The sequence below is a fragment of the Oncorhynchus masou genome, chromosome 27 (assembly GCF_036934945.1).
Source record: "Oncorhynchus masou masou isolate Uvic2021 chromosome 27, UVic_Omas_1.1, whole genome shotgun sequence".
Taxonomy (NCBI): Eukaryota; Metazoa; Chordata; class Actinopteri; order Salmoniformes; family Salmonidae; genus Oncorhynchus; species Oncorhynchus masou.
This window is the reverse complement of record NC_088238.1, coordinates 24,007,028-24,067,975: the sequence shown is the minus strand read 5'-3', so window position 1 is coordinate 24,067,975 and position 60,948 is coordinate 24,007,028. Positions and strand designations below refer to the sequence as shown.

The window sequence follows — 60,948 nt, the reverse complement described above, 5'->3', positions numbered from 1 at the left end:
ACCCTAGAATACCCTAACAGGTGGCTCTCCGACGATATGCGCGTCAGTCTAACAACAGCTTGCACACTCTCCATAATCTTCGGCTGACAAAGCTTTTTTTCTGCATCTACAGTCCGTTCATTACTATTCAGCAGCTCTACTCTGCAGTTACCACCGAGCTCCAACATCGTTTTGATGCGAAGCAGAATATTGGTTTCTGCGTTTACTCGGGAATAACATTTAGCCTGGGAATGTTTTCAAGCTGTGCGCTCACGTGGACCAACTAGGAGTGATTCTCGATGATAATTGGAATTCACCCGGGTTATAACGCAATGTTTCCAGAAATTCATATCAAGGTGATGTATAAAGAATGGTATTGCTTTGTTTTATGTGGCTCATTGGATACAAATTCAACATGGTCTTTTTTTGCATTTTGTTTTAGTTCACAGTATTGTATTTGGAACCTCTGCACTTTCATGCTAACTTTAAGTGTACTGTACAGACTGTACTGGACAGACAGACAGTAATTAGGTCTGAACACTTTCCAACTGTTTTCAGAATCAAATGTCAATGCATTGACACAATTACTCCCATGGTTTCATGGCTCCGCTAACCTTCAGATGGACTAACCCACTTCAATCCCCATGATCTACAGCTCAGTGTGCTCAGGAATGGATCATTGGCTTCCTGGGGTCTACTGGGTTAATATGATCCATTTGTCACGGCTGACAGCACTGGATTCACAATATATTTGGGCCACTGCACATTTTTATATTGCAGTATTCAAAAATGGGCTTACTGTGTCTACTGTAGCCATAGTGGAATACCCCCCCCCCCCCATGCATTTATGCAGTATTGACTACATCTGCATATGAACCACATTTGAGAATCATCGCTAGTTCTAAAAATACATTGCAATTTAATTAGGACGTTGGCCTTCATAGATTTTCTATATGCAGTCGGTGTGTGCGCACGTGTGAGTGCTGGGGCCAAGCAAAATAGTTTGTGCCTATGTGTAGGTGTGTGCACGAGTGTGTTCATCTTCAGCTAGCGCATATTATATGACATCCTTTTCTCATCCAATCCCCACAGACAGAGAAGCCCGATGCCTACTCCCAGCAACACAAACTCCAGCCTGAATGCACACGCCTTGGGTCCAGCCGGGCCTACCAGCAGCAGCAGGTAAACCTACTCCCTGATCCTCCAGTATTCTGCTCTTGTATGCCGGGTGCAGAGGTAACTGTCTTCGGTACCATGTTGCTATATATAGCTCTTTATGAATAATTAATCTTGCAGATACTGCAGTAAAGCCCTGGATATTAAACAGTGCGTTCTATTAATAGAAATTCCCCTCTCGATTTGGCAGCACTGTTTCAGTTCAAATCAATAAGGCCACGAGAGCCATACTACTGTAACTGCAGCACAGCTTTATCCTTCAGTCAGAGGTGGTGCCCTGGTATAACCTAGCCTTTTGGGCAGCTTTTGAGAGGATGTGTTACATACAGTACCGAGAAAGACTAGCAGCCTATAAACAAAGAGAGAGTGAAGGAAAAATAAATGGAGAGAGAGAGAGAGAGAGACTCCGAGTTGGGCTGCAGTGAAAACTTCTGTCGAAAAGCAGACCTCCAAGGCTTTAGACCCTGCTTCACTCTCGCCCTGGCGCGTAACTCTATGCCCTTTCTGGGCACCTCAGGCTACTTGCCTCATTACTGAATCGGCAGGAAAACTAGAAACACCCAGCGTCTCAAACCTCGTTATGTAACAACACCTGTATTATCTCTGTAGATTTAACCTGGATGACCCTCTAAATATGGGTCCTTCTCTCTCTGCCTCCCTCTCTCTCTTGTTCTGGCTGTAGAACTGTGGCTCGGGCAAAGGCACCCTGCCCAAGCTGGATACTAAGCCCTTGGTTGTAAACAATGTCAAGTACCATCACCAGTCTGAAAGCATCCTGCCCCACATCACCAGCAAGGGCCTGCAGAACACCTGTGATGGGCAGCTTTCAGGTACTAGGCACCAGGAAAGCTTCCAGGTGAGTCCTTGTTACTATTAGTCTAATCTCTTGGTATTATGTACTTAGAGCCTAGTATATTGAAGCAATGAAACATTCTCCTGAGCAATTATAAGTGTTAAATTGTTACCATGCAAAACCTCTGCAACTAGTTAATTTCCTGTATGTTTTACAATTGACAGGATGAGAGATCAAAGAGCTCCACAGTGGAGAGTCTGCCAGAGTCCATCAACAGGAAGAACAATCAGGAGCAGGAGAGGAATATTGAGGGACACAATCTGCCCATGTCTCCTGCAGGTGTGTGTGGGCTAAGGGTAGGACTAGGCCTGAGTTGGAGAGTAGGGAAGCGTTGGTGGAAGGTGCTGGTGTTGGCGTTTAGTATTGGCAATTCTAAAGGAGAAAGAGTTTCCTGTCCCTTGATCTTATTTAATCAGGAAGAAACAAATGCAAACTGAGATTTGCTGACAGGAATTTCCTTTCCCTCCTATACAGAGGTCTTGAAGGCGTTCAAAGATCGTCTGACGGAGCATGAGCAGGAGGAGATCATGGACTACTCCGAGGTCTGGTACCTGGGCCTGGATGCCAAGAAGATGGAGGGTTCCCCCAGCCTGCCACACAACTCTGGCTACGACGATGAGAGCGGAGGCTATCTGAAGGTAACTTAAAAATGGGCACAAAGATGGCAGTAAAGAAGCTCTGTGAATTTCAGAACCAGTTTTAGTGCCATATAGAGTAAACTTTTTGCAGTATAGCTTTAAAGTAAATTATGCCCTTTTCTCTGCAGGTCGCGCATGACCACATAGGCTTCCGGTTTGAGGTGCTGGAGGTGATCGGGAAAGGATCCTTCGGACAGGTCCTGAAGTGCCTGGATCACAAGACCAATGAACTTGTCGCCATCAAGGTCATTCGCAACAAGAAAAGGTGACTAACACAACTAGCTAGCTAGCATATCGTAGCACAGCTGGGTTGTCAAATACCAACCTTTCACTGATAACATGTTATGACACGCTATGACACATGTTATAGCACTGCTTCTCTGTTATGATTGGCTGCAGGTTCCACCACCAGGCCATGGTGGAGTTGAAGATCCTGGATGCGTTGAGAAGGAAGGACAGAGACAACAAACACAACGTCATTCACATGAAGGAGCACTTCTACTTCCGGAACCATCTCTGCATCTCCTTCGAGCTCCTGGGGTAGGATTGACGGACACTTACACTGTAGGGCCAAATATAAGATCATATTCAGAAATACAATAATACCTTTTTGTTATTTGTTTATTTAGTTCAGGAGAGAATACGTCTGCTATATTTCATCCACAGGAGGTAAACATGTAGTATGAAGATTATTTGGGCATGTAAATCTAAAGGATGTTTGCTTGTATCTTTGACCGTGCAGAGTGAACCTGTACGAACTCATCAAGAAGAACAACTTCCAGGGCTTCAGCCAGATCCTGGTGCGCCGCTTTGCCTACTCCCTCCTCAAGTGCCTGCAGATGCTGCACAAAGAGAAGATCATCCACTGTGACCTGAAACCGGTATGACCCCTAGCCATAACCTTTAACCCCTAACAACCTTGACACATTACTTAATGAAAATTGAAGCATATTTTCACACATATTCATTGTTGGCTCAGTATAATGGTGCCACAGGAGATGGAGAGGATATGCTCATATTTGGGTATTTATTTTCCAGGAAAACATCCTTCTGTCACACAAAGGCCAAGGCAACATCAAGGTCATTGACTTTGGCTCCAGCTGCTACGAGCAGCAGAGAGGCGAGTGTCTTAGCTTATAGATTTTCCTAATGTAGGGTTAGAGCAAGTAGGCAAACAGGGGGCACAAACTCATTATAGTATCACATTATAGCATACCTAATTCCTGGCTCTCCTTCACAGTTTACACCTACATCCAGAGCCGCTTCTACCGTTCCCCAGAGGTGCTCCTAGGCCATCCCTACAGCATGGCCATCGACATGTGGAGCTTTGGCTGCATCCTGGCTGAGCTCTACACTGGCTTCCCCCTCTTTCCTGGGGAGAGTGAGGTGGAGCAGATTGCCTGCATCATGGAGGTACCTACCTAGTACCTACAATACCATGTTCTCTTTGTTAATGGCTCTTTCAACCTTGTGGTTTTGCTAGCAACGTTGATGTATTACTCTCTGTGTGTGTTCACCTGATTTGTTCTCAGGTGCTGGGAATGCCTCCAAATGATTTCTTGTCGACAGCAACCAGGAAAAGGCATTTTTTTGGTAAGCGTTTTTGATCTAGTATAGTCACATGGTTTTCTCTTTGACTGTTCGATTGAAATTCTGTTTAACTGAGACCTTTCACTTCTACTCATGTACCAATAGGATCACAGTTAAATGTGTATATTTCTGACATAGGGATTTGTATAATTTTAGTGTCAGAGGGTGTTTAAGCAATAAGCCTGAGGGAGTGTGATATATTGGCCATATAACACAGCTGAGGGTTGTTCTTATGCACAGCGTGAAAGGGAGTGCCTGGATACAGCCCTTAGCTGTGGTATATCGACCATATACCACAAACCCCCGACGTGCCTTATTGCAATTATAAACTGGTTACCAACATAAATAGAACAGTAAACAAGTATGTTTACATCACAACCATGGTATATAGTATGATATACACATGGCTGAAATGCTGTTTCAGCCAATCAGCATCCAGGACCCAAACTACCCGGTTTATAATTCTTAGTAAGAGATCTTCTTGTTGATTAATCACTGGTTGTGATTGTGCAGATTCCAAGGGCAACCCCAGGAACATCACCAACAGCAGGGGGAGAAAGAGACGGCCCGACTCCAAGGATCTGGCCAGTGTCCTGAAGACCAACGATCCTGTCTTTCTGGACTTCATCAAACGCTGTCTCACGTATGTACTGTGCACACTGTACACCTGTCAATAACACAGCCATAGAATTACCCAATCTCAAATATTACTAAGGAGTCATGTGAAGCGAGCCCTCTTTCGCATTATTATTGACTTAAGTTTATTTACCGTTTACTCATCCAGGTGAGGCTCATTGAGATTGAAATCTACAAGGAAGCCCAGTGTGGGGTTTTACCTTTGGTTCTCTCTGAGAGAATCTCAATTGAATATTCCTCACTTCCTCTCTTCTCTCTCCTTGCCTCCATCTCAAAACCCAATGGAGGAAGAAGGTCAAAGGGGAGTGACCTCCGAGAGAGCACGCAAGGTGTATTCAATTGAGATTCTCCCTCTGACTGACTCTCTGCTCTCTTCTCTCTGTCAGGTGGGACCCTAAGAAGCGCATGACGCCCGACGAGGCCATGCAACATGAGTGGATCCAGGAGGCCCGCTCCAACAAGTTTCGGCCCAAGACCCGCACCGTGAGAAGGCCCAGCGAGAGCCTGAGCAACGTGGAGAACAACAAGATAGAGCAGCACATTCCCCACAACCCAGCCCTCATCAACAAGATAGGTAAGAGGAGCAGTCATCTACCATACTACTACCATGCCCTCATGTATGTGTTTACATGTAACAAAACAAAAAAACATCTGCACTAGGCATTTTTTAGACTTTGAGAGTGGAAAATTGACACAAAGACTACATTTTCTCCACATCTCTATGATTGACAGGAAGTAACAGGCATCTTACATCCCCCTCTCTGACGCAGTTGACAAGGCATTCTACAGCCCGTTCTCCAACGCCACAGACAAGCCCAAGAGAGAGAACTCTGTGAAGCTGGCGTCCGCCGAGCGCTTGCGTCCGATCGGGGCTTCGGCCGAGGGCCAGATGGGCGAGGGCAAGACCAAGAGCACCAGGGCTGTTAGCAGCAGCAAGCAGGAGGTACCTAGGGAGAGGTCAGTCCACATCGTCATCAGACCCCGGCTGGAGCACACTGTAGACGCAGACTGGGACAGTCTGGAGCCCCAGCAGGGCCTGTCCCCCATCACTTGAAGGCCCCAGGGACAGAGGGCTTGGGGCTGGGAGGGGGTTGAGGGGAGGGGGGATGTATAGGTCACATGCATAGGTCACATCAGGGTTAATATCATCAGAGGTCAAACATAAGACACATATTAATAACATTAAATGGGGGTCATGGTTGGAGTGTATCCTGTTTTGTAGATGTAGTGGGTCATCAATTTGTTATATACAGTGGGGCAAAAAAGTATTTAGTCAGCCACCAATTGTGCATGTTCTCCCACTTAAAAAGATGAGAGAGGCCTGTAATTTTCATCATAGGTACACTTCAACTATGAGAGACAAAATGAGGAAAAAAATCCCGAAAATCACATTGTAGGACTTTTAATGAATTTATTTGCAAATTATGGTGGAAAATAATTATTTGGTCACCTACAAACAAGCAAGATTTCTGGCTCTCACAGACCTGTAACTTCTTCTTTAAGAGGCTCCTCTGTCCTCCACTCGTTGCCTGTATTAATGGCACCTGGTGAACTTGTTTTTAGTATAAAAGACACCTGTCCACAACCTCAAACAGTCACACTCCAAACTCCACTATGGCCAAGACCAAAGAGGTGTCAAAGGACACTAGAAACAAAATTGTAGACCTGCACCAGGCTGGGAAGACTGAATCTGCAATCGGTAAGCAGCTTGGTTTGAAGAAATCAACTGTGGGAGCAATTATTAGGAAATGGAAGACATACAAGACCACTGATAATCTCCCTCGATCTGGGGCTCCACGCAAGATCTCACCCCAGAACCACACGGGGGGACCTAGTGAATGACCTGCAGAGAGCTGGGACCAAAGTAACAAAGCATACCATCAGTAGCACACTACGCCGCCAGAGACTCAAATCTTGCAATGCCAGACGTGTCCCCCTGCTTAAGCCAGTACATGTCCAGGCCCGTCTGAAGTTTGCAAGAGAGCATTTGGATGATCCAGAAGAAGATTGGGAGAATGTCAGATGAAACCAAAATATAACTTTTTGGTATAAACTCAACTCGTCGTGTTTGGAGGACAAAGAATGCTGAGTTGCATCCAAAGAACACCATACATACTGTGAAGCATGGGGGTTGAAACATCATGCTTTGGGGCTGTTTTTCTGCAAAGGGACCAGGACGACTGATCCGTGTAAAGGAAAGAATGAATGGGGCCATGTATCGTGAGATTTTGAGTGAAAACCTTCCATCAGCAAGGGCATTGAAGATGAAACGTGGCTGGGTCTTTCAGCATGACAATGATCCCAAACACACCGCCCTGGGCAACGAAGGAGTGGCTTCGTAAGAAGCATTTCAAGGTCCTGGAGTGGCCTAGCCAGTCTCCAGATATCAACCCCATAGAAAATCTTTGGAGGGAGTTGAAAGTCCGTGTTGCCCAGCAACAGCCCTAAAACATCACTGCTCTAGAGGAGATCTGCATGGAGGAATGGGCCAAAATACCAGCAACAGTGTGTGAAAACCTTGTGAAGACTTACAGAAAACGTTTGACCTCTGTCATTGCCAACAAAGGATATATAACAAAGTATTGAGAAACTTTTGTTATTGACCAAATACTTATTTTCCACCATAATTTGCAAATAAATTCATTAAAAATCCTACAACGTGATTTTCTGGATTTTTTTTCTCATTTTGTCTGTCATAGTTCAAGTGTACCTATGATGAAAATTACAGGCCTCTCTCATATTTTTAAGTAGGAGAACTTGCACAATTGGTAGCTGACTAAATACTTTTTTGCCCCACTGTATGTGCTGACTATAGAATATATTTCCTAGTCCAACGGTATGTTTAGCGCTTGGACTCTGTCTTGCTGCAGAGGTCTTTGGAACACAGAGTCTTCGGTGGGCCTTTGGGTAGAGTTAAATGAGCTGTGTATCAGCAAATGTTGGTCTTCTCTAGTATTGCAGTAGTCACAAATGGGCTTATTGCATCTAGAATGTGGCCACATTCACTTGTCATAAGCTTGTAAAGTAGCACAGGTCACTTGCATTAGTTTAAAATGGCTGAGAGATTCTGTGAGGTGGGATCCCTCGGCTTAGAACCCAGATCAATGGCCAGATTTTCCTGTTTTCCAATCTCGGTATAGCCAGGTTAGGCCGAGCCACATTTACTGTAATTTTGCCAGAGGTTTAATGCCCTTTGAGTAGGCTAATTCCCTGCAGGTTTTCTACTGGAATTGATGTTTTGGCTTTGACAACACGGATGTCTGACCCAAAATATACGTAGGTTAAGCCCCGGCCCACGTGTTTGCATTGAAATACGCATGGCAAGCCTAAGGAGTTGCCCGTGCCATGGATGCGATGTTTAAGGCTCTTAGCAGCACAAAGCATCTCCCATGCACAGAGCTGATGGTGATAGTGGAAAAACGTAAATCACTAGTGTGCACAAACTGATCTTGAGATTACTCAGAGTTTACCATGTTTATGGAGTTTGACTTTGACTCAATCATTTGTGGTTGTTGACCATAGTATTATTGGTATTGTTTCATTACTAGTTTATTATGAAGATTCATAAAACTCTAGGTGTTACTGAATAAAATGACAATCTCTTGTAAGTCAGTGAAAGGGCTGTCGAGCTGACAACTGTTAGCTCAAAAACAGGGCCCTCAAGTGGTCAATGTAAAGGAATGTTATTTTCCTGACCTGAAATGCCAAGCTTGGACTGGGATTGGATGGTTTGATATTCTTCATACACCATTGTCATATACAAAGTTTCCCAGTGTCTACAAAACAGGAGTATTCTGACCAGTGATCCTCACCACTTGTTATTCAAATGTGCCTTTCAGCGTCCAAAGTGACTTCTCTCTGACCCACAATGCATTGACTGTTTTTTTTATTCCTCACACAAATGTCATTTTTAAAAAGCTCTTAATTCCTCAAAAAAGCAGTTCCATCTATTTTGATTAACTTCTCTTACCTTGACAAAAAGATAATTTGCTACAATGTTCAGCTTTCTTCAATAAAACCTGGGCCAAATGAAGGAAGGTAGCTTTTTTTTGTTCTCTGTAAGCTTCTTTTTAAGGAAACTGGTGCTGATGCTTTTCACATGCTCCAGTTAGAGAAAGTCATTTTAAAACTGTTTTTATATTTGTAACATGTTCAGAAATGGAATATATTTAGTTTTGAACAGTACATCATTCAATGTACATTTTACACGTTTGTTATGATTAACTTATTGGTTTAAGGTGTGACCTGTATATGAAATAAACTCAGCAAAAAGGAAATGTCCTCTCACTGTCAACTACGGTTATTTTCAGCAAACTTAACATGTGTGAATATTTGTATGAACATGGTTACACGTGGTCTGCCACTGCAAGGCCGATCAACTGTCCGTCCTGTCTCCCTGTAGCGCTGTCTTAGGCGTCTCACAGTACAGATATTGCAATTTGTTGCCCTGGCCACATCTGCAGTCCTCATGCCTCCTTGCAGCATGCCGAAGGCACATTCACACAGCTGAGGCATGCAGCTGAGGTACAGCTAAGGCATATTCACACAGATGAGCAGGGACCCTGGGCATCTTTTCTTTTGTGTTTTTCAGAGTCAGTAGAAAGGCCTTTTCAGTGTCTCTAAGTTTTCCTTAATTCCGTAACCTTAATTAACCTTAATTGCCTACCGTCAGTAAGCTGTTCGTGTCTTAACGACCGTTCCACAGGTGCATGTTCATTAATTGTTTATTGTTAATTTGACAAGCATGGGAAACTGTGTTTAAACCGTTTACAATGAAAATCTGTGAAGTTATTTGGATTTTTACGAATTATCTTTGAAAGACAGGGTCTTGAAAAAAGGACGTTTCTTTTTGGCCGAGTTTATATCTCAAGCACTGTATGTATACATAACCAGGTCACATTGGCAATGTCTTAAATGAAATATGTATTTTTTTTACCATGTTTCAATTGTAATTTGAATGGTTTTCTTGTTTATTTTTCAGTGCTCGCTGAACATTGTTATTTAAGAGAGCCCCACAGACAATAGCTGGTGCGCTTAATGATGATATTGTGTGATGTACTGAGTAACTGTTTTGCTATCTTTCTATAAGTCAGTATAATAGAATGCCAGGACATTGCTGATTTTTATTGTACTGTACTACAACAAAAAGAAAGTGTGTGCATTAATTTCAACCAAATTATTTCACAATCGGCCATTGTGGTCTATTTGGAAATAATTTGAGGGCATTCCACTTGATTTACTGTATATTGATACGAAAACATTTATGAACATGTAATTGAATAAATTGGTTGCCTCTGCCCATTTGATTGGACCTCAGGTAATTTTGATGCTGTATAACACACACATTCAGCTAGTTAATGAAACAATAGATTATTACCATGCAGGTAGTGAAATAATGGATGATTATCATGCAGGTACCCCAGCCTAGCTAATGTTAGCCACCTCCTAACATTAGCGTTAGCCACCTAGCTAATTGGAATTCGTAACATACAGTATCATACGGACTTGCAAATTCGCAACATATTGAACAAATTACAATTTGGAACATACTTTATCTTACTGAATGGATGATGGACAACCACAAATGAATACATACCATACGAAACGTAACATTTCATAATAAGTGGAGTGTCTCGGATTTAAATACAGAATCATTTGAAATGCTCTGAGACCTGAGACCTTTACCTCTTAAAAGCAGGTGGTCAACCTAGAATGGAGAAGAGCTACAGCTGCTCTTTATTGTGGACTTGTGTTTGAATTACAAGACAAAGTGCTAGTGACAGACAAGACCATCACTTTCAGAGAGCCACACCTTTGCAGCCTGTAGTATTGTAGCTTTTAGCATTTATTTCCTGGCTTCAACAATGACTTGAATGCCAAATGGAAGGTTGGATCCATTAGGTGCAGGTTTTTGACCTGTTCAGTTCTTACATCTTTCAGGATAAAAGGCTTGTACGTTACAAGGTTAAGATTGATGAGCCAAAGACATATTATTGAATGTGTGCTTTTCCTCAGAAACTCATTTGAACATTAGGGTGAGAAACTCACACCCACCGAGTGCCAGCCAGGTATGGTGCACCTCACACTCTCACTTTTCAGACGAGCCTGGATCTTGGGAGAGTGAAAGAGGAAGGCCATCCTGTCTGTATCCCCATGCTGAGTGCTTACGCTCAAAGGGACGATGAGGCTATGCTTGAAAAAGTTGCACTTCTCTTTCTGCGAACATGTAAGCCTTAGTCTTCGAGTAGATTTAGAGTCTTTTACATTTGAGTCATTTAGTAGACGCTCTTATCCAGAGCGACTTACAGGAGCAATTAATGTTAATTGCAATGTTCACTCTAAGCTGCGCACACGAGCATATAACAAGAGACAATTCTTTAAATAGTCAAACACGGGATAGCATGACTAACTATGTAATTTTCTATGATATTTCCTCCATTTTGAGACTAAGTCTCAACCTAATACAAAATTACTTACAAGCATTTTCATTAAACAAGCATTAACATGAGGAAAAATGAAAGACTTTCTTACACTTAGTAAATGACCTCCGAGGTCATTGAGTTTCAACCATTCACATAGTGCAATTCATTCACAGAAGGGCATCTTCTTCGGGGGTCAGTAAATGGCATGTCAAGAATAGTCTCAATGGCTTTTACACAACTTAAAAAATGTAAGCCTATGCTAAATTAACCAATTAAAAACAGTATTACTTTATCACTTTATGTTGGCTTTGCTTGAATTGTTGTTCGGGACATTTTTTTTTATTACAGATACTTTTAGTATACCTGTAGTATTGTGACTTTCGGCATTTATTCCAATCAACAAAGACTTGAATGCCAAATTAATGGTTAAATTGAACCTGTTCAGTTGTGCAAATTCCTTCTAACAGGATACAACATATCCTGAATCCTTTCTCAAGTATTTAAAAAAGGTGTTGCTATTTCATTGTACTTACATCTTTCAAGACAAAAGGCTATCAAGTTACAATGTAAAGATTCATGGCCCAAAGTCAAATAAAAGTAACTGCGTGCTTTTAGTCAGAAATTAATTTGAATATTAGGATAAGAAACTCACATCCTCTGGGTGCCAGCCAGGTATGGTGCACCTCACACTTCCTCTTTTCAGGCGATCCTGGATCTTAGTAAGAGAGTGAGAGAGTGAGAGAGGAAGGCCATTCTGTCTGTATCCCCAGGCTGAGCACTCACACACAGAGGGATGATGAGGCTAGGCTGGGTTCGACAGCTAGCCCCTTTGCTGGCCATGGCTGCTGGAATACTCTACATCACATCCATTAAGCGGGAGGTTCATTCTCATGGGGAGAGACTGCAGGGGGCCCATCAGAATGAATTGGCCAGGGGCCAGGACATTCTCAAGAGGCTGGAGAATATGGAGGCTCACATCGAGAAGCTGGGTGAGTCTCAATCTCCTTCATTTACCTCTGACTTACCTGGAAGAGAAATACCAGTAGCTCTGTCCAAGTACTGTACCTGGACTGCAATCTGCCACTGTTCTAGATAGTAGGGCAGATTTAGAACAGAGTATTTGAGAACACATTAGAATCTAGACCAAACCAACATGTAGAGTTGATCCCAAAAAAAAGTTAATTCACACTTCACAGTGATGATTGTAGAAGGGAATCTGTTCCCAATTAAATAAAGGGTTTAAATAAACTAATAAAGGATTAAATAAAATTACCATTTTAGATTGTTCTTTAATCCTGTATACTGTTGCTTGTTGAACTACATTTATTCAGTTTTGATCTATCAACTTCTATGTGCCAAAGTTTGCCATATTGCTTCATTTTACATTTACAAAAAAAGAAAACACTTTTACAACAGTTACATCAAGGTAATTCTCCAAGGTAATTCTCCAACATAAAAAATTGCAGAACGGCGCAAGGTTCTGTACCCAATCTTCAAGGAGAATAAATTAAAAGGGAAACGTGTAGCTCTTGTAGATGATAAACTGTTTATTGATAACCAAATGTTCCGAGACAGAAAGTGTAATGATGCGGGCTGGGGGTCAGAAAGCAAGTTCAGGGAGTGAATGTTTTAATAAATAAACACAACATAATACAAAGTAAGAGCCACGAACAACGCACAGACATGAAACAGCAACAATGACGCCTGGGGAAGGAAACAAAGGGAGTGACATATACAGGGCAGGTAATCAAGGAGATGATGGAGTCCTGGTGAGTGTCATAATGCACTGATTGTCGGATTCTCCCTAGGAGAGGTGGGTGTGGAGTCAGGCCGGGCCCCTCTCGATGTCCGGGGGGGCGGAGGGACCTCCCAAACCTCAACATCCTGCAGTGGACTAGCTACCACCTGCCTGAGGAGAGACACCTGAAATGAGGGGTTAATACGATAGTAAGGGGGAGCTGTAACCTATAACACAACTCGTTTATTCTCCTCAGGACTTTAAATAGCCCCACAAACTGCGGGCCCAGCTTCCGGTAGGGCAGGCGGAGGGGCAGGTTTCGGGTCGAGAGCTAGACCCAGTCCCCCGATGCGAACACAGGGGCCTCACTGAGGTGGCGGTCAGCGCTCTCCTTCTGCCGCCCACCGGCCCGTTTCAAGGCTTCCTGGACGGCTCTCCAGGCCTCTTTTGAGTGCTGCACCCATTCCTCCACCGCAGGAGCCTCGGTCTGGCTCTGTTGCCACCGTACCAGGACCGGCTGATAGCCCAACACACACTGAAACGGTGACAGGTCCACATCCTGGTTCACTCTCTCCACCTGACAATTTCTCTCGGGGTGAAAACCCGAGGTGAGGCTGACCGAGACCCCCAGACGTTCCATGAACACTTTCCAGACCCTGGACGTGAACTGGGGACCCCGATCAGACACTATGTCCTCAGGCACCCCATAGTGCCGGAGGACGTGTGTAAACAGGGCCTTCAGCGGTCTGTAGGGCCGTAGGGAGACCGGGCAAAGGAGGAGAAGGCAGTACTTAGAAAACCGATCCACAACGACCAGGATCGTGGTGTTCCCCTGTGACAGCCATAATAGGGATTGTAATAAAAAAATGTATAGAAAAGCAATAAAATACAACAATTGTTAAAGAAATAAACTACAACTACACTATACCATTCTAGATGTGTCATGGCTTCCAACCAAGTCGGTTCCTCTCCTTGTTCGGGTGGTGTTCTGTGGTAGGCGTCACCGGTTTTCTAGCCATCATAGATCCATTTTTCATTTTCCATTTTGTTTTGTCTTCTTTTCCTACACACCTGGTTCTCATTTCCCTCATTAAGTGTCTTTGTGTGGAATTGTTTGTTTGTAGTGCTTATGCACATTTGTTACTGGTGCGAGTCGGGTTTTGTACAAATTATGGTTATTTTGATGCTGTTGGTTTTGTATTAAACTGCTCCTGCTATTACCTAGTTCTGCTCTCCTGCGTCTGACTTCACTGTGTCATGACTGTCCTGATCAGGTCAGGTTACAGGAGACCACAACCCTACAGATTATCTCTCAACCCCAACAGAGGAGGAGAGATCTAGTGGTCTGAAGATGTGTTTTTTTTTATGACCCCTCACGCCCCTGGTAAATCTCAGGCCACAGACAAATTCCTTTGACCTGTTACTATGGAGAACCAGCTACCGAAACGAACCGAAAATTCAGTCACCAAAACGTCAAACTTTTTACAAATTAACTCCATAATATCGACCGGAACATGGCAAACGTTGTTTAGAATCAATCCTCAAGGTGTTATTTCACATATCTCTTCATTGATATGCCGTTCGTGGAAGCCTGCTTTCGTCTCAGAATCCCATGGAAAAATACCAGCAGCTGAAAATTACGCACCAATTTCGACGGAGGACACCGGGCGGACACCTGGAAAATGTAGTCTCTTATGGTCAATCTTCCAATGATATGCCTACAAATACGTCACAATGCTGCAGACACCTTGGGGAAACGATAGATAGGGCAGGCTCATTCCTGTCGCATTCACAGCCATATAAGGAGATAATGGAAAACAGAGCCTCAAAAATCCTGCTCATTTCCTGGTTGCCGTTTCATCTTGGTTTTGCCTGTAGCTCCTGTTCTGGGGCACTCACAGACAATATCTTTGCAGTTCTGGAAAATTCAGAGTGATTTCTTTCCAAAGCTATCAATTATATGCATAGTCGAGCATCTTTTTGTGACAAAATATCTTGTTTAAAACGGGAACGTTTTTCATCCAAAAATGAAATAGCGCCCCCAGAGTTTCAAGAGGTTTTAACTTGGTACACCCAGAGAATTGCCCCAAAGGCGGTTACGCCCACTTCTGACCCAAGGGTATAAAACCTGTGAGTATAGAATTTACAGACAGGACTACGTGACCCCAGCTGCAGCAAGGTCTAAAAAGTCAACGAACCCAGAACGCAACGAAAGTTTGATGACAAAGAAATCCTTTTCTACCCAAGCTACGGATGAGTAGCTGTGTCTAAGTGGGTGAATTCAAGTCGAACCACCTCGCCTCCATCTCCCATCGAATCGTGGTATCTAAAGGGTTTCCTTTCTATGCTGTGAGCTCTGAGCTACAGAGCTGTCTGTCCTCAGAAGACCCCTTCCAGAGAAAAGGGTGAGGGAGCAGACTCCTAAGCCAAAAAGGACACTGACATCGGGAGGACTCTCAGAGAGGTGCGCAGGAGTAGCGCGTCATCGAACAGCTGAAGGCCTACGCAGAGAATCATCGGAGATCATCACCACGTAATTACATCATTATATTCTGACCCATAGGAGCGGCAGTTTCGGGCAAGGCTAGGGTTAGAATAGCACAGCTGACAAATTCACCCAAATGTATATTTCTCTTGTGTACTTTCTGTTTTTCTCTCTCTTTTGAAATCCTCATTGTGGGTAACACGTGCCATAGCGTGTTGGCCCGGTATACTAAGTTCTAATCAATAGCCTATAATGTGTCTTGTCTATGTGTATCTTTTAATATCATTTTAACTTTTTAGTAAATAAATATTAAACTAAGATTGGTGTGGTACGAATTCATTGGTGAGACTCGGGTCCGTGCAGATTCACAGGCTATACGACGTTCAGAACGAGATTGGTAGGAGCAACTGGTTAATTAGTGGCTGTTGTAAAATCAATATTCTGATATTCTTTGAGTTAATTTGAGAAATAGGAACTCAATAAAAACTAGTTTTCCCATGGTGCCCCAGGTTAATGAGTTAATAATTGCTTGATTCAGATAATCACATAATTAGAAACTTTTAATCATTTGATGAACAACAGTCGTCACATGAACTAATACAACGTCACGACAACTGCCACCAGTTGGACTCACCAGACCAAACACCGTTGCTCGTGTTTCTTGGCCCAAGCAAGTATCTTCTTCTTTTTGGTGTCCTTTAGTGGTGGTTTCTTTGCAGAAATTCGAACATGAAGGCCTGATTCATGGGGTCTCCTCTGAACAATTGATGTTGTGATGTGTCTATTACTTTAACTCTGTGAAGCATTTATTTGGGTTGCAATTTCTGAGTCTGGTAACTCTAATGAACTTATCCTCTGCAGCAGAGGTAACTCTGAGTCTTCCATTCCTGTGTCGGTCCTCATGAGAGCCAGTTTCATTATAGTGCTTGATGGTTTTTGCGCCTGCACTTGAAGCAACGTTCAAAGTTCTGGAAATGTTCCATATTGACTGACCTTCATGTCTTAAAGTAATGATGGACTGTCTTCGCTTATATGAGCGTTCTTGCCATAATATGAACTTGGTCTTTTACCAAATAGGGCCGTCTTCTGTATACCCCCTACCTTGTCACAACACAACTGATTGGCTCAAACGCTTTAAGAAGGAGAGAAATTCCACAAATCAACTTTTAACAAAGAACACCTGTTAATTGAAATGCATTCCAGGTGACTACCTCATGAAGCTGGTTGACAAAATGCCAGAGTGTGCAAAGCTGTCATCAAGGCAAAGGGTGGCTATTTGAAGAATCTCAAATATAACATTTGTTTAACACTTTTTTGGTTACTACATAATTCCATATGTGCTATTTCATAGTTTTGATGTCTTCATTATTATTCTACAATTTAGAAAATAGTCTAAATAAAGAAAAACCCTTGAATGAGCAGGTGTTCTGAAACTGTTGACCGGTAGTGTATGTACAGTATATCACAGAAGTGAATACACCCCTCACATTTTTGTAATTCTTTTCATGTGACAACACTGAAGAAATTACACTTTGCTACAATGTAAAGTAGTGAGTGTACAGCTTGTATAACAGTGTAAATTTGCTGGCCCCTCAAAATAACTCAACACACAGCCATTAATGTCTAAACCACTGGCAAAAAAAGTGAGTTCACCCCTCAGCGAAAAAGTCCAAATTGGGCCCAATTAGCCATTTTCCCTCCCTGGTGTCATGTGACTCGTTAGTGTTACAAGGTCTCAGGTGTGAATGGGGAGCAGGTGTGTTAAATTTGGTGTCATCACTCTCACATTCCCTCATACTGACGGGTCACTGGAAGTTCAACATGGCACCTCATGGCAAAGAACTCACTGAGGATCTGAAAAAAAAAGAATTGTTGCTCTACATAAAGATGGCCTTGTAAGAAGATTGCCAAGACCCTGAAACTGGGCTGCAGCACAGTGGCCAAGACCATACAGCGGTTTAACTGGACAGGTTCCACTCAGAACAGGCCTCGCCATGGTCGACCAAAGAAGTTGAGTGCACGTGCTCAGCGTCATATCCAGAGGTTGTCTTTGGAAAATAGATATATGAGTGCTGCCAGCATTGCTGCAAAGGTTGAAGGGGTGGGGGGTCAGCCTCAGTGCTCAGACCATACGCCGTACATCAAATTGGTCTGCATGGCTGTCGTCCTAGAAGGAAGCCTCTTCTAAAGATGATGCACAAGAAAGCCCACAAACAGTTTGCTGAAGACAAGCAGACTAAGGACATGGATTACTGGAACCATGTCCTGTGGTCTGATAAGACCAAGATAAACTTATTTGGTTCAGATGGTGTCAAGCGTGTGTGGCGGCAACCAGGTGAGGAGTACAAAGACAAGTGTGTCTTGCCTACAGTCAAGCATGGTGGTGGGAGTGTCATGGTCTGGGGCTGCATGAGTGCTGCCAGCACTGGGGAGCTACAGTTCATTGAGGGAACCATGAATGCCAACATGTACTGTGACATACTGAAGCAGAGCATGATCCCCTCCCTTCGGAGACTGGGCCGCTGGGCAGTATTCCAACATGATAATCCCCCCAAACACACCTCCAAGACGACCACTGCCTTGCTAAAGAAGCTGAGGGTAAAGGTGATGGACTGGCCAAGCATGTCTCCAGACCTAAACCCTATTGAGCATCTGTGGGGCATCCTCAAACGGAAGGTGGAGGAGTGCAAGGTCTCTAACATCCACCAGCTCCGTGATGTCGTCATGGAGGAGTGGAAGAGGACTCCAGTGGCAACCTGTGAAGCTCTAGTGAAATCCATGCACAAGAGGGTTAAGTCAGTGCTGGAAAATGGTGGCACACAAAATACTGACACTTTGAGCCCAATTTGGACATTTTCACTAAGGGGTGTACTCACTTTTGATGCCAGCGGTTTAGACATTAATGGCTGTGTGTTGAGTTATTTTGAAGGGACAGCAAATTTACACTGTTATACAAGCTGTACACTCACTACTTTACATTGTAGCAAAGTGTCATTTCTTCAGTGTTGTCACATGAGAAGGTATACTCAAATATTTACAAAAATGTGAGGGGTGTATTCACTTTTGTGATACACTGTATATTCATATATGTGGGTATGTGTATACACATTTAAATATACTCTATATATTTACAAAAAAATATTTTGACGATTAGAAATGATGCAGACAATTACATTGATGGAAGCTACAATCTATCTGCAATATTAAAGCTGACCGACCCAAAAAATAAAATAAAACAATAATAAACAAAACCCTTATTAATCAACTTTTTAAAAAACACCTAAAAACAGTCACTGAAGCTATGTATATGAGATCATGCTCTGTTTGTATCAAAAGGAGTGAATCATGTTGATTCTGGCAGTCATAACACATTTATTACAGTGTGATGAACAGCTGTCATGTGTGTCCACAGTGAAGACAATCAACGACGGGAGCAGTCTGAAAGAGGGGCAGGCTGTGAAGGCTCCCGAGGTCAAGAAGGAGAGGAAGGTGATGAAGAAGGTGTACCCTAACTCAGCTCTGTTTACACGCTGGGGTGATGAGCTCTCAGAGGAGGAGCAGAAAGAGGCAGAGGGGCTGTTTCAGATGTATGGATACAACGCCTTCCTGAGTGACCGACTACCCCTGAACAGGGAAATCCCTGATACTCGCGATCCTAAGTAAATCATTTTCCTCATCCCTCCAACACCTCTACACAGCAGATTATGTCTAACTCAAGACTTCTGAATTCTAACCACAGTCTGTTGCATCCGAGGTCATCAGAGGTCAATTCCATCTCCAGCACTTTTAATGCAGTTTGACAAATGATATTGAAATTGACTAACTTTAAGAGTGAAGCAGCAGCTTTGGTGAAGTGAATGAATGATATGAGGTGGACCAAATGTGTTTGTTGTGCCTGTTAGGTGTGCTAAGCACCAGTATCCCCATGACCTGCCCACCATCAGCGTGGTGTTGATCTACTTGGACGAGGCCCTGTCAATCATCAAGAGAGCCGTCCGCAGCATCATAGACAAGACCCCCCAGCGCCTGCTCAAAGACATTATACTGGTGGATGACCACAGCTCCAATGGTTCGCATATTTGGTCTCTTCTCTACATATAGAAACATTTGAAATTACAATTGTTAACATTTAGATTGAACTATGATTGAAAGGTGTGGCTTTCAACGTTTGTTGTGCACCACCGATTTGGAAGTGTCTGCTTTCACAGACGATCTAAAGGAGAAGTTGGATGCCTACATCAGCTTCATCCATGAAGAGCGTCCCAGCTTGGTGAAGAGAGTGAGACACTCAGAGCAGCTCGGTCTCACACAGGCCCGCCTCTCAGGGTGGAGGAAAGCTGAAGGAGATGTGGTGGCCATCTTGGATGCCCACATAGAGGTCCATGTGGAATGGTAGTCTAAATGAAATATCTCAGTGAGACTTTCTGAATCCCCCCTCAAAATGGTGTTTTGACTCTGTGTTTGTGTGAACAGGGCAGAGCCTCTGTTAGCTCGGATAAAGGAGGACCGCACGTTGGTGTTGACACCGGTGTTTGACAAAGTCCATTTCGATGACTTGACAGTCACACGTTATGGGCCTGCTGCAGATGCCTTTGACTGGGCCCTGTGGTGTATGTATGAGTCCTTCAGACCTGAGTGGTATGCCTTGAAAGACGAGTCACAGCCAGGAAAGTGAGTTGTTCGTGATTTCATCATCGGATGATAATCCAGTTTCACAAATCTGTTTGAATAGACGATAAGGAAAGCACAGCATTGGGAGGAAAATCATACCTGATATTTACACCTGGATTATTATTTTGCGTTATATATTCATTAAATGAATGTCACTTCTCCCAATGTGGAAATGACCATGATTTGTACTGTATGTTTGTCAGGAGCCCCTCCATTATGGGCATACTAGTGGTTGATCGCCTGTTCTTTGGGGAAATTGGTGCTCTGGATGGTGGTATGAAGATCTATGGAGGGGAAAATGTTGAACTGGGTATCCGGGTAAGCCCCTCTGCTACAGTTTCTAAATGAATGTTTGAAATCAAAGCAGACTTGTGTTTGCAGAATTACTTTTTGTTCTTGAGTCATTCATTTTGAACAAACCAATCTACATCCAGACACTTCAGTCCATATCTATAAACTCTTCCTTCTCTCTTGGTGTTTGGTGTGTCGAGGTGTGGCTATGTGGTGGAAGTGTCGAGGTCATACCTTGTTCTAAAATAGCCCACATCGAGAGGGCCCATAAACCCTATCTCCCTGACCTGAGCATTACAATGAAGAGGAATGCTCTGAGAGTGGCTGAGGTCTGGATGGATGACTACAAACATAATGTCAACATTGCCTGGAACATCCTGTACTGAAGGTACTGTGCACAAGAAACCAATCAAACAGTAGGTTTTGTTCAGCTGTTCCTATAGAATAGCAATGATTGCTGTTTTGCATGTCTTGTGTTTGAAAATAAGTAGATTAGACAGTCAATATTATTTAAAAAATGGTCTATTACTCAATGCCATAATAAAGATCATAGGATCCATGTAAAATGATGGCAGTGAGCTAAAGTGGATAATAGGTGGATTGCTCACATGGCCTGTGTTTCTGATTTGGAAATCGTCTTTCTCACCACAGGTTCACGGCATAGACATTGGGGATGTTTCAGAGAGGAAGAAGTTGAGAAAGAGACTGAACTGCAAACCCTTCCAGTGGTATCTGGATAACGTGTATCCCATGTTAGACCCCCTGGGTGACTTGCTTGGTTATGGAGCTGTGAGTGATGCTAAAATGTTACAGTTGTTCGTTAATTATTTCCTCACCAACTGTGTTTAGTGGCATGCATGGCATCCTTTTTCAATAGGATGCAGGGTCATACATCCAACTCATTATCTAATCAAATCAAAGGTTATTTGTCACGTGCGCCGAATTCAGCAGGTGTAGGTAGACCTTACAGTGAAATGCTTACTTACAGGCTCTAACCAATAGTGCAAAAAAATCTATTAGGTGAACAATAGGTAAATAAAGATATAAAAACAACAGTAAAAAGACAGTGAAAAACGGTAGCGAGACTATATACAGTAGTGAGGCTCTAAAAGTAGCGAGGCTACATACAGACACTGGTTAATCAGGCTGATTGAGATAGTATGTACATGTAGATATGGTTCAAGTGACTATGAATATATAATGAACAGAGAGTAGCAGTAGCGTAAAGAGGGGTTGGCGGGTGGTGGGTGGCGGGACACAATGCAGATAGTCTGGTTAGCCAATGTGCGGGAGCACTGGTTGGTCGGGCCAATTGAGGTATTATATACATATGTACATGAATGCATAGTTAAAGTGACTATGCATATATGATAGACAGAGAGCAGCAGCAGCATAAAAGATGGGTTGGGGGAGGCACACAAGGCAAATAGTCCGGGTAGCCATTTGATTACCTCTTCAGGAGTCTTGTGGTTTGGGGGTAAAAACTGTTGAGAAGCCTTTTTGTCCTAGACTTGGCACTCCGATACCACTTGCCATGTAGTAGTGGAGAGAACAGTCTATGACTGGGGTGGCTGGGGTCTTTGACAATTTTTAGGGCCTTCCTCTGACACCGCCTGTTGTAGACGTCCCAGAAGGCAGGCAGCTTAGCACCAGTGATGTACTGGGCCGTACGCACTACCCTCTGTAGTGCCTTGCGGTCGGAGGCCAAGCAATGCCGTACCAGGCAGTGATGCTCTCGATGTTGCAGCTGTAGAACCTTTTGAGGATCTCAGGACCCATGCCAAATCTTTTTAGTTTCCTGAGGGGCAATAGGCTTTGTCCTGCCCTCTTCACAACTGTCTTGATGTGTTTGGACCATTCTAGTTTGTTGGTGATGTGGACACCAAGGAACTTGAAGCTCTCAACCTGCTCCACTACAGCCTCGTCAATAAAAATGGGGGCTTGCTCGGTCCTCCTTTTCCTGTAAGCCCACAATCATCTCCTTCGTCTTGGTTACGTTGAGTGATAGGTTGTTATTCTAGCATCACACTGCCAGGTCTCTGACCTCCTCCCTATAGGCTGTCTCATCATTGTCTCATCGTTGTCCGGTGATCAGGCTGTTGTGTTGTCTGCAAACTTAATGATGGTGTTGGAGTCGTGCCTGGCCATGCAGTTGTGGGTGAACAGGGTGTACAGGAGGGGACTGAGCATGCACCCCTGGGGGCTCCAGTATTGAGGATCAGCATGGGAGACGTGTTGCTACCTATCCTTACCACCTGGGGCGCCCCGTCAGGAAGTCCAGGATCCAGTTACAGAGGGAGGTGTTTAGTCCCAGGATCCTTAGCTTAGTGATGATCTTTGAGGGTACTATGGTGTTGAACTCTGAGCTGTAGTCAATGAATAGCAGTCTCACATAAGTGTTCCTTTTGTCCAGGTGAGAAAGGGCAGTGTGGAGTGCAATAGAGATTGCATCATCTGTGGATCTGTTTGGGCGGTATGCAAATTGGAGTGGATCTAGGGTTTCTGGGATAATGGTGTTGACGTGAGCCATTACTAGCCTTTCATGGCAATTCATGGCTATCGAGGTGAGTGCTACGGGTATGTAGTCATTTAGGCAGAGGTTGCCTTTGTGTTCTTGGGCCCAGGGACTATGGTGGTCTGCTATAAACATATTTGTATTACAGACTCAATCAGGAACATGTTGAACATGTCAGGGAAGACACCTGCCAGTTGGTCAGCACATGCCCGGAGCACACGTCCTGGTAATCCGTCTGTCCCTGCAGCCTTGTGTATGTTGCCCTGTTTTAAAGGTCTTACTCACGTCGACTACGGAGAGCGTGATCACACAGTCTTCCGGAACAGCCGATGCTCTCATCCATGCCTCAGTGTTGCTTGCCTCGAAGCGAGCATAGAAGTGATTTAGCTCGTCTGGTAGGCTTGTGTCACTGGGCAGCTCGCGGCTGTGCTTCTTGTTGTAGTCTGTAATAGTCTGCAAGCCCTGCCACATAAGACGAGCGTCGGAGCCGGTGTAGTAATATTCAATCTTAATCTTAAATCTTAGCCCTGTATTGACAGTTTTCCTGTTTGATGGTTCATTTCAGGGCATAGCAGGATTTCTTGTAAGCTTCCGGGTTAAAGTCCTTGAAAGTGGCAGCTCTACTCTTTAGCTCGACTGTTGCCTGTAATCCATGGCTTCTGGTTGGGGTATGTACGTACAGTCACTGTGGGGACGACGTCCTCGATGCACTTATGGATAAAGCCAGTGACTGATGTGGTGTACTCCTCAATGCCATCGGAAGAATCCCGTAATATGTTCCAGTCTGTGATATCAAAACAGTCCTGTAGTTTAGCATCTGCTTCATCTGACAACTTTTTTATAGACCGAGTCAATGGTGCTTCCTTTTTGCTTGTAAGCAGGAATCAGGAGGATAGAGTTGTGGTTGGATTTACCAAATGGAGGGTGAGGGAGAGCTTTATACGCGTCTCTGTGTGTGGAGTTTTTTCCCTCTGGTTGCACATTTAACATGTTGATAGAAATTTGGTAGAACTGATTTAAGTTTCCCTGCATTAATGTCTCCGGCCACTAGGAGCGCCATCTCTGGGTGAGGGGTTTCCTGTTTGCTTATTTCCTTATACAGCTGACTGAGTGCGGTCTTAGTGCCAGTATCTGTCTGTGGTGGTAAATAAACAGCCACAAATAGTATAGCTGAAAACTCTCTAGGCAAGTACTGTGGCCTGCAATTTATCACAACATACTCTACTTCAGGTGAGCAAAATCTAGAGACTTCTTGAGATTTTGTGAACCAGCTGTTGTTTACAAACATGCACAGACACACCCCCCCCCTCTCGTCTTACTGTTGCTGTTCTATCTTGCCGGTGCAGCGTTTATCCCGCTAGCTGAATATCCATGTCGTCATTCAGCCACGATTCCGTGAAACATGGGATATTACCGTTTTTGATGTCCTCTTCTAATTTATTGTCCAATGATTGCACGTTGGCGAGTAATATTGACGGTAATGGCAGCTTTCTGCGGGTCCTCACGAGCCATCCCGTTCTGTGTCCTCTGTACCTGCGTTTCTTCCTCTGGCAAATAACGGGGATGTTGGCCCTGTTGAGTGTTTGGAGAAGGTCCTGTGTGTCTTGCTTGTTGAAGAAAAAATCTGTGTCTAATCCGAGGTGATTGATCGCTGTCCTGATATCCAGGAGCTTTTTTTTGCCGTCAGATACGGTTGCAGAAACATTATGTACAAAATAAGTTACAAATAACGCGATAGGAATATGCAGGATAGGAATCTGCACTTTTATAACTGTTTAATCTCTGTCCATAAAATCAACAGCTGGTCAATGACCTGAAGACGGATCTCTGTATAGATCAAGGCCCAGTTCCGGGGAACACACCTATTTTATATGGATGCCATTATTTTGGTCCACAGGTTGGTAGAAACATTGCTTAGTATCTTAGAATTTAACTGCATGTATAATATGGTTCATCCCATGGCAAACTTGGGATTCAAGCCACGCCACAATGCAAAGTACTGTCAATACCACAGACTCAGAAAAGCCTAAACATCTATACTCTCTGTCCAGAGCTGTTATTATCGAGCCAGTGGCGAGATCTACATTGGAGGCATCAAGTCTCACAAGTACAACAGTAATCGCTGTCTGGTGGACACTGGAACTCGAACCCCAGGACTGTATGAGTGCAAGGTGGCCCAGCAGAAGGGATTCCACATGCTCTGGGACTTCCAACAGGTAAGCACTCCAAAATGAAATAGGGAATTTGATGCTTATAAATTGTTGGAAACAACGGAGATGTCTTTGACTTTTTTCAATTTTTTTTATTGTGGGATGCTGTACAGTAGAATGTTTGTTGTATTTTACAGGGAAAAGCCATCCAGAACAGACAGACAAAGAGATGTCTGGAGATTGCCCCAGGGGAGGACACCTACTACCAGCTCATCATTCAGGAGTGTAGTGGGCAGCACTGGAACATACAGAATCTGATTAAAGACTTCTGATATACTGAGATAGTTAGGCCTACTGTACCAGAGACAATACAGCAGGACTATATGAGTAATGCTGCAATCATAAGCAAGTGGGAAGGTGGTATTTACAACATACGACTGGTAAAAGTCCACGTGTACGCTCCTCCAACTGGTAATTATTAGTGGGAAACTCGTCTATCTTCCCTGAGGTCTGACTTCTCCCACATGCTGACCTCTGACATCACCTACTAACGAAAGTACCCTTTTATCATCATTTTCAGCAGTTCAATGCAACAACAAAACATTATTTACAAAAAGATGTCCTTAAATATGTTTTTGAACACTATAATGTTTGTACAAACATATCTGTACTTACAGTTTATGACGCAGCTTCTTGGCCCTTAGCCTATCTGAGTTTCTCAATGAGTTCAATGCATGTGAATGCATTTACGACTTCACAACTGGTAATTACCATCTTCCCACTTTGTTATGAACACATCATTATTATCATGCTTTGAAAAGCTGGTGGTCAGCAGTGAAATGACTGTGTAATCTTAGTGATCTATTGGTTTTACATATTTTCATGGGGACAGATGTACAGTTTCTTCACAGAATGTGGAATGCTATTGAGCTGTGTTCTCCTTGGTCCTGAATGTAAATGTAAAGAAATAATAAATATTATTGCTGTATTTATTTTGTAGTTTCTTATTGATTTTCACCAAAGAAGGTCAATGAATATTTGTCTGCATTGACATCATATAGAGCTTAATTGACATCAGTGTAGTTTTGATGAAGTCCTGTCCTCAACTGCTCAGGGATTTCTCTATGAGTTCTTGGAGATGAACTTATTCCACATCCTCTGCCACATGGCCAGCCCTCTCTCCATCAGCTGTGATGGCTGTGAGCTATATCTATGGTAAAGTCACGGTTTCTAGGACATATAACTACAACTCACAGACAAACACCTCATAGAAGTCATATGAGTGCCCAGCGTGCCATATAAAAACTAGAGATTTGAGGGCAAAAGGACTGTATTTAAGTTTAGTTAAGGGGCGGCAGGTAGCCTAGTGGTTAGAGCGTTGGGTGGATCGAATCTCCGAGCTGACAAGGTAAAAATCTGTCATTCTGTCTCTGAACAAGGCAGTTGACCCACTGTTCCTAGGCCATCATTGTAAATAAGAATTAGTCCTCAACTTGCCTAGTTAAATAAAAAGTTGGTTTCCTTCATTTTACTGTTTCAGACAGCCATTAAATATGGAGTGAATGCGATGTTGTTGATCCTCTGTATTTTCAAGTATTGCCGTGGCAGCATCATGTTAAGAGTATGCTTGTCATTAGCAGGGACTGGGGAGTTTATACAAAAGGGCCATGTTGTATCTTGACTCTTCGGATTAACATTAGACCCGGGAATTGGCACCGAGACTGATACATCGTTTTAGATGCAACAAGTGTTTTATTGAAAAGTTATGTGTCTTACATTACTTCAGGAAGTCCCTTTAACAACCAACTTCAATACCCATAATGCTTAGCGTTAGAACTACGGCTTCAGAAACCCACATAGTACATAAATAGTTAGTCCCAATATATAAAATACGGTATTTCCTCCCCCTTAAATGACATGTCCACATTAACATAAGCAAACTAAACTTTCTCTTACTTGTGAGAGAGGGTAGACTGCCTCAACATCCCTCTAAACCCAAAGATAAGTATTATGCCCCTTGCTTCCAGGGTTAGCACTATGTATAACATTCAGGAGGTTTTCTTTCTCCAGGTGGGTTGCGACATAACCCGGGATCAGGCTCAGTCACAGGCTGGTGTAGCCTCTGTTGGCGGCAGTGAAGAAGAAGCTGGTGCGGTTGCTGACTTGTTCTGGTGGTGTGTCAGCTCGTTTGTGAAGGTGCCTCTGCTTCAGGGATTGAAGCTGCAGGTTCTCGTGGGAGCAACTGGTTAACATGTCTCTGCCAGGTCTGGTTGTCTTGGGTGCAGACTGTATGAGGCAGGCCAAGTCTTTTGAGAACAGTTGCGGGTGGCCACCTTTCTGTAGTGGTGTAGTTGCGTGTGAGGACTGGATCTTCAACAGTGAACTGTCTGTCTTTATACCATTTAGCTGGCTGGTTGACTTGGTCTTGCTGCTTGTTTTACACCACCGTTTTGGTGGGCATTTCTTTTCATGAGCAGATAAGCAGGGGACGTTCCAGTTGTTGCATGAGGGGTATTACAATACTTTAGTGGTGCTTCACTTCTGGACGCCTTGAGTGCATGTTTGTCTGAACCCTTCACTCTTCAAGTCTATGAGTGGATGGATGATAAGGACTTGAGAGGATGTGTTTGATTCCATTGCTCTGGAGGAAATTTCCATCTCCTTGGAAACAAAAGATTGCCATTGTCCGTGACTATCTGCTCAGGCAGTCCGACACTTCAAAACATCTCCAAACAGGAAGGTGATCCCGAAGATAAGATAATAAGGGTATTTCAGTCCTTGACGTGAAAGCAATGGGCTTCTCCTGCAGATGTGCTGTCAGACACGACGGCCCGAACTCCATATAGGGAAGCGTTGCAAGCCAGTGGAATTGGCAAGAACAGGTCAAAGTGAGTCAACACCTTTTCAATCAGTGCTGCCTTTCTTGAAAGTAGTCTCACACTCCTGTGTAAACAACCAGGATTTGCTCTCTCTCATTAGCTCATGCAAAGGCTTCAGCTGCAGGATGAACTCGTCGTAGTCATTCAGGACGCCAAGGAAAGGCCGCAGCTGGCCGACTTTCTCGGGAGAAGGAGGATCTACAATGACTGTCACTTTCGATGGGGCTGTGTGGAGACCGCCAGCATCAATCAAATGGCCTAAGGACTCCACTGCATGCTTGAAAAAGTTGCACTTCTCTAATTGCAAACATGTAAGCCTTACTCTTCAAGTCGATTTAGCAGATGCTCCTATCCAGAGCAACTAGGGTTAAGTGCCTTGCTCAAGGGTACGTCGGCAGATTTTTCACTTAGTGGGCTTGGGGATTCAAACCTGCAACCTTTCGGTTACTGGTCCAACACTGCTAACCACTAAGCTACCTTCCGCCCTACCTGCCACCCTTTTAAAGGTTCAGCAGTTGCTCCTCGCCATCCTTTCCTGTGATGAGGATTTCATCAAGGTAACAATATGACCTAGGGTGGTCGCTCAGGACCTGATCCATGGACCTCTGGAACAAGGCAGATGCCAACGTGATTCCAAAAGGCAAGTGGGGACAATCTCTCAGTGTGAATTTTTGCATGTGCCTGTGAAAGGTGGTTCAGCCTTATTTTTTATCGTTTTTCTGACATAAGTGAGACAGCTGCTCCAGTATCGATATACATATTTTTTTGTTGTCCTCCCTATGGTGTTGTGACACCGTTGGCTGTAGAGTGTCCTCTTACTGTCAATTCCTTGATCGGTGGCTCCTCCACAGAGTCTATGCCACTGTTGCATGACTGGTCCTGCTTCACAGCATGCAGATGTTTCTTCTTGGGGTGCAGCTGGCTGTGTTTCCTTTTCCAGATATTTCATTTTAGCTGTCCTTTGCTGGTTTCTCTCTATTTCTTTTACAAGCTCGCTTAATGTGTCCTTTCTTTTCACAATGGCGTCATGTCAGCTCCTTTGCCCAGCATTCAGATGGGTGATGACCCTGCTTTCCACGGTGCCCCCTTTTTTTCTATCCTGAACTGCTGCTGCACTGTGCACTCTTGATACAGCCTCCAGCTGTTGTGCTTACTTGCAGCTAGCTCCATTGATTCAGTGAGTAGGCACTTCTGTATTGCCTCACTCCTTAAGCCACACACAAGCCGATCGAGTGTCATTCAATGTTGCATTAAACTCAATGTTCAGTTAGTCTCTTTTATATATATTTTTAGGATTCCTTATTATTGGTCTAATTCAGGAAATTTGTCTTTCATCTCAACAAACTTAAATCGGGGTGGGGATTTTCTCTCCCAGCACATGTTAAATGGGGTCACATGCTTCTAATCAAGGGGCGTAATCATTAGTCCAAAACATTTTGCAACAAAATTAAGAGTTTAAATTCAGGTAGGTCCCTCCCTGTTTCATTCCGTTTTGGTTCAATTGAGTTCCTAGTGAATACACCCATGCTTGCTACCTAATGGACTGAGTATGTAGTGTTTGGAGATGTTTAATGTGTGATCTAGTTAATAGATGGATTGACTGTTTCGCAACCAACCCATGTTCAACTATGGGGCAAAACAGACGGGGTTGGCTTATATTGTTGACAACATTTCAAATATATTTCATCTCTAATGTTTATTGAAACCATAAATACAGTTGCACAATGAGCACTTGTTGCCTCTTAAATACATTGTATCAGTTGTTGTTTAGCTAGCCAAACCATTTTATCCATATTAACATAAACCTAACCTCACTCCGAATGTACTTTCACATACAGCTTAGAAAAGAAAAGTTAGAGGAGTTACTGTCAACTATTCAATTTTATTTAGGTAGTCTACCCCAATGAGTATGGAAGCTGATCAATGTGTAAATGTTTTGAAATGATAGTCACTGAAGCGGACACAGCTTGTTTCCAAATTTAAGCAGGGTACAAAGACGTAGGCATCTGGATGGTAGAATTGTTCTCACTGAGGTGCATTACCTCTCATATGTGACCAACCTTTGTGACGCCCTGACCTTAGAGAGCCTTTTAATTCTCTATTTTTTGGTTAGGTCAGGGTGTGATTAGGGTGGGCATTCTAGGTTTTTTGTTTCTATGTTTTCTATTTCTTTGTTGTTTTTTCCATGTGTGGCTCCCAAACAGAGGCAGCTGTCTATCGTTGTCTCTGATTGGGGACCATATATAAGTTGTGACTTTCCGTTTGGGTTTTGTGGGGAGTTATTTTCTGTTTAGCTGTTTTGTTGCCTGACAGAACTGTGCGCTTTTGTTTTTTTCTACTTTGTTATTTTGTTGCAGTGTTCAGTTTATTAAAAATCATGAACACCTACCACGCTGCACCTTGGTCTCCTTCTTCAACCCACGAGAGTCGTAACAACCTCCTCGATTCGGTCTTATGTAGCAACATTTCAAATGGTCTTTTTTACATTGGAAAAAGTAGAGACTCGGAGCTACAGAATGGTATATCATACACTGGAGTTGAGGGACAGGTGTGTGCCATTCCATAAAGACAGCTGTGTGCCTTTCCAAATTATGCCCAATTGATTGAATGTACCACAGGTGGACTCCAATCAAGTTGTAGAAACATCTCAAGGATAATCAATGGAAACAGGATGCTCCTGAGCTCAATTTCGAATCTCACAGCAGAAATAAATTTGCAAAAACATGTTTTTGCTTTGTCATTATGGGGTATTGTGTGTAGATTGATGAGAATATTTTTTTAAATACATTTTAGAATAAGGCTGTAATGTAACAACATTTGGAAAAGTTAAAGGGGTCTGAAAACTTTTCAAATGCACTGTATTAATCTTGAACAGGATTATTTATTTTGGATGCAATCTGAATAGAATTGATGGAAAGAGAGAAAGATTGGGAGAGAGTGCGTTGATTTGAAGCAACAATATAGGAGTTTTAAAACTCTGCAACTGCAATAAAAAAATTACAATTAAAAAATAAGGTGATCCCCGAAAGTCAGATGGAGATGTGTAATTAGACACGCAGTCTGTCTTTATATTACTGTGGCATAGACTATGCTGCAGGAAATATAGGTTTACCTGCCACAATGAAAAAAGTTACCATGATGAGATGATGGGTTTACATGGCTGTCGGTCCCCAGCCTGAGTGTTGATGATTCTTCATGCAGTGACCAGAGAGAAGGCTGTAGAAAATCCAGATTTAGACATTGCATATCGTTTATCAGTTCCATTTCACATCACGATGTTTATATAAATAATTTACTATTTTTTAAAAGGGAGTGGTTTTGGGGAGTAAATATCAATATCTGGGTTCCAGTCATTCAACCCCAGTCTACAGCTATTAACACCCTCTTAAGCCTTAGCCCCACCCCATCTCTTTAAGGATTCACATGTGAGGCCATGTGAATCCTGAGTAAGGTCGGGAAAGGGGGATACCTAGTCAGTTGTACAACTGAATGCCTTCAACTGAAATGTGTCTTCCGCATTTAACCCAACCCTTCTGAATTAGAGAGGTGTGGGGGTTGCCTTACTCAACATCCACGTCTACGGCGCCCGGGGAACATTGGGTTAACTGCCTTGCTCAGGGGCAGAAAGACAGATTTTTACCTTGTCGGCTTGGGAATTCAATTCAGCAACCTTTCGGTCACTGGCCCAGTGCTCTAAACACTTGGCTACCTGCCGCCCCAGGTAGCCTATTATTATTTACCAGTTTCTCACAAAAGGGAGTGGTTACTGAAGCGTCATTTCAACCACACAATATAACTGAATAAAATAAAACATGTTTTTTACATTTCTACCTGGAATTTTCAACACAATTGCAACGTATACATAGTTTTGATGATTATGTTGTAATCAGATGATTGATGTAGCAACCTGTTAGTCAGGTTAAGTCAATGCATTTAAGTTAAAGTTTTACTCTAATTTCAATGTTTACAACGCTGGTTGAAATGAGATGGACAGTACTGGTTGATTACTTTTTTCAAATCCAATGTATTTTCCACTTTGATTCTACATCATAATACGTTGACAAATGACGTTGAAACAACGTTGATTCAACCAGTGTGTGCTCAGTAGGTAGCGACTGTATCTAGAGTTTCATTTAACATAAGAGGAACTTTATTGTCCCCAAACTGAAATACCTTACAGTGCTGATTTTTTATTGAATCAATGGGAATTAGTGATATTATGATGAGTACTAACAGACAGTGGCATTTACCTGGTTTGAGATGATGCATACATCCAGGCCCTGTTTCCCTTCCTGGAGAGCTCCTTTGCATACGCATGCCAAATACGTTAGGTGTTGAACATTAGGGCATTCAGAATTTTTTCATCCACTGCAGTGCCCACCTCGTTTGGGTAAGTACACATGTTTGATGTATCTCATAATAGCCTAGTTAATCATAGTTGATATATTTTTCAGAACAAAAGGCTATAAAGTTACAAGGTAAACATTCATGGGCCAAAGGCAAATATAAGTGACTGCGCTTCCATGCACTTTTCCTCAGAAATGCGCACTGTGTTTTATGCATTATCTACATGACAATTTGCTAATTGTCACATCGACCCAAACTCCAAGACCAGAGACAGTAAGTGATTGACAGCCTAGGGGAGGCAAGTGACGAGAAACTCACATCCACTGAGTGCCAGCCAGCCAGCCAGGATGGTGCACCTCAGCTATAGTATAATGGGAATATTTAAGATGACTAAAGTTCATATTTAATTTAGAATGATCAACACAATGTAAAAAACGTGATTTCCAATGTTTGGTTTGTAACACTTGGGTTGATGGTCACTAGACTAGAGGCTGTATGTTATGGATTAAACTCATAACTGCTGATAAGGTTGACACCAGACTGGAAGTACAATGACAGAGGATACACTGATTATTATTATATTGTGTGAAACAATGTGATTCTGTAGCTGCTGACAAAGTCACTGCCTTCTGTTTTGACTTCCTACAAGCCTATTGGGCTGGTGTTTACAGAACATTTATATGCTGATTAGGATATAAGGGTGTTCCCAGAGAAGGCCAGTTAGACATTTTCTCTGCTTCTATGCTGGAGGTTTCTCCCTGTTGCAACTTGTAATAAACCAAATAGATTTTTGATTGACTATCCTCGACTGCTTTTCTCTTTTGTTCAATTTATTTTACATCACCCTCCCTCCTTTCAGGTGAACCTGAATCTCAGTGAGAGAGTGAGAGAGGAAGGCCATCCTGTCTGTATCCCCAGGCTGAGCACTCACACACAGAGGGATGATGAGGCTAGGCTGGGTTCGAGGGCTGGCCCCTTTGCTGGCCATGGCTGCTGGAATACTCTACATCACATCCATTAAGCAGGAGGTTCATTCTCATGGGGAGAGACTGCAGGGGGCCCATCAGAATGAATCGGCCAGGGGCCAGGACATTCTCGAGAGGCTGGAGAAGATGGAGGCTCACATCGAGAAGCTGTGTAAGTCTCAATCTCCTTAATTTACCTCTGAATTACCTGGAAGGGAATTTGCAGTAGCTCTGTCCACGTACTGTACCTGGACTGCAGTCTGCCACTGTTCTAGATAGTAGGGCAGATTTAGAGGGGAGGATTTGAGAACACATTAGAATCTAGACCAAACCAACATGTAGAGTTGATCCCAGAAGAAGTTATTTCACACTTCACAGTGATGATTGTAAAAGGGAATTTGTACCCAGTTAATTAAAGGGTTTAAATAAACTAATAAAGGATTAAATAAAATATGCCTATAATAATTTTCGATTGTTCTTTAATCCTGTATACTGTTGCTTGCTGAACAACATTTGTTACATTTTGATCTACCAACTTCTGTGTACCAAAGTTTACCACAATGTTTACTATAAAAATACAAATATTTATTTTTACATCAGTTACTTCAAGGTAATTCTCCAAGGCAGATCAAACATTGTTAATCACCTTTTTCAAAAACACACATGCAAATAGTGACTGAAGCTCCTCACCAACTGTGCTAGTTTGTTCGTTTTTCTGTGTTGTTTGTAACTTGTGTTTTTACTTGTTTTGTACATAATGTTGCTGCTACCGTCTCTTATGATATAAAATAACTTTTGGACATCAGAACAGTGATTACTCACCTCAAACTGAACTAAGATTTTTTTCTGTAACAAGTCTGACTCGAAGCATATACTGCTTTCTCGGGAACGAGAACAAATCCCAGTAATTTGCGTGAAGAAAAGGAGAAAAGGGGGCAGAGGTCGGGCAGCCTTCTGTGAATTTGTAGGAGAGTGAGTAAACCTCCACTACCATCTGTTCTATTGGCCAATGTGCAATCATTGCAAAACAAAAGGGATGATATACGATCAAGACTATCCTAACAACGGACGTTAAAAACTGTAATATCTTATGTTTCCTCAAGTCGTGGCTGAACGACGACACGGATAATATAGAGCTGGCAGGATTTTCCATGCATCGGCAGGACAGAGAACCTACGTCTGGTAAGATGAGGGGCAGCGGTGTGTGTCTTTTTGTCAATAAATGCTGGTGACAGATGTCACCAGGTAGAGAACCTTATGATAAGCTGTGGACCACACTATCTACTAAGAGATTTCTCATTATTCATTACCGTCTATTTACCACCACAAACCGATGCTGACACTAAGACCGCACTCAACGAGCAGTATAAGGCCCATAAGAAAACAAGAAAATGCTCATCCAGAAGCGGAGCTCCTAGTGGCTGGGGACTTTAATGCAGGCAAACTTAAATCCGTTTTACCCAATTTCTACCAGCATGTCACATGTGCAACCAGAGGAAAAATAACTCACCTTTACTCCACACACAGAGCCGCATACAAAGCTCTCCCTCACCCTCCATTTGGCAAATCTAACCATAATTATATCCTCTTGATTCCTGTTTACAAGCAAAAACTAAAGCAGGAAGTACCAGTGACTTGCTCAATACGGAAGTGATCAGATGACGCACATGCTACACTACAGGACTGTTTTGCGAGCACAGACTGGATTATGTTCCGGGATTCATCCAATAGCATTGAGGAGTATACCACCTCAGACATCGGCTTCATCAATAAGTGCATTGACAACGTCGTACCCACAGTGACTGTACGTTCATATCACAACCAGAAGCCATGGATTAAAGGGAACATCTGCATCGAGCTAAAGGCTAGAGCTGCCGCTTTCAAGGAGCAGGACATTAATAAGACGAACCATGAAACAGGCAAAGCGTCTATACATGATTAAGATTGAATCCTACTACACCATCTCTGATGCTCGTCAGATGTGGCAGGGCTTGAAAACTATTATGGACTACAAAGGGAAACCCAGCCGTGAGCTGCCCAGTGACGCGAGCCTACCAGACAAGCTAAATGCCTTTTATAATCAACTCACCTCGGTAGCCATGAAGTGCTTTGAAAGGCTGGTCATGGCTAACATCAACAGCATCATCCCGTATACCCTAGACCCAATATAATTTGCATCCCGCCTCAGCAAATCCACAGATGACGCAATCTCAATCGCACTCCACACTGCCCTTTCCCATCTGGACAAAAGGAATACCTACGTGAGAATGCTGTTCATTGACTACAACTCAGCGTTCAGCACCATAGTGCCCACAAAGCTCATCACTAAGCTAAGGACCCTGGGACTAAACACCTCCCTCTGCAACTGGATCGTGGACTTTCTGATGGGCCGCCCCCGGTGGTAAGGGTAGGCAACAACACATCAGCCATGCTGATCCTCAACACAGGCGCCCCTCAGGTGTGCGTGCCTAGTCCCCTACTGTACTCTCTGTTCACCGATGACTGCATGGCCAAACACGACACCAACACCATCATTAAGTTTGCCTACAGTGGTAGGCCTAATTACCGACAATGATGAGACAGCCTATAGGGAGGTTAGAGACCTGGCAGTGTGGTGCCAGTACAACAACCTCTCCCTCAATGTGAGCAAGACAAAAGAGCTGATCGTGGACTACATAAACAGGGCTGTATTGGAGCGGGTCGAGAGATTCAAGTTCCTTGGTGTCCACATCACCAACGAACTATCATTGTCCAAACACACCAAGACAGTCGTGAAGAGGGCACGACAACACCGTTTCCCCCTCAGGAGACTGAAAATATTGTCACATTGGCATCGGTCCCCAGATCATCAAAAATGTATAGAGCTGCACCATAGAGAGCATCCTGACCGGTTGCATCACCACCTGGTATGGCAAATTCTCTGCATCTGATTGTAAGGCGCTAAAGAGGGTAGTGAGTATGGCCCAGTACATCACTGGGGCCAAGCTTCCTGCCATCCAGGACCTATATACTAGGTGGGGTCAGAGGAAAGACCAAAAAATTGGCAGTCACCCAAGTCAAAGACTGTTCTCTCTGCTACCGCATGGCAATCGGTTCCGGAACGCCAAGTCTAGGACCAAAAGACTCCTTAATTAACAGCTTCTACCCCCAAGCCATAAGACTGCTGAACAGTTAATCAAATGGCCACCAGGACTATTTACATTGACCCCCCATTTGTTTTTACACTGCTGCTACTCACTGTTTATTATCTATGCATAGTCACTTTACCCCTACCTACATGTACAAATTACCTTGACTGACCTGTACCTCCGCACATTCACTCAGTACCGATATCCCCTGTATATAGCCTCGTTACTGCTATTTTATTGTGATACTTTTGATTATTTTTTACTTTAGTTTATTTGGTAAATATTTTCTTAATTAACTCGCTTGTAAGTAAGCATTTCATTGTAAGGTTGTACCTGTTGTATTCATACCTGTTGTATTTGGCGCATGTGACAAATAAAGTTTGATTTGATTTGATTTTAAATGAGATCCTGCTCTGTATCAAAAGGAGTGACTCATGTTGATTTTGGCAGTCATAACACATTTATCACAATTTGATGAACAGCTGTCATGTGTGTCCACAGTGAAGTCAATCAACAATGGGATCAGTCTGAAAGAGGGGCAGGCTGTGAAGGCTCCCGAGGTCAAGAAGGAGAGGAAGGTGGTGAAGAAGGTGTACCCTAACTCAGCTCTGTTTACACGCTGGGGTGATGAGCTCTCAGAGGAGGAGCAGAAAGAGGCAGAGGGGCTGTTTCAGATGTATGGATACAACGCCTTCCTGAGTGACAGACTACCCCTGAACAGGGAAATCCCTGATACTCGCGATCCTAAGTAAATCATTTTCCTCATCCCTCAACACAGCAAATGATGGATCCGCTGAAAACGTCTGAATTCTAACCACAGTCTGTTGCATTGCGGCAATCCGAGGTCAATTCCATCTCCAGAACTGTGATTTCAATTTGAGCAATTGTGACCTTAGAACTAGAAGGTTCTACCTGTAAAAAGATGATTCTAAGATCCTAAGCCATTTTTATCATGTATTCTTTTAAACTCAACAACATGGATTGGGGTTTTAGAGTACTATATAGGTAGAAAACATTGAACAGAACAAGGCTATGTCAATAAATACATTTTGACAGAAATGCAGATAGAACCTTATAACTCAAAGCTCTCGCAATGACATTGAAGTTGACAAGTGAAACAGCAGCTTTGGTGAAGTGAATAAATTATATGAGGTGGACCAAATGTGTTTGTTGTGCCTGTTAGGTGTGCTAAGCACCAGTATCCCCATGACCTGCCCACCATCAGCGTGGTGTTGATCTACTTGGACGAGTCCCTGTCAATCATCAAGAGAGCCGTCCGCAGCATCATAGACAAGACCCCCCAGCGCCTGCTCAAAGACATTATACTGGTGGATGACCACAGCTCCAATGGTTTGCCTAATTGGTCAATGCTCTCCGCATAGAAACATTTGAAATTACATTTGTTAACATTTAGATTGAACATATGTGTGGCTTTCAACTTTCCTTAGGTTCCACTGATTTGCAAGTGTGTGCTTTCACAGAGGATCTAAAGGAGAAGTTGGATGCATATATCAGCTTCATCCATGAAGAGTGTCCCGGCCTGGTGAAGAGAGTGAGACACTCAGAGCAGCTCGGTCTCACACAGGCCCGCCTCTCAGGGTGGAGGGAAGCTACAGGAGATGTGGTGGCCATCTTGGATGCCCACATAGAGGTCCATGTGGAATGGTAGTCTAAATGAAATATCTCAGTGAGATGTTTTGAATCCCCCCCCTCAAAATGGTGTTTTGACTCTGTGTTTGTGTGAACAGGGCGGAGCCTCTGTTAGCTCGGATAAAGGAGGACCGCACGTTGGTGTTGACACCGGTGTTTGACAAAGTCCATTTCGATGACTTGACAGTCACACGTTATGGGCCTGCTGCAGATGCCTTTGACTGGGCCCTGTGGTGTATGTATGAGTCCTTCAGACCTGAGTGGTATGCCTTGAAAGACGAGTCACAGCCAGGAAAGTGAGTTGTTCATGATTTCATCATCGGATGATAATCCAGTTTCACAAATCTGTTTGAATAGACGATAAGGAAAACACAGCATTGGGAGGAAAATCATACCTGATATTTACCCCTGGATTATTATTTTGCGTTATATATTCATTAAATGAATGTCACTTCTCCCAATGAGGAAATGACCATGATTTGTACTGTATGTTTGTCAGGAGCCCCTCCATTATGGGCATACTAGTGGTTGATCGCCTGTTCTTTGGGGAAATTGGTGCTCTGGATGGTGGTATGAAGATCTATGGAGGGGAAAATGTTGAACTGGGTATCCGGGTAAGCCCCTCTGCTACAGTTTCTAAATGAATGTTTGAAATCAAAGCAGACTTGTGTTTGCAGAATTACTTTTTGTTCTTGAGTCATTCAGTTTGAACAAACCAATCTACATCCAACATCCAGACACTTCAGTCCATATCTATAAACTCTTCCTTCTCTCTTGGTGTTTGGTGTGTCGAGGTGTGGCTATGTGGTGGAAGTGTCGAGGTCATACCTTGTTCTAAAATAGCCCACATCGAGAGGGCCCATAAACCCTATCTCCCTGACCTGAGCATTACAATGAAGAGGAATGCTCTGAGAGTGGCTGAGGTCTGGATGGATGACTACAAACATAATGTCAACATTGCCTGGAACATCCCACTGAAGGTACTGTATACAACAAACCAATCAAATAGTAGGTTTTGTTCAGCTGTTCCTATAGAATAGCAATGATTGCTGTTTTGCATGCCTTGTGTTTGAAAATAAGTAGACTAGACAGTCAATATTATTTAAAAATGGTCTATTACTCAATGCCATAATAAAGATCAGAGGATCCATGTAAAATGATGGCAGTAAGCTAAAGTGGATAATAGGTGGATTGCTCACATGGCCTGTGTTTCTGATTTGGAAATCGTCTTTCTCACCACAGGATCACGGCATAGACATTGGGGATGTTTCAGAGAGGAAGAAGTTGAGAAAGAGACTGAACTGCAAACCCTTCCAGTGGTATCTGGATAACGTGTATCCCATGTTAGACCCCCTGGGTGACTTGCTTGGTTATGGAGCTGTGAGTGATGCTAAAATGTTACAGTTGTTCTGCAATTTTTTCCTCATGAACTGTTTTTAGTGGCATGCATGGCTTCCTTTTTTCAATAGGATGCAGGGTCATAAATCACGATAGGAATCTGCACTTCTATAACCGTTTATCTCTGTCCATAAAATCAACAGCTGGTCAATGACCAGAAGACGGATCTCTGTATAGATCAAGGCCCAGTTCCGGGGAACACACCTATTTTATATGGATGCCATTATTTTGGTCCACAGGTTTGTAGAAACATTGCTTAGTATCTTAGAATTTAACTACATGTATAATATGGTTCATCCCATGGCAAACTTGGGATTCAATCCACGCCACAATGCAAAGTACTGTCAATACCACAGACTCAGAAAAGCCTAAACATCTATACTCTCTGTCCAGAGCTGTTATTATCGAGCCAGTGGCGAGATCTACATTGGAGGCATCAAGTCTCACAAGTACAACAGTAATCGCTGTCTGGTGGACACCGGCACTCGAACCCCAGGGCTGTATGAGTGCAAGGTGGCCCAGCAGAAGAGATTCCACATGCTCTGGGAATTTCAACAGGTAAGCACTCTAACATGATTTAGGGAAGTTGATGCTTAAAAATCGTTGGAACCAACAGAGATGTCTTTGACTTTTTTATTATTGTGATTTTGTACAGTAGAATGTTTGTTGTATTTTACAGGGAAAAGCCATCCAGAACAGACAGACAAAGAGATGTCTGGAGATTGCCCCAGGGGAGGACACCTACTACCAGCTCATCATTCAGGAGTGTAGTGGGCAGCACTGGAACATACAGAATCTGATTAAAGACTTCTGATACACAGAGATTAGTTAGGCCTACCAGAGACAATACAAGTGGGAAGGTGGTATTTACCACATACGACTGGTAAAAGTCCACTTGAACGTCCCTCCAACTGGTAATTACTAGTGGGAAACTCTTCTATCATCCCTGAGCTCCGACTTCTCCCACATGCTGACCTCTGACATCATCTACTAAGGAAATTACTTTTTTTACAGCATTTTCAGCAGTTCAATGCAACAAAACGTTCTTTACAAAAATCTATCTATAAATATGTTTTTGAACACTATAATTTAACAAACATGATAGCTGAACTCATAGCTTATGGTTGACGCGACTTGTTGGCCATTAGCCAATCGGCTTTTCTCAAATAGTTCAAAGCACGTGAATGCATCCAACTAGTATTTACGACTTCATAACTGGTAATTACCACCTTCCCACTTTGTTATGAACACATCACTATCATCATTCTTTGAAAATGCTATCTTAGTCAGCAGTGAGATGACTGTGATCTTAGTGAGCTGTTGGTTGTATACAGTGGCGACGCGTCATTCAGGGCAGGTGTTTTGTGCCCCCCCTGATTATCCAAAAAATATAACATTTACAGTACCAGTCAAAGTGTCACGGCTTCTATGAGTAGTGGGTGGAGAAGTCAGGCGCAGAGAGCAGGGTAGTTCAGAAGATGTGGATTGTTATTTTCCAAAAACCCAGAGAGACGGTCACGCCACACACACAAGGGCGCAAAAGCTGGCGGGCCTACTGGGTTTAAATAGCCCACAATCAAAACCTAAACACAAAACAGGTGCAACTAATCAGACACAACTAAATGAAACAGAAAAGGGGAACGGTGTCAGCTAGTAGGCCGGCGACGACGACCGCCGAGTGCCGCCCAAACAGGAAGAGGCACCAACTTCGGCGGGATTCGTGACACAAAGGTTGGACACACCTACTCTTTCAAGGGTTTTTATTTATTTTTAATATGTTCTACATTGTAGAATAATAGTGAAGACATCAAAACTATGAAATAACACATGTAATCGTTTAGTAAACAAAAAAGTGTTGGAACAAATCAAAATATATCTTGTATTTGAGATTCTTCAAAGTAGCCACCCTTTGCCTTGATGACAGCTTTGCACACTCTTGGCATTCTCTAAGATAGAAAATCATTCCAGGTGAAGCTAACAGTCTTGAAGGAGTTCCCACATACGCTGAGCACTTGTTGGCTACTTTTCCGTCACTCTGCGGTCCAACTCATCCCAAACCATCTCAATTGGGTTGAGGTCAGGTCATTGTGAAGGCTAGGTCATCTGATGCAGCCCTCCATCACTCTCCTTCTTGGTCAAATAGCCCTTACACAGCCTGGAGGTGTGTTGGGTCATTGGTCCTGTTTAAAAAGAAATGAAAGTCCCACTAAGTGCACACCAGATGGGATGACGTATCGCTGCAGAATGCTATGGTAGCCATGCTGGTTAAGTGTGCCTTAAATTCAAAATAAATCATAGACAGTGTCACAAGCAAAGCACCCCCACCATCACACCTCCTCCTCCATGCTTCACAGTGGGAACTACACATGCGGAGATCATCCGTTCACCTACTCTGTGTCTCACAAAGACACAATGGTTGGAACCAAAAATTTCTAATTTGAACTCATCAGACCAAAGCACAGATTTCCACTGGTCTAATATCCATTGCTCATGTTTATTGGTCAAAGCAAATCTCTTCTTCTTATTGGTGTCCTTTTTTGATGGTTTTGTTGCAGCAGTTCGACCATGAAGGTCCGATTCACACAGTCTCCTCTGAACACTTGATGTGTGTCATGAAGAATTTATTTGGGCTACAATCTGTGGTGCAGTTATGAACTTATCCTCTGCAGCTGAGGTAACTCTGGGTCTTCCTTTCCTGTGGTGGTCCTCTTGAGAGCCAGTTTCATCATAGAGGTTGATAGTTTTTGTGACTGCACTTGAAGAAACTTTCAAAGTTCTCGAAATGTTCCGTATTGACTGACCATCATGTCTTCATGTAATGATGTCTTGTCATTTCTCTTTGCTTATTTGAGCTTGTCTTGCCATAATATGGACTTGGTCTTTTATTAAATAGGGCTATCTTCTGCATACCACCCCTACCTTGTCACCACACAACTGATTGGTTCAAACACATTAAGAAATAAATAATTCCACAAATTAACTTTTAACAAGGCACATCTGTTAATTGAAATGCATTCCAGGTGACTACCTCATGAAGCTGGTTGAGAGAATACCAAGAGTGTGCAAAGCTGTCATTAAGGCAAAGGGTGGCTACTTTGAAGAATCTCAAATATAAAATATATTTGGATTTGTTTAACACTTTTTTTGTTATTACATGATTCCATATGTGTCATGTCATAGTTTTGATGTCTTCACTATTATTCTACAATGTAGAAAATAGTAAAAATAAAGAAAAACTCTTGAATGAGTAGGAATGTCCAAACTTGACTGGTACTGTATATATATATATTTTTGTGCCTGTTTTGCATGTTATTTTAGCATTTAATACGTGTCACATATCAGTTGGCAAACAATGTAAAAAAAATATATACATGTATATTGAGTCAATAAAGCTGCATACAAACATGGTCTTTTTTTTGCCTTCTTGAGTAAGGCAGCTCCAAAATGCAGATGTTTCAGCCTAGATCAGTGCTTTCTGTGGTGGTAGGGCAGCCAGCGGAAAAACAGTGCTTCGGGATTGTAATGTTCTCTAGTTGTGCCGTGAGTGTCTCAGTGTTCTGTCACTCATTTGGACACTATGTCACCGCAAAATCTATGGGGACAGTTTGAAAATTCAATCCCCTTTGGTGCTGCCATAGAGTTACATTAGAGGCGCCCATCCAAGAAGTCTCAAGGTTACATCTACAGTAGCTTTGATTGGACTGATCATGTCAACATCATACTTTCAAAATCTTAGCTAGCAGTCATCATCATGAATCAAGTCTGTAATCTACTGTCAAATCCTTTTCAATCCTTGTCATGTGAAGTAAAATTAGATATAAAACATCTCTGTGCGCATCAGCCATTGGACATAAACATTACACAACATGTCGCAAATTCAACAATGAGTGGTTTGGAAGGACACAGTGCTAGGGTTGCAAAGCAATCACTATTTTGCTCCCCTGCCTGCTATTCAGTGGAGAGGGTGTGCGGTCCAAGTCTAGGTTTAAGGATTTAAAATAAATTAAACGTGGCTCAGCTATACACCGCAGATAGACGAGCCATCGACCTCCACAACCAACAAACGGAGGAGAATAGGTAGGTGCTTGCCAGAATTATAGCATTCATTAAATTGTGTGGCAATTGTGAGATAGCACTGTGGCGAGTTGGCTAACACCTTGAACCCAGGCGTTTTCAGGTGTATTTTTGAGATGCGTGAAGGAGGTTACAGGCAACTAAGGCACTTTGACGACCAACCAATTTTTAAGGGCACATCGGGCATGATCCAATACTAACTTTTGGATTGTATGTATGACGTGTACAGAGAAGCTATAGCTAAGGAGGTGTCTGAGACTCCTTTTGCGTCTGTACAAACAGACGAGACCACTGACATCTCCTGTAAATCACAGATGGTAATAGTGCTGTGCTATATGTTACCAGACAACAGTGTGTGTGAGAGGTTTTGTAGAGTACAAAACTGGTGTTGGCCTCTCCAACACCATCAAACAAGTCCTAGCGCAACTGAATGTCAAGGAGAAGCTGTTTGCACAAACCTACAACAGGGCAGCGGTGATGAGTGGTAAATGTACAAACGCTACTGAAGGATTTCTTTCCGATCACAGAACTCTAGTGTGTTACCAAGCTATGACCTGTGGGCAACCAGGAGAAGTTGAAAAGGGAGCTGTTCACTGTCTACCGGCATCCTGAGCTGCACACTGGAAACACAGCCCTTCTTTATTGAAATCAATCTATGAGAACCACCTGCAGATGGTCTCTCTTCTCAAAATCCTCATCACAAGTCAGGGAGAAACTTTCCCCCCCTTAAATGGATAAAAACCTTCATACACAACTCCGTAGGCTAGAGAAGGTTAAATGCATTGGCCATGCTGTCAATCCAGCATGACTTCATCCAGAGAATGACAGACTTTGATGACATCAACGTTTACCTTTATTGTGGCAATTGTGATCGAATCAATGCAATATTAGCCATTAGCAACATATCGAAACAATACAAACAATGCAAAATATTTTTGGGTAGGCAGAACGCAGCAGAGTAGGATTCTATTGCATTGACACACACTACTCAGCCTCTATGCTACACAGACCGGTGCGGCATAAACAAATCTGAGCTGCAGTATACATGCAAATAGACCATTGCCATATGGATCTGTGCCATTTACTTTGAACTGGACTGTATTTACAGCATGAGCGGTCGTGTGTAGATTTTGAGATCACAACAAGAGCTGCATATAGCCAAATGTGCATACTTTGTTCATATCCTTTGCTAGTTATTGAGTTATTATCCCAGTTATAGACCATTTGTAGTCAGCAATACGGGAGTGATTGCTTCCTACAAGAGCACAAAACATATACATTTCTAGAGATCTTTGAAATGCGAGTCAGGTAAAGAGCTGTTTTTTGTCTTAAAGGGGCAGTGTTGTATTTTGCGACAGGCTTGAATAAGCTAAGAAACCAATAGGCAGAGGGTAGCATAATTTGTCTAATTTGTCTAAAAACGTTCCCATTCTCTGTAATATTGGTATGGGAATAATAATGTATTTATTTTGTAAAGTGGTTTCTTGCATCAAACAACGTAACAACATTTTCAATCACCTCCTTGTCTGAAGGACAAGTGGATGAAAATATTAATATCAAGCCCTGCATGTTTTTTTCCAAAAGTATCATGGAATGTAGGCCTACATTGAACACCACACATTAGCTACTACTGTAGGCTGAATGATAGAAAAGCTATTTCCATGTAAAAATGCATGGATGCATTTTCTCCATTGTTTTTGATGGTAGGCCACTCTGGTAGGCCTATATTATGATCAAATAGCCACAGCAACCTACATGGCCACTATTAAAACTGTAACTTAAAGCGGGTACAGCCTCAGTGTTCACAGTAAACATGCGCACAACATTTCACAACGTTGAAGTTTGCGCAACATTTTTTTTGAGGGAACATTGGGTATGTGCCTTGCTCAAAGGCACGTCCACTAATTTTTCATTGAGTCGGCTAGGAGACTCAAACCAGCGAACTTTCGGTTATTGGTCCAACGCTCTTAACCGCTAGGCTACCTGCCGTCATACCTGCCACAATTTTCAAGGTTCAGCAGATGCTCCTCGTCATCCTTTCCGGTACCAAGGATGTCATCAAGGTAACACTGTGACCTAGGGAGGTCGCTCAAAACCTGATCAATGGCCCTTTGGAACCACACAGGTGCCAACATGATTCCAAAAGGCAAGTGGTGGTTTCTGTAGAGTCGCATGTTGGTATTGATGGTGAGGTACTTTTGTGACTCTTCATCTACATGCATCTTAAGCACTATGAAAGTCGGTTGTTAAAGGTACTTCCTTAAAACCTCTTGAAGCAAGGGGGCAGTATTTTGATGTTTGGATAAAAAACGTTCCCAAAGTAAACTGCCTATTTCTCAGGCCCAGAAGCTAGAATATGCATATAATTGGCAGATTAGGATAGAAAACACTCAACATATTGTCTGTGAGTATAACAGAAGTGATATTGCATGTGAAAACCTGAGGAAAATCCACCAGGAAGTGCTGTTTATCTGAAACTACTCTGTTCCATTGCAAGCCTATCCTCCATTTAAAGGGATATCAACCAGATTCCTTTCCCTATGGCTTCCACAGGGTGTGAAGTCTTTAGACATAGTTTCAGGCTTTTATTCTGAAAAATTAGCGAGAATGATCACATCACGTCAGTGGATAGCTAGGTGTCCGCAGATTTGTGCATGTGCGAGCGCCTGGAGCGAGACCTTTTCTCTCTCTCTCCTATTGAAAAGGCTACCGTCCGGTTGAAATATTATCTATTATTTATTGTAAAAACAACCTGAGGATTGATTATAAAAAAGTTTGACATGTTTCTACGAACTTTACGGATACTATTTGGAATTTTCGTCTGCCCGTCGTGACCTGCACGAGTCTGTGGATTACTAAACTAAACGCGCCAACCAAATGGAGGTTTTTTGATATAAATGGAACAAAACAAACATTTATTGTGTAACTGGGAGTCTCGTGAGTGCAAACATAAGAAGATCATCAAAGGTAAGCGATTAATTTGATTGCTTTTCTGACTTTCGTGACCAATTTACTAGCTGTTTGTAATGTTTTTTTCTGCTGAAAGTTGTCCTCACATAATCGCATGTTTTGCTTTCACAGTAAAGCTTTTTTTTAAATCTGACACGCCAGGTGGATTAAGAGTTAGAACTATGAATGCAGAAACCCACATAACGTTAAATACTTAGTCCAATTCTTAACAGAGCAAAGCCCAGGTAAAAAGTCAGTGTATAAAATTCCATGTCAACCAGTCAGCCCCATTTCCATGTTCCTGCAAGAGTGGGACTTCTTCATCTTCTGTGGTTTTTAAATAGCGGTTGGCAGCCAAAAGTTGCATTACTGCCACCAACTGGACAGGGTTGAAAAATGATGAGGGAAAACTAACTTAATCCACACAACTAAAAATACTACATAAACAAAAGTCCCACTTCTTCCATCCTTCAAATCTCCATATATCTCCCTTCTTGTGCTCTGTGGCCTGAGAGGGTGGTACGGCACATGACAATACTCCATGCAACTCCTCCGCCAAGAAGTCATTCAGTCCTTTCTGCCGACTACACAATGATGTCTATTTTCCTTCTGTTCCTCAGAAGTATACTGAACAAAAATATAAACACAACATGTAAAGTGTTGGTCCCATGTTTCATGAGCTGAAATAAAAGATCCAAGATATGTTCCACTGGAGAGCTCTTCTTTGTCTACACCTATTCAGCATCGTTCACACCATCTTAAGCCTTAGCCACACCAATCTTTTTAAGGATTCACATGTGAGGCCATGTGCTAAACAGAGGTTGTGTAGTAAACAACCAAAGATTTCAAGACTAAAAGTTATTTAAGTAGTAGCCTACAATAATGAACAACTCCAGGTAAAAATACACTTTATCTAGTCCTTAGCCAATATCCTAATCTGTCTTTTAAAGTGTCCAGATGAAAATATTGTACAAATATTTAATAATTATTAGATGATGCTTACCCAGACACTTGTCTAAATTGATGGGTCATCAATTAGCTAAGTGGATGATGGGTCATCACCTAGCTAAGTGGATGAGTCACTATTGTCTAGACATCCACACATGTTTATGATATAAAATATATGGCCTTAATCACCCCCAGACACACCTGGCTAACTTGATGGGTTGTGAAATCATTCTCTTGTGAAGTGGAGTCTTTTGTTAAGACATGTAGCTAGCTGGCTAGCTAGATAAACAATTAACCATAAACCCAACCCATAGTTACAGTACAAACGGATTGTCATAGCTAGCCATTAATTACTGGAGTATGAATCTGCAGGTAGCTAAAGCTAACCAACTAGGTTCAAAGTTAGTTAGCTAGCTAACATTAGGCTATAACTAGCAATGCAAATGGCTTTCTCAGATACTAATAATATTACTACACAGATCATACACGTAATGTTAGTTAGCAAGCCAGCAAGCTAATGTTCGCTAGCTATCTAACAGTACGCTTTAACTTGCAATGAAAACAACTGACAAAATTTGATATGTATAATATCTGAAAATGTAGCTAGACTCTTAATGAAGCGCTCATACATGGATGAGCACTTCATGGCAGCATGTCTTTTCCGATTGTTTTGAAGCTAGCTACAGCTTGTTTGGCCCGTTGTTGTGTCAAGTCACTCTGGTCCACACTGACCGTGTGCAGAAAGTAGTCCATCACAAATTTTTCACACTGATATTTGTTGCTAAATTCTGGTTAGCAATGTTGTTGAGAGCAGTAGCAACACTTTTGCAGTTCTCCATGGCTGACATTATATCTTTCAAAAAAGCTGTGGTAGCAAGGATTATCTCCACATACTGAGCAGCTCATGTTATAGACAGAAGGGTGCTACATGGCAGACCAAACCATACTCATATGTCGGCATATCCAGCCCAATCCATTATCTCAGCCAATCATAGCGAGTGGGAAGGTTCCTGTTTTTTTCTGTGGCTGAACCAACTATCATTTTAAAAATTTTATCTGTATTTACAGATGCTTTCAAATTTTATTATTAAGGCATATGAAAGTTCACATGTTCCAGAATGCATTTCTCCCCAAAAATGCATTTAGAAGTAGTGGTGTAGTGACGTATGACATACGCCTAGCTTCTTGAAACGGGTCACATATTCCAGTAGGAGTCACTGTTCAGGCAAGAATAGTTGCAATGTGGCTTCACATTTTATTTTTATATACCTATTTTGGTTGATGGCATGATGTTGAAAGAATGATGCTGCTTCAAACATAGCATTTTACTATCAGCATTGAAACAAGGTAAATATATAATCAATAATCAATATATAATAATTTATAATCAAATATAAATGTCTAATTTCATGGACCTCTATGTGGGCATCCAAGATGGCCACCAATATAATTTCAACCACCCAATATAGCCATAGGAATATGATAAATAAAATAAAAAATGTTTCTACCTGGAATTGTCTACGTAATTTCAACGTATACATAGCTCTGCTGATTATGTTGAAATTAGATTGATGTAACAACCTGATAGTCAGGTTAAGTCAATGTATTTAGGTTGAAGTCTTACCCTAATTTCAATGTTTACAACGCTGGTTGAAATTAGATGAAAACCGCACTGGTTGAATACTTTTTTTTAAATCAAATGTATTTTGCACGTTGATTCCACGTCATCATACGTTGGCAAATTACGATTCAACCAGTGTGTGTTCAGTGGGTAGCGACTGTGTCTGGAGTTTTAGTTAAGTTAAGAGGAACTTTATTGTCCCCAAAATTAAATACCCTACAGTGCTGATTTTTATTGAATCAATGGGAATTAGTTATATTATTACAGGTGCTGACAGACAACGTGGCATTTACCTAGTTTGAGATGGCGCAAACTTCCAGGCCCCGTTTCCCTTCTCTTTCATCCACTTCAGTGCCCACCTGGTCTGCGCAAGTATGTATGTTTGATGTATCTCATTATAACCTAGTTTATCATTGTTGATATATTTTTCAGGACTAAAGGCTATAAAGTTACAAGGAACATGTTCATGGGCCTAAGACAAATATAAGGGACTGTTTGCTTCAGTGCATGTTTCCTCTGAAAAGCCCTGTGTTTTACACATTTACACATCATTTTGCCAATTATCATATTGACCAAACCTCCAGGACCAGGGACAGTGAGTGATTGACAGCAAGGAGAGGTCCACTGGTCTAGGGGAGGATAGTGACGAGAAACTCACACCCACTGAGTGCCAGCCAGGTATAGTGCACCTCACCTGTAATGGGAATATTTAAGATGACAAAGGTTCATATTTAAAGTAGAGGGCTCAACAAAAATGTTAGTATATTTGGAGTTTGTGTTATACATGTGATTTCCAGTGTTCTGTTTGTAACACTTGGGTTGATGGTCACGAGACTAGAGGCTGTATGTTATGGATTAAACTCATAACTGCTGATAAGGTTGACGCCAGACTGGAAGTACAAGGACAGAGGATACACTGATTATTATTATATTGTGTGAAACAATGTGATTCTGTAGCTGCTGACAAAGTCACTGTCTTCTGTTTTGACTTCCTACAAGCCTATCGGACTGGTGTTTACAGAACATTTGTACGCTGATTAGGATATAAGGGTGTTCTCAGAGAAGGCCAGTTAGACATTTTCTGTGCTTCTATCCTGGAGGTTTCTCCCTGTTGCAACTTGTAATAAACAAAATATATTTTTGATTGACTATCTGCAACTGCTCTTCTCTTTTGTTCACTTGGAAATATCTTACATCACCCTCCCTCCTTTCAGGCGATCCTGGATCTCAGTGAGAGAGTGAGAGAGGAAGGCCATCCTGTCTGTATCCCCAGGCTGAGCACTCACACACAGAGGGATGATGAGGCTAGGCTGGGTTCGAGGGCTGGCCCCTTTGCTGGCCATGGCTGCTGGAATACTCTACATCACATCCATTAAGCGGGAGGTTCATTCTCATGGGGAGAGACTGCAGGGGGCCCATCAGAATGAATCGGCCAGGGGCCAGGACATTCTCAAGAGGCTGGAGAAGATGGAGGCTCACATCGAGAAGCTGGGTGAATCTCAGTATCCTTAATTTAACTGTGACTTACCTGGAAGGGAATTGGCAGTAGCTCTGTCCACGTACTGTACCTGGACTGCAGTCTGCCACTGTTCTAGATAGTAGGGGAGGATTTGAGAACATATTAGAATCTAGACTAAACCAACATGTAGAGTTGATCCCAGAAAAATTTATTTCACACTTCACAGTGATAATTGTAGAAGGGAATCTGTTCTCAATTAAATAAAGAGTTTAATAAACAGATAAAGGGTTAGATCAAATCAAACAAATATGGCCCATAATCATTTTAGAATGTTCTTTAATCCTGTATACTGTTGATTGTTGCACAAGACTTGTTACATTTTTCTATCGACGTCTGTGTGCAAAAGTTTTCTGCAATGTTTACTTTTACAGTTATGTCAAGGTAATCCTCCAAGGCAGATCAAGTCTTATTGATCAACTTTGAAAAAGCTAATGCAAACAGTGCAAATAAGTTCATCCTTTGTTTGTACAGTATCAAAAGGAGTGACTCATGTGGCTCAACTAGTCACCTGTATTTCATTGATTTGGCAGCCTTAAACAATCTGAATTATTCAGTAATAACCAATTAATTTTAGTTTGATGAGCAGCTGTCATGTTTGTCCACAGTGAAGTCAATCAACAATGGGATCAGTCTGAAAGAGGGGCAGGCTGTGAAGGCTCCCGAGGTCAAGAAGGAGAGGAAGGTGGTGAAGAAGGTGTACCCTAACTCAGCTCTGTTTACACGCTGGGGTGATGAGCTCTCAGAGGAGGAGCAGAAAGAGGCAGAGGGGCTGTTTCAGATGTATGGATACAACGCCTTCCTGAGTGACAGACTACCCCTGAACAGGGAAATCCCTGATACTCGCGATCCTAAGTAAATCATTTTCCTCATCCCTCCAACACCTCTACACAGCAGATTATGTCTAACTCAAGACTTCTGAATTCTAACCACAGTCTGTTGCATCTGAGGTCATCAGAGGTCAATTCCATCTCCAGCACTTTTAATGCAGTTTGACAAATGACATTGAAATTGACTAACTTTAAGAGTGAAGCAGCAGCTTTGGTGAAGTGAATGAATGATATGAGGTGGACCAAATGTGTTTGTTGTGCCTGTTAGGTGTGCTAAGCACCAGTATCCCCATGACCTGCCCACCATCAGCGTGGTGTTGATCTACTTGGACGAGGCCCTGTCAATCATCAAGAGAGCTGTCCGCAGCATCATAGACAAGACCCCCCAACGCCTGCTTAAAGACATTATACTGGTGGATGACCACAGCTCCAATGGTTTGCCTAATTGGTCTCTTCTCAACTCTTAGAAACATTTCAAGGTATATTTGGTAACATATAGATTGAACGTAGGTGTGGCTTTCAACGTTTGTTGTGCACCACCAATTTGCAAGTGTGTGCTTTCACAGACGATCTAAAGGAGAAGTTGGATGCCTATATCAGCTTCATCCATGAAGAGCGTCCCGGCCTGGTGAAGAGAGTGAGACACTTAGAGCAGCTCGGTCTCACACAGGCCCGCCTCTCAGGGTGGAGGGAAGCTGAAGGAAATGTGGTGGCCATCTTGGACGCCCACATAGAGGTCCATGTGGAATGGTAGTCTAAATGAAATACAGTGCCTTGCGAAAGTATTCGGCCACCTTGAACTTTGCGACCTTTTGCCACATTTCAGGCTTCAAACATAAAGATATAAAACTGTATTTTTTTGTGAAGAATCAACAACAAGTGGGACACAATCATGAAGTGGAACGGCATTTATTGGATATTTCAAACTTTTTTAACAAATCAAAAACTGAAAAATTGGGCGTGCAAAATTATTCAGCCCCCTTAAGTTAGTACTTTGTAGCGCCACCTTTTGCTGCGTTTACAGCTGTAAGTCGGAAGACAAATCTTGTTGGAAGACAAATCTCGGTCCCAGTCTCAGGTCTTTTGCAGACTCCATCAGGTTTTCTTCCAGAATGGTCCTGTACTTGGCTCCATCCATCTTCCCATCAATTTTAACCATCTTCCCTGTCCCTGCTGAAGAAAAGCAGGCCCAAACCATGATGCTGCCACCACCATGTTTGACAGTGGGTATGGTGTGTTCAGGGTGATGGGCTGTGTTGCTTTTACGCCAAACATAACGTTTTGCATTGTTGCCAAAAAGTTCAATTTTGGTTTCATCTGACCAGAGCACCTTCTTCCACATGTTTGGTGTGTCTCCCAGGTGGCTTGTGGCAAACTTTAAACAACACTTTTTATGGATATCTTTAAGAAATGGCTTTCTTCTTGCCACTCTTCCATAAAGGCCAGATTTGTGCAATATACGACTGATTGTTGTCCTATGGACAACCACCTCAGCTGTAGATCTCTGCAGTTCATCCAGAGTGATCATGGGCCTCTTGGCTGCATCTCTGATCAGTCTTCTCCTTGTATGAGCTGAAAGATTAGAGGGACGGCCAGGTCTTGGTAGATTTGCAGTGGTCTGATACTCCTTCCATTTCAATATTATCGCTTGCACAGTGCTCCTTGGGATGTTTAAAGCTTGGGAAATATTTTTGTATCCAAATCCGGCTTTAAACTTCTTCACAACAGTATCTCGGACCTGCCTGGTGTGTTCCTTGTTCTTCATGATGCTCTCTGTGCTTTTAACGGACCTCTGAGACTATCACAGTGCAGGTGCATTTATACGGAGACTTGATTACACACAGGTGGATTGTATTTATCATCATTAGTCATTTAGGTCAACATTGGATCATTCAGAGATCCTCACTGAACGTCTGGAGAGAGTTTGCTGCACTGAAAGTAAAGGGGCTGAATAATTTTGCACGCCCAATTTTTCAGTTTTTGATTTGTTAAAAAAGTTTGAAATATCCAATAAATGTCGTTCCACTTCATGATTGTGTCCCACTTGTTGTTGATTCTTCACAAAAAATACAGTTTTGTATCTTTATGTTTGAAGCCTGAAATGTGGCAAAAGGTCGCAAAGTTCAAGGGGGCCGAATACTTTCGCAAGGCACTGTATCTCAGTGAGACTTTCTGAATCCCCCCCTCAACATGGTGTTTTGACTCTGTGTTTGTGTGAACAGGGCGGAGCCTCTGTTAGCTCGGATAAAGGAGGACCGCACGTTGGTGTTGACACCGGTGTTTGACAAAGTCCATTTCGATGACTTGACAGTCACACGTTATGGGCCTGCTGCAGATGCCTTTGACTGGGCCCTGTGGTGTATGTACGAGCCCTTCAAACCTGAGTGGTATGCCTTGAAAGACGAGTCACAGCCAGGAAAGTAAGTTGGTTGTTATTTCATCATAGGATGATAGTCCAGTTTCACAAATCTGTTTGAATAGACGATAAGGAAAGCACAGCATTGGGAGGAAAATCATACCTAATATTTACACCTGGATTATTATTTTGCGTTATATATTCATTAAATGAATGTCACTTCTCCCAATGTGGAAATGACCATGATTTGTACTGTATGTTTGTCAGGAGCCCCTCCATTATGGGCATACTAGTGGTTGATCGCCTGTTCTTTGGGGAAATTGGTGCTCTGGATGGTGGTATGAAGATCTATGGAGGGGAAAATGTTGAACTGGGTATCCGGGTAAGCCCCTCTGCTACAGTTTCTAAATGAATGTTTGAAATCAAAGCAGACTTGTGTTTGCAGAATTACTTTTTGTTCTTGAGTCATTCAGTTTGAACAAACCAATCTACGCCCAACATCCAGACACTTCAGTCCATATCTATAAACTCTTCCTTCTCTCTTGGTGTTTGGTGTGTCGAGGTGTGGCTATGTGGTGGAAGTGTCGAGGTCATACCTTGTTCTAAAATAGCCCACATCGAGAGGGCCCATAAACCCTATCTCCCTGATCTGAGCATTACAATGAAGAGGAATGCTCTGAGAGTGGCTGAGATCTGGATGGATGACTACAAACATAATGTCAACATTGCCTGGAACATCCCACTGAAGGTACACTCTAAGAAAAAGGGTTCCAAAATATAGAATAACAATCGTCACTGTTATTGCAGCTTGAAAGAAGACTAGACAGTCAGAATTAGCACTTCGTGTGAAAAGTTTACATTATTCAATGCCACAATAAGGATATTGAAGTATGATCTATGTAAATATCTGGAGGGTAAAAAAAGTAGGTGGATAATAGGTGGATTGCTCACATGGCCTGTGTTTCGGATTTAGAAATCGCCCTCTTTCTCACCACAGGATCACGGCATAGACATTGGGGATGTTTCAGAGAGGAAGAAGTTGAGAAAGAGGCTGAACTGCAAACCCTTCCAGTGGTATCTGGATAACGTGTATCCCATGTTAGACCCCCTGGGTGACTTGCTTGGTTATGGAGCTGTGAGTGATGCTGAAACATGTATCATTGTTCTTCGCACAGACACACACACAGTCCACTCTGCTGTTCTATTATATACTATTATTTCAACTACGCGACCAAGACACTACCCACTTTTTATTTGTAAATACATTCATACTTGACATAACACATTCATTATCTATACTGTATGTATATACACTGTACCAGGATGATAATCTGCACTTTTATAACTGTTTAATCTCTGTCCATAAAATCAACAGCTGGTCAATGACCTGAAGACGGATCTCTGTATAGATCAAGGCCCATTTCCAGGAAACACACCTATTTTATATGGATGCCATTATTATGGTCCTCAGGTTTGTACAATCATTGCTTTGTATTTTGTATTTAACTACATGTATAATATGGTTCATCCCATGGCAGACTTGGAATTCAACCCATACCACAATGCAAAGTACTGTCAATACCACAGACTCAGAAAAGCCTAAATATCTATCCTCTCTGTCCAGAACTGTTATTATCGAGCCAGTAGGGAGATCTACATTGGAGGCATTAGGTCTCATAAGTACGACAGTAATCGCTGTCTGGTGGACACTGGCACTCGAACCCCAGGACTGTATGAGTGCAAGGTGGCCCAGCAGAAGGGATTCCACATGCTCTGGGAATTCCAACAGGTGAGTATTACAACACTCTGTAAATAGGAAAATGTATACTAATAAGCATATTGAAACATAGTGAATTTCAAAGGCAACATGCACAAAACCATGGCTAAAAGAATAGTAATTTACATTTGAGTGTTTTTTATTGTGGGATGCTGTACAGTAGAATGTTTGTTGTATTTTACAGGGAAAAGCCATCCAGAACAGACAGACAAAGAGATGTCTGGAGATTGCCCCAGGGGAGGACACCTACTACCAGCTCATCATTCAGGAGTGCAGTGGGCAGCACTGGAACATACAGAATCTGATTAAAGACTTCTGATATACTGAGATAGTTAGGCCTACTGTACCAGAGACAATACAGCGGGACTATAAGAGTTATTATCAACTGGTAATTACCACCTTCCCACTTTGTTATGAACACATCATAATCATCATGCTTTGAAAAGCTGGTGGTCAGCAGTGAGATGACTGTGTAATCTTAGTGAGCTGTTGGTTGTACATAGCTTCATGGGGACATTCCTCACATAATGTGAAATGCTATTGAGCTGTGTTCTCCTTGGTCCTGAATGTAAATGCAAACAAAGAATAAACATGATTCCTGTATTTTCCGCTCATTTGTGGTTTGTTATTGATTCACTGTAGATTTTCACCAGAGGGTCATCGAATATATGTCTGCATTGACATCATATAGAGTTGAGTTGACATTGTGGTTTTGAAGAAGTCCCGTCCTCGACTGCTCAGGGATTACTGTATGAGTTCTCAGAGATGAATTTATCCCACGTCCTCTGCCACATGGCCAGCCCTCTCTCCTTCAACTGTGATGGCAGTGAGCTATATCTATGGTGGAGTCGTGGTTACTAGGACATATAACTACAACTTTGTCAAACATACTTTTCATGACTACAAATTAAGCAGTTGGTAATCTCTGAACCCAATCACCCATACGCAAGCTAGCTATGTTAACAGCCATGAGAGATGAAACACTTATTATCCAGAGCAAACAGAGGTAATACCATAAAGATACATGAAAGGTACATGAAATACTTTTACATTTAAATTCTCTAAACAACTCTTGACCTCACCTTATGGAGTTGATGGCCAGCTCCTTGAGAGTGCCCAGGTTAGCCCTCAAGCCACCGATGCCCACATACACCTCATAGAAGTCATAGGAAAGCCCAGTGGTCCCAAACAGGGATGGGTCATCAGAGCTGACCACCATGGGGTGGCCCTCAGACATCAGCACAGCTGCAGGGTGGTTCCTTAGGTCGGACACCAGCTTCAGCACCTGGTCATAGACACACAGGGATTCAGGGACGTCAACACTGATTTAACTCAATGGACTAATGACAACTGACACAGAGATATCTAGAGTTACAGTTAAGATGAACTTTATTGTCATCCAACTGAAATACCCTACAGTGCTGCTTTTTTATTTAACCAATGGGAATTAGTTGTACTATGATGAGTACTGACAATATGGCATTTACCTGGTTTGAGATGGGGCATACTTCCACGGCCACGTTTCCATTCCTGGAGAGCTCCTTTGCCAGTGGGTGGTGTGCCAAGGCATACCCATGCCCAATACGTGTGGTGTTGAACAGTAGGGCATCCAGAATGTTTTCATCCACTTCAGTGCCCTCGTGGTCTGCGCAAGTATGAATGCGTACACACACACACACACACACTTTATACTATAAGTGCATCACAATAATGTGTACATGTATATACCGTGGATTTGTTTTTGTTAATTACACAATTGTTTTAAATCAATCATCGTAAAAGTAGTGGCCCCAGCCGACTTGTAAGTCGCTTTGGACAAAAGCGTCTGCTAAATGGGATATATTATTATTATTTATTATATTATCCAATGCTTACCAGTCTCTCCTGCATGAAAGAAGTATGGCAGCGTGACTCCAAGCTCTGCAGGTAGAGATAAGGCCTCCCTGAAGAACCAGAGAGGTCTTCCCCTGTCCTCCCTGCCAACCTAAAACCACAAAATAACAGTTTATTTTGCAATGTGTGTGGAATAGATGCAATGTAATAAATAATTATGTCAATGTGTTAAGTCATGAAATTGTTTGTGTATTTATTTTCAGTAATGAGTGGGCATAATGATTGGTTCTACCCCTCAAGAGAATTCTCACCAGGTCGAATCCTGCAACAAACTCTGGGAAATCCTTCTGCATCTGAATGGCCTCTTTTACAGCTGCTTTAACATCAGACACACTTAGAAGCCTAAGGTGCACACAAGGGCAGTGCCAATCATTCTATTGTTTCCATTGCAACAGGCAAGCACAATCAAACACAGATAGTGTCCGAAATGATTTATAAATAGTATTTGTCTGTACTGTACCTATGGACGGAAATGATGAGTCGAGCTCCCAGAAAGCCAGGGTGTTCAGCCACAAAGTGTTGAGTGACTTCCTGATAAGTCCTCAGGGACCAGGCTTTATCATGGATGCTTCCATCCAGCTCATATGTCTGCAGGATGTGCAGAATAAAAACAGGCAAAACACATCACCAAAAACCCTTGGGGGGGGAAAAAATCTAGGTATCTAATATAGCCTAGGTAACATGTAATTCCAGCTCACTACATTGCCCAATATACTTTCGATTAAGGCCCACCGTACTAACCCTTGATAGTCCAGTTCTTAGTTCCAGGTACATGATGTTGTCATGAAACAGCTGTTCTAAGCCCTTGTAGAGAAAGTCTTTAAACACAGGAGCGTAGGTGACCAGCCCAGCTATGGCCACGAATGCCATCTCAAACCTCTCCCACACTGCATCCTGGCTCGGGTAGGTAGTGTCTGGATCCTCAGTGAACAGAGTGAGGTTCTGCATCAAGCTGGAAAAAACATCCAAAAAGACAATAAACTACCCTTCCATGAATAAGAAAGTTGTCTTTTTGCTACTACATGTGTTAATTCAAAGACGCCTATTTGAATTGCTTGGCTCTAATGATATAGTGGAATACCTGTAGTCAAAGTCTGTAGGATCCACCATGTTGGCTCTCAAGGTCTTCAACAGTTGCCAGTAGAGGCAGTCCCAGGTAGGGAAGGGCCGGCGACTAGAGAAGACAAACCGTACAGACCTGCCCCATGTGAAGCAGATGTAACAATGGGGCCTGTATGTGATGTTCTTCACCAGCCAATCAACACTCACCAGGGATGAGCTGTGGATGTGGAGAGCTGCCCCTGTGACCCAGTATCGAGAATGTACTAAATGCAGTTAAATTGATGGTAAACATATTTATAAGGTGAGCCTAGGTGATCCTCAGCTGCACTAGGGCAGTGGGACTGTATTACTTGTCTTACCTTTGGGCATCCTTTGCAGCAGGCTAAAGATGGGACTCTTATGGATGAGGGCCCGTGCCTTGAAGAAGTGAAAGGCAGGAGGGAACTGGGCCGCAGCCATCTCTTGTTCTTTTAGCTTGCGAAGGTGTGCGTCGAGCCGCTGTTCTGCACCTGTCAGATGCACACGACCCCCTATCTGTCTGGAGGCCTCCTGGTGCATCATCGTCTCCCTCTGACGGGGGTCAGGGGTCCCGCCGCATACCGTCACATAGCACATCACAGCTGCCAACTGGAGGGTGATGGTATACCTCCCTCTAGAGGGCAAAACCACCTTGTTCTGCAGTGTCATTGGAGGTTGGAAGAACCAGCTGTGGATATCCTTCTTGAGGCCACTCATTCAACTGAATACTAGCTTTAATTCAACAATGAACAAAGAGTTTTTCAGAGATTGTAATTAAGAACACAAGGTACTACTGCAAACATATGCAACTAGAGAAAATGGTGCCGACGGGTAGGGCTGCCATGCTTCAAGCTCTTAGGAAACTTAGCAGTATTTTGCCTTTTTACGTATAATTTATTACATTATTAGCCCAGGACTTTTTTTGTGTTATTACATACAGCCGGGAAGAACTTTTGGATATCAGAGCGACGGTAACTCACCAGCATTACAACTAGGAATACGAGTCACTTTAATAACGTTTACATATTTTGCATTACTCATCTCATATGTATATACGGTATTCTATCCTTTTCTACTGTATTTTAATCTATGCCGCTCCGACATTGCTCCTCCAAATATTTCTACATTCCTTCAATTTAGATTGTGTGTATTGTTAGATGTTACTGCACTGTTGGAGCTGGAAACACAAGTATTTCACCCGCAATAACATCTGCTATACACATGTATGTGACAAATAAAATTGGATTTCTAAGAACAATGAAACACAGCCCTGAACAGGAATGTTGAGATAATCATACAATTTGAATCAGACAATAGAATTCAACCAAAGTTTACATTAATAAAATAAAGCATACTTACAAATGAAAAGCAACAGAAGCAAAGAATTCTACCCTTTTCCTTATTCACTTTTTCCTTCTCAAGTGTGCAAACCTTTCTCAATAAACTACCCCAGTACTATGCTATTTAGTCTGACTTGACGGGCTCTCAATACCATTGTGTTATACCCACTTAGTTAATGGCTGTTGCTAGTCAGAAGAATGCAGCCCAAAAATGTAACATGTCATGAGATTCTCTGGAGGGGCCATGGATGATTCAATTTAATAAATAACAAGAGACCATAGAGCAACTCCTTTGTCAGAAAAAAAATGCATTGTATTACGATACGATAAGAGAAAAATGTGTAGGTCAGAAAAGAGCAGGCAACTGATACTATCGATTTATACTTTATAACATATTTTCACGATAACCTCTTCAGATGGAAATATTGACCCTTCCCCTTCTGTTTCATGATACAACAGCAGACATTACATCAATAAATTAATTGGATTCAATAAGGACATAGTTGGTCTTCAATGTTTTTCCAGCATCACTTCATTTTAATTGTGATAGATGGGAGCAAATAGCCACGGGTGAGTCAATGCTCCATGCAACTTTTCATTATATTTTTTCATGAGAGGAAGATGTTATTAGCCTGAACCAATCAGACTGAAATTATTACTGTCCAGCCAATCATAATAAAGATGACTGCGGTGTGTAAACCAAGATCCCCAGGGGGAGCAGCAGATCCATTACCACTGTGCAAAAGTTGCTCCTCCTACTCACATCTGCAATGAAGTTCAACTTTTTTACTGTCCCAAGATGCAAAGAAATACAACAATACATGACAAAACAACAAATGGTGTCTTTTCCATTTTTAACTGTGTTTTTGGAATTCTTCTCAGACACAGCAATGGTAACTTTCACACAACAAAAATAAATAACTCCTCTTCAAGACGATGGATGGAGACACTCAGTCCAAAAACTTGCGGTTCTGGTTCTGACCAAAGAGAGCCACTCGAATCTCAGGCATCATCTGAGCAGAAAGACAGACACTGGATTAGTGCCAAGCTGAA

The 60,948-nt window shown here is 42.5% G+C and overlaps 6 protein-coding genes across 7 annotated transcripts in view; 4 read left to right on the top strand and 2 right to left on the bottom strand.

Annotated features, from left to right (window-relative positions):
* Nucleotides 1–301: 301 nt before the first annotated feature.
* On the top strand, nucleotides 302–5,940 carry LOC135515304 (dual specificity tyrosine-phosphorylation-regulated kinase 4-like). Its single transcript, XM_064938992.1, has 14 exons — nucleotides 302–335; nucleotides 1,072–1,161; nucleotides 1,838–2,011; nucleotides 2,173–2,287; nucleotides 2,483–2,646; nucleotides 2,775–2,911; nucleotides 3,046–3,186; nucleotides 3,389–3,527; nucleotides 3,685–3,766; nucleotides 3,887–4,059; nucleotides 4,179–4,239; nucleotides 4,750–4,879; nucleotides 5,259–5,446; nucleotides 5,643–5,940. Exons 1-14 carry the CDS (start codon nucleotides 312–314, stop codon nucleotides 5,924–5,926), a joined length of 1,902 nt encoding a protein of 633 aa, XP_064795064.1. The 5' UTR covers nucleotides 302–311; the 3' UTR covers nucleotides 5,927–5,940.
* A 6,054-nt stretch (nucleotides 5,941–11,994) lies between these two features.
* LOC135515852 (probable polypeptide N-acetylgalactosaminyltransferase 8) lies at nucleotides 11,995–26,124 on the top strand. Its single transcript, XM_064939640.1, has 11 exons — nucleotides 11,995–12,283; nucleotides 18,930–19,176; nucleotides 19,420–19,586; nucleotides 19,726–19,909; nucleotides 19,991–20,188; nucleotides 20,392–20,506; nucleotides 20,680–20,857; nucleotides 21,123–21,268; nucleotides 24,796–24,891; nucleotides 25,046–25,210; nucleotides 25,342–26,124. The coding sequence occupies exons 1-11, from the start codon at nucleotides 12,088–12,090 to the stop codon at nucleotides 25,474–25,476; spliced, it is 1,827 nt and encodes a 608-aa protein (XP_064795712.1). The 5' UTR covers nucleotides 11,995–12,087; the 3' UTR covers nucleotides 25,477–26,124.
* Nucleotides 26,125–33,121: 6,997 nt separating this feature from the next.
* LOC135515849 (probable polypeptide N-acetylgalactosaminyltransferase 8) lies at nucleotides 33,122–42,912 on the top strand. Of its 2 annotated transcripts, none has more exons than XM_064939636.1 (11): nucleotides 33,122–33,507; nucleotides 36,965–37,211; nucleotides 37,647–37,813; nucleotides 37,945–38,128; nucleotides 38,212–38,409; nucleotides 38,613–38,727; nucleotides 38,908–39,093; nucleotides 39,356–39,493; nucleotides 39,655–39,750; nucleotides 39,905–40,069; nucleotides 40,191–42,912. In XM_064939636.1, exons 1-11 carry the CDS (start codon nucleotides 33,312–33,314, stop codon nucleotides 40,323–40,325), a joined length of 1,827 nt encoding a protein of 608 aa, XP_064795708.1. In that variant the 5' UTR covers nucleotides 33,122–33,311; the 3' UTR covers nucleotides 40,326–42,912. The 2 variants fall into 2 exon arrangements, with proteins under 2 accessions (XP_064795708.1, XP_064795707.1); XM_064939635.1 differs by having other exon boundaries at nucleotides 37,912–38,128.
* A 7,312-nt stretch (nucleotides 42,913–50,224) lies between these two features.
* Nucleotides 50,225–56,136, top strand: LOC135515850 (probable polypeptide N-acetylgalactosaminyltransferase 8). Its single transcript, XM_064939637.1, has 11 exons — nucleotides 50,225–50,595; nucleotides 51,228–51,474; nucleotides 51,718–51,884; nucleotides 52,016–52,199; nucleotides 53,672–53,869; nucleotides 54,073–54,187; nucleotides 54,368–54,553; nucleotides 54,803–54,940; nucleotides 55,181–55,276; nucleotides 55,430–55,594; nucleotides 55,767–56,136. The coding sequence occupies exons 1-11, from the start codon at nucleotides 50,400–50,402 to the stop codon at nucleotides 55,899–55,901; spliced, it is 1,827 nt and encodes a 608-aa protein (XP_064795709.1). The 5' UTR covers nucleotides 50,225–50,399; the 3' UTR covers nucleotides 55,902–56,136.
* Nucleotides 56,137–56,145: 9 nt separating this feature from the next.
* Nucleotides 56,146–59,192, bottom strand: ada2b (adenosine deaminase 2b). The gene is made up of 9 exons (XM_064939639.1): nucleotides 58,897–59,192; nucleotides 58,557–58,776; nucleotides 58,217–58,427; nucleotides 57,936–58,063; nucleotides 57,727–57,817; nucleotides 57,458–57,566; nucleotides 57,070–57,227; nucleotides 56,665–56,867; nucleotides 56,146–56,419 (listed from the first exon to the last, which is right to left on the bottom strand). Exons 1-9 carry the CDS (start codon nucleotides 59,150–59,152, stop codon nucleotides 56,320–56,322), a joined length of 1,476 nt encoding a protein of 491 aa, XP_064795711.1. The 5' UTR covers nucleotides 59,153–59,192; the 3' UTR covers nucleotides 56,146–56,319.
* Nucleotides 59,193–59,869: 677 nt separating this feature from the next.
* The window catches only part of LOC135515848 (V-type proton ATPase subunit E 1-like), a 4,220-nt gene continuing 3,141 nt past the window's right edge, over nucleotides 59,870–60,948 (bottom strand). The window contains exon 10 of the mRNA XM_064939634.1: nucleotides 59,870–60,908. Within this exon, the coding sequence (XP_064795706.1) occupies nucleotides 60,846–60,908 (63 nt within the window). The 3' untranslated portion in view covers nucleotides 59,870–60,845. The remainder of the gene's footprint in view (nucleotides 60,909–60,948) is intronic.

Bases quoted from the DNA above. Each gene is read 5' to 3' on its own strand.
- LOC135515304 (XM_064938992.1), top strand. From the start codon at position 312: ATGTTTCCAGAAATTCATATCAAG. The intron at 3,187-3,388 runs GTAGGATTGACG...TTGACCGTGCAG, and splicing joins ATCTCCTTCGAGCTCCTGGG to AGTGAACCTGTACGAACTCA. The intron at 3,528-3,684 runs GTATGACCCCTA...TTTATTTTCCAG, and splicing joins TCCACTGTGACCTGAAACCG to GAAAACATCCTTCTGTCACA.
- LOC135515852 (XM_064939640.1), top strand. From the start codon at position 12,088: ATGATGAGGCTAGGCTGGGTTCGACAGCTAGCCCCTTTGCTGGCCATG. The intron at 19,177-19,419 runs GTAAATCATTTT...TGTGCCTGTTAG, and splicing joins CCTGATACTCGCGATCCTAA to GTGTGCTAAGCACCAGTATC. The intron at 19,910-19,990 runs GTAGTCTAAATG...TTGTGTGAACAG, and splicing joins ATAGAGGTCCATGTGGAATG to GGCAGAGCCTCTGTTAGCTC.
- LOC135515849 (XM_064939635.1), top strand. From the start codon at position 33,312: ATGATGAGGCTAGGCTGGGTTCGAGGGCTGGCCCCTTTGCTGGCCATG. The intron at 38,410-38,612 runs GTGAGTTGTTCA...TATGTTTGTCAG, and splicing joins GACGAGTCACAGCCAGGAAA to GAGCCCCTCCATTATGGGCA. The intron at 38,728-38,907 runs GTAAGCCCCTCT...TGGTGTGTCGAG, and splicing joins ATGTTGAACTGGGTATCCGG to GTGTGGCTATGTGGTGGAAG.
- LOC135515850 (XM_064939637.1), top strand. From the start codon at position 50,400: ATGATGAGGCTAGGCTGGGTTCGAGGGCTGGCCCCTTTGCTGGCCATG. The intron at 51,475-51,717 runs GTAAATCATTTT...TGTGCCTGTTAG, and splicing joins CCTGATACTCGCGATCCTAA to GTGTGCTAAGCACCAGTATC. The intron at 52,200-53,671 runs GTAGTCTAAATG...TTGTGTGAACAG, and splicing joins ATAGAGGTCCATGTGGAATG to GGCGGAGCCTCTGTTAGCTC.
- ada2b (XM_064939639.1), bottom strand. From the start codon at position 59,152: ATGTGCTATGTGACGGTATGCGGCGGGACCCCTGACCCCCGTCAGAGG. The intron at 58,777-58,896 runs GTAAGACAAGTA...ACTGGGTCACAG, and splicing joins GCTGCAAAGGATGCCCAAAG to GGGCAGCTCTCCACATCCAC. The intron at 58,064-58,216 runs GTTAGTACGGTG...CACATCCTGCAG, and splicing joins TAAGAACTGGACTATCAAGG to ACATATGAGCTGGATGGAAG.